The 72,089-nt window shown below is 45.5% G+C and overlaps 1 pseudogene; it reads left to right on the forward strand.

The window, feature by feature from the left end:
* Nucleotides 1-16,942: 16,942 nt before the first annotated feature.
* Nucleotides 16,943-55,450, forward strand: LOC147086924 (Fc receptor-like protein 5; annotated as a pseudogene).
* Nucleotides 55,451-72,089: the final 16,639 nt, after the last annotated feature.

Genomic DNA, 72,089 nt, shown 5'->3' on the forward strand with positions numbered 1-72,089 from the left:
CCAAATGCTGGAAAATGGGATTAGACTGGACAGGGATGGATGGGCGGCGCAGACACGATGGGCCGAAGGGCCTCTTTCTGTGCTGTAAAAACTCTATGACTCTTTGCACTTGGATTTCACTTTCAGTGCCATAGCCTTGAGTCGCCACATATAATGGGGGCTGCAATGGGTGGAAACGTTGGCTTTCTGCATTGCATTCAAAGGGATCAGAGATGCCGTGAGAGAGTGCCAGTCATGGCCAGACGGAGATTGGCCAACAGGCGTCGGCACAGGAGGCCTTACCCAACCAGGGTATACCGCCAGCAGTTCTCATATCTGAGCATGTCTGAGGAGCAGTGTGTTCGGAGGATGCGATTCAGAAGGGAGGTGGTCACTGAGATCTGCCACCTGCTTTGCAGAGATCTGCAGCCACAGCTGACGAGCAGGACGTCTCTGTCAGTGGCAGTGAAGGTGACGGTAGCTCTCAACTTCGATGCCACTGGCTCCTTCCAATCCGCTACTGGGGACATTGCCAACATCTCCCAGTTCGCGGTACATTGCTGCATCCGCCAGGTGAACAATGCCCTTTTCAGAAGGAGACGTCAGTACATCTCCATCCCCATGACCCTGGACAAGCAGCAAGAGCGTGCAATCGGCTTTGGAAGAGTAGCGGGCTTCCCCATGGTTGAGGGCGTAGAACTGATGAACCAGCAATGGTCAGGCCTTGCTTCAGGGCTGCAGTGTGCTGGGCATGGGAGCCAAACAAGTCGACCCTTCCCCTTTAAGAGCTGACTGGCGCCAGCGTGTCTGCCTTCATTGAGCAACTCGCCGCTCCTGCGCTGCGCCCGTCCTCGGTGTTAGCGCCCCGGATCGGCGGCTTAGCGCCTAATGATAGTCGTGCATCGCCTGCTTTAGCGCAGCAGCAATCTCTTGGGGCAATGCAACTGAATATCGGCGAAGGTAGCGCGAAGTTGCACCGGGCACAAACTTTAGCGGCCGCCCGGCTGTAGCGCCCCAAACGTGGCTATACTGAATTTCTAGGCCCATGTTCCTGCCTCTCCGCTCCAAATGCGCTTCTTTCAGCTCACGGTCTCATTCAGACTTCCAACTGCTTGGGTTAACCTCCCCCTTCTAAACCCCATTACAGAAATAGCAGTATTTGGTGCTGAGTTGTGCTAAACCTTTATAAAGCACTGGTTAAGCCTCAACTGGAGAATTGTGTCCAATTCCAGGCGCCACACTTTAGGAACGATATCCAGGCCTTGGAGATTGTGAAGGGGAGATTTACTAGAATGGTTCCACGGGTGTGGGTCTTTGGTTGTGTTGAGAGACCAGAGACGCTGGGCTTGTTCTGCTTTGAGCAGAGAATGTTAAGAGGAGATTTAATAGATGAGTAAATAAGCATGAACTGTTTCCACTGGCAGAAGTTCCTGTAACCTGAGGATTGTTGGCAATAAAACCAGGAGAGAGATTAAACAATAAATGCGGAGCAGAAGGGATAGCTGCAGAACTGCTTTTTGAAGGGCAATAGTCTCCACAGTGCAGCTCTATATTTCACTGAGATGGTGAAAACTATTATGCTGAAGGAGGAAGTTAAGTCTAATATTTACAACCCAATGGTATTTCAATTCATTTTAAATCGAACCTTTTACAGTCAGTATAGTCACTTCCACAAATTCCACAACGTGGGAGCCCTCGACATGGAATGATGAGGAAAAGTGAATGTCAATAATTACAGAATTTTAATATATTTCTGGCAGCTCTACTTCACTTTCTTCCTTTAAGACGCTCCTTAAAAGCTACTTCTTCGGCCAACCTTTAGTTCATCTGCCCTAACATCTCCTTATATGGCTGGGTGCAAACATTGTTTTTTATAAACACTCCTGTGACGTGCCTTGGGACATTTTTTACATTAAAGGCGCTATATAAATATAAGTTGTTGTTGTTCTTGCTGACAGTGACTGAAAATGTTTATAAAGGAAACCCGTGGTTTCAGCTCAGCAACACTTCACCTCAGATAAACAGGATGTTAACAATAAGAAAAGTGCGTCAGAATAAGAATATCTTCAAAAATATTGAATGAACATACATTGTTGCAGTCTTTCTGAAACATTGAAACCGCATAATTAATTAAATTTTCAAATACCACCACAATTAGAATAATAAAATGATAGATTCTGTCAGTACACAAGGAGGGTATTCGGCCCATCGTGCCTGTACTGGCTCTTATAAGTTGCTATCCAATTAGTCTCTCCCATCTGCTGTTTCTCCATAGCCTGCTTTTTATACTTTTCAAATATTTGTCCAGTTTCCTTTTGAAAGTCACAATTGGAGATGCAGCAACAGACTAATTCTCAGGCATTTACTTATTAACACAATTGAAATTCAAGACGCTTAAAATATATGGAGAGGAAAAGGAATTGTCATTTCAGTAAAGAATGTGAAGAGAAGATCTGATGGAGGAGATCAAAATTATGATGGGTTTAGTTCAGGAAAAACGCAAAATATTGTTTCTACTGGTGGATGATGCGCAAAACTGGAGGACTGAAATACTACCTAACAGAAAAAAGGCAGCAGTTGTGATATTGTGTAATGCAGAGATGTATCAGCAGCTTGCTTCCCTTCAGAGAATCCATGATTTTCGGAAGAGAGACAAGCTATAGAAATAAAAGTGGGTAGATATTTGTGGAAATAAATATACCCGGTAGGGAAGAGGATGGGCTAAAATTTGATATTTAATGCAGCGAAGTGTGAAGTGATGCATTTTGGAAAGAATATGGAGGAATGGTAATATAACATAAATTCTCAAATTACACAGGCAAAGCACGAACAGAGCCTTGGTGGTTCACGTACACAATTCTCTGAAGGTTTACTTGGAGATTGAGGTGTAAATATGGAGCACAACGAGCATCTGGATAATTGTCTTTATTGAAGGACATAATTCTCCACCCACTCTGCAGATCTATATGCCAGTTATATGGACAACTCGAGCACACTGAAGGAGGAAATGGAATCTAAATTATTGGAACCAAATGGTGTTTGAATTCAATGGATACTGGTGCTTTTACAACGAATATATCTAACTCCTTCTTGAATATATTTCATGAATTGGCCTCAAATGCCTTGTGTGGTGAAGAATTCCACAGTTTCACCACTCTCTGGGTGAAGAAATTCCACCTCATATCAGTCCTAAATGGGTTACCCCGAATCCTTAGAATCTGACCCCTGGTTCTGGATTCCCCCGCCATCGGTAACATCCTTCCTGAATCTAGTCTGTCTCGTCCTTTTAGAATGTTATGTTTCAATGAGATCCCCTTTCATTATTCTAAACTATAGTGAATATAAGCCTAATCGACCCAATCTCTCCTCATACGTCATTCCTGCCATCCTAGGTATCAGTCTGGTGAATCTTCGCTGCACACTCTCCATGGAAAGAACATCCTTCCTCAGATACGGTGACTAATACTGCACACAAAACTTAAGGGCCTAGAAATTCATTAAGGCGCTGCCAGCTTTGCGGCCAGTTACCGCCTAAAGAGGGCTTCTGCGCCAAAAATGAGTTTGCGCTGATGTTCAGCGCAGCGGTATTGGCGGCGGTAGCCGTTAGCGCTGCGCCGGCACCGATGACGTCACCGGTGTGCGCAGTGCCCCGGTTCCGCCCCGAAACCGGCCCGATCCCCATATTTAGTAGCGGCCGCCTCCTCCGAAGCGGCCGCAAACAGCGACCAAAAAACGAGGCCGTGCTGTAGCCTTAGTGGGGCGCTTTAAAGGGGAAGGTGCGGCCAGCCGCTTTTTCGGTGGCCGCCTGCCTGCACCTCCTTCCCCGGCCTCCTCCACCCCACCCGCAGAATTGCCGGCTGCTTTCCGCGAACCCGGCACTTCTCCGTGGTGCCGGGCTTATTTGCGGGCACTCTCCAGCGGCGATCTCCCCGTTGCAGGCAGCTCTCCCTTAAGAGAAGGAGGAGGCCTGCAGTACCGCAGCCTGCCATTCCGCAGCGGCTGGCGCAGCAGCGCCAAGAGCGCTGAAATTCAGTGTCAGCACCCCAAGCGGAGGCGGGCACACCCTGGTATAGCGCCCGGTTCTGATTTGGGGCGCTAACACTGAATATCTGATGATCGCTAATGGCTCCCCGCACAGCGCTAACTTTTGGGCGCGAGCGAGCTGGCCGCCCCAAAGTGAATTTCTAGGCTAAGGTGTGGTCTCACCAAGGCCCTGTACAACTGCAGCAAGACATCTTGCTCTGTACTCGTATCCTCTCATTATGAAGGCCAACAAACCATTTGCCTTCTTAACCGCCTGCTGCGCCTGCAGGCTTTCCTTCAGCGACTGGTGCACAAGGACACCCAGGTCTCGTTGCACGTCCCCCTTTTCCCAATCTATTGCCGTTCAGATAATAATCTGTCTTCCAGTTTTTGCCACTGAAGTGGATAACCTCATTATACTGCATTTGCCATGCATCCACCCAATTACCCAACCTGTCCAAATTATACTGGAGTTTCTCTGCATCCTCTTCACAGCACACACGGCCAGCCAGCTTTGGGTCATCTGCAAACTTGGAGATATTAAATCTAGTTCCCTCCTCTAGATCACTTATATATACTGTGAAAAGCTGGGGTCCTAGCAACGATCCCTGCATTATCCCACTGGTCATTTCCTGCCACTCGGAAAAAGACCCGTTTATTACAAATATTTGCTTCCTGTCTGCCTACCATTTCTCTATCCAAGTCAGGACCTTGCCCCCAATCCCATGTGCCTTAACTTTACACGCTAATCTCTTATGCGGGACCATGGGCAGGGCAGCCTTCAGGAAGAGTTCATAGAGTGCATTAGGGACGGGTTCCTTGAGCAGTGTATTACTGAACCAACAAGGGGGCAGGCAATCTTAGATCTGGTCCTGTGTAATTAGACAGGATTCATAAAAAATGTCCTAGTAAGGACCCCTTGGAATGAGTGACCATAACATAGTTGAATTCCAAATTTAGTTGGAGGGTGAGAGAGTTGGATCTCAAACCAGTGTACTAAGCTTAAATAAAGGAGACTATGAAGGTATGAGAGCAGAGTTGACTAAAGTTGACTGGGAAAATAGATTAAGGTGTAAGCCGGTACATGAGCAGCGGTGTACATTCAAGGAGATATTTTACAAGTTTCAAGAAAAATATATTCCACTGAGGAAAAAGGGGCATAAAAGAAAAGATAGCCATCCGTGGCTAAGTAAAGTAATAAAGGATAGTATCCGACTGAAAACAAGGGCATATAAAGTAGCCAAATCTAGTGGGAGGATAGAAGACTGGGAAGCATTTAAAAGCCAGCAAAGAATAACTGAAAAATTAATTAAGAAAGGGAAGATAGTATATGAAAGTAAACTAGCAATAAATGTAAAAACAGATAGCAAGAGTTTCTACAGTTATTTAAAAAGGAAAAGGGAGGCTAAAGTGAATGTTGGTCCCTTAGAGGACGAGACCAGGAAGTTCACAGTGGGGAACATGGAGATGGCAGAAACGCTGAACAAATATTTTGCATCAGTCTTTACAGTAGAGGACACTAAAAATATCCCAACACTGGGCAAACCGGGGGCTATAGGGGGGGAGGAGCTAACCACGATTAAAATCACTAAGGAGATGGTACTCGGTAAGATAACGGGATTAAGGAGAATAAATCCCCTGGACCTGATGGCTTACATCCTAGGGTCTTGAGAGAAGTAACGGTAGGGATTGCGGATGCATTGGTCATAATTTTCCAAAACTCCCTGGATTCAGGAAAGGTCCCAGCAGATTGGAAAACTGCTAATGTAACGCCCTTATTTAAAAATGGAGGTAGACTAAAGGCTGGAAACTATAGACCAGTTAGCCTAACATCTGTGGTTGGTAAAATGTTGGACTCCATTAATAAGGAAGCAGTAACAGGACATTTGGATAAACATAATTTAATCGGACAGAGTCAGCATGGTTTTATGCAGGGGAAGTCATGTTTGACAAAGTTGCTCGAATTCTTTGAGGATGTAACAAGCAGGGTCGATAAAGGGGAACCAGTGGATGTGTTGTATTTCGGCTTCCAAAAGGCATTTGACAAGGAGCCACACAAAAGATTACTGCACAAGATAAAAAGTCACGGGATTGGGGGTAATATACTGGCATGGGTGGAAGATTGGCTATCTAACAGAAAACAGAGAGTTGGGATAAATGGTTCATTCTCGGGTTGGTAATCAGTAACTAGTGGTGTTCCGCAGGGGTCGGTGCTGGGTCCCCAACTCTTTACAATCTATATTAACAATTTGGAGGAGGGGACCAAGTGCAACATATCCAAGTTTGCCGACGATACAAAGATGGGAGCGAAAGCAGTGAGCGAGGAGGACATTAAAAACCTGCAAAAAGGCATAGACAGGCTAAGTGACTGGGCAGAAATTTGGCAGATGGAATATAATGTTGGAAAGTTTGAGGTTATGCACTTTGGCAGAAAAAATCAAAGAGCAAGTTATTATGTAAATGGCGAGAAACTGCAAAGTGCTGCAGTACAAAGGGATCTGGGGGTCCTGGAGCATGAAACTCAGAAGGTTAGTATGCAGGTACAGCAGGTGATCAGGAAGGCCAACAGAATCTTGGCTTTTATTGCAAGGGGGTTGGAGTATAAAAGCAGGGAAGTCTTGCTTCAGATCTATAGGGTACTGGTGAGGCCACACCTGGAATATTGCGTGCAGTTTTGGTTTCCATATTTAAGAACAGATATACTTGCTCTCGAGGCAGTTCAGAGAAGGTTCACTCGGTTGATCCCGGAGATGAGGGGGTTGAATTATGAGGAAAGGTTGAGTAGGTTGGGCCTCTACTCATTGGAATTCAGAAGAATGAGAGGCGATCTTATCGAAACATATAAGATTGTGAGGGGGCTTGATTGGGTGGATGCGGGGAGGATGTTTCCACTGATGGGTGAGACTAGAACTGAGGGGCATAATCTTAGAATAAGGGGCTGCCCTTTCAAAACTGAGATGAGGAGAAACTTCTTCACTCAGAGCGTAGTAAATCTATGGGATTTGCTACCTCAGAGAGCGGTGGAAGCTGCAACATTAAATAAATTTAAAACGGAGATAGACAGTATCCTAGCTGATAAGAGAATTAGGGGTTACGGGGAGCGGGCAGGGAAGTGGACGTGAGTCTAGGTTCAGATCAGCCATGATCCTATTGAATGGTGAAGCAGGCCCGAGGGGCCGTATGGCCTACTCCTGCTCCTACTTATGTTATGTTCTTATCGAAAGCCTTCTGAAAGACCAAATACACCACATCCACTGGTTCTCCCTTATCTATTCTACCAATTACATCCACAAAAAATTCCAGTAGATTAGTCAAACATATTTACTTTTTGTAAATCCATGTTCAATTTGTCCGATTCCGTCATTGTTTTCAAAGTGCTCTGCTATTACATCTTTAATAATGGACTTTAGCATTTTCCCCACTACCGATGTCACACTTACCGGTCTCTAATTCCCCGTTTTCACTCGACCAGTTTGTTTAAATAGTTGGGTTACATTAGCTATCCTCTAATCCATGGGAACTGCACAGAGTCTATCGAATTTTAGAAGATGACAAGCAATGCATCTAATATTTCTAGCGCCTCTTCCAAAAGTACCGTAGGATGTAGATTATCAGCCCCTGGGAATTTATCGGCCTTCAATCCCGTCAATTTCCCTAACACCATTTCCCTACAAATACTGATTTCGTTCAATTCCTCCCTCTCATTAGACCCAATGTTCCCTGACATCTCTGAGTGTTTATTTGTGTCCTCCGTTGTGAAGACAGAACCAATGTATGTATTTACTTGTTCTGACATTTCTTTGTTCCCCATTATAAATTACTCTGATTCTGACTGCAAAGGACCTACGCTTGACTTCACCAAACTTTTTCTCTTCAGATATCTATAGAAGCTTTTACAGTCAGTTTTTATGTTCCCTGCCAGCTTACCATCATAATCTATTACCCCTTCTTAATTAATCCCTTTATCCTCCTTTGCTGAATCCTAAACTGCTCCCAAACCTCAGGTTTGCTGCTTTTTCTGGCCAAATTATATGTCATCTCCTTGGATCTTATGCTATTCCTAATTTCCCTTGTTAACCACGGTTGAGTCACATGCGATCTTTAACAATTTGCCATTGCGTATCCACCGTTAGCCCTTTAAGTAATGTTCCCCAATGCATCCTAGCCAACTCGTGCCTGATACCATCGTACTTTCCTTTGTTTAAATTCAGGACCCTAGTCTCTGAGTCAACCACTTCACTCCATTTTAATGAAGAATTCTATCATATTATGATCGTTCCTCCCCAAGGGGCCCTGCAAAACAAGATTGCTAATGAATCCTTTCTCATTACATAATAGCCACTCTAAGATGGCCTGATCTCTAGTTGGTTCCTCGACATATTGTTCCAGGAAACCATCCCGTATACACTCTAGTTATTCCTTATCCTCAGTATTGCTACTAATTTGGTTAGCCCAATCTATATGTAGATTAAAGGCACCCATGATAACAGCTGTGCCCTTATTGCATGCGTCTCTATTTCCCGTTTTATGCCATCCCTAACCTCAGCATTACTGTTTGGGGGTCTGTGTGCAACTCACACAAACATAGAAACATAGGAACATAGAAGATAGGAGCAGGAATAGGCCATTCGGCCCCTCGAGCCTGCTCTTCCATTCAATGAGATCATGGCTGATCATCCAAATTCAGTACCCTGTCGCTACTTTCTCCCCAAAAACAGGATATATCATTACAGAAGAGATAATTTCTTTGCACAAAAAGGAACACCTTTATACAACAGGTTTATCATTAGACAACAGGAAATTGATTACACAGGAGGAACCTCCTTTACACAGCGGGAAGCATCTTTATTCAAAAGGGAACAGCTTTACACAACCGGGAACATCTTTACACGACATAGAAAACGTTTACACAATAGGGAACACACTTCCACAACTGGGAACATCTTTGCATGGCAGAGAAAACCATTACACTGCACTGTACTGACAACAGGATATATCTTTACACAGCAGATAACATCTTCAAACAGGGAACATCTTTACACAACAGTGAACAGCTTTACTCGACAGAGGCCACCTTTACAAAACAGGGAACAACTTTACAAAACAGGATATTGATTACACATGAGGGATCTCCGTTACACAAAAGGAAGAATCTTTACTCAACAGCGAACAGTTTTACACAACAGAAAACATATTTACACAACAGAATATATATTAACATAGCAGAGAATATCTTTAAACAAGAGGGAACGTCTTTACACAGCAGAGAAAACCTTTACATAACAGAGAACATCTCTACATAACAGAAAACACCTTTACACAAAAAGTCATAGCCATAGTCATAAAGTTACGCAGCACACAAAGAGGCCCTTCAGCACATCGTGTTCATGCCGGCCATCAATGCCTGTCTATTCTAACCCCATTTCCCAGCCCTTGGTCCATGGCCTTGTAAGCTATGGCGTTTCAAGCGCTCACCTGAATGTGTCTTGAATGTTGTGAGGGTTCCTGCCTCTACCATCCTATCCGGCAGTGAGTTCCAGTTTCCAACCACCCTCTGTGTAAAAAAGTACTTCCTCAAATACCCTCTAAATCTCCTGCCCCTTACTTTGAACCAATGCCCCCTGGTTATTGACCCCTCTAGTAAGGGGAAAATTTCATTTATAGCTACGTGATCTACGCCCTCATAATTTTGTACACCTCAACCGGGTCCCCCCTCAGCCTTCTCTGCTGTAAGGAGCACAACCCCAGCCTGCCCCACCTCTCTTCATAGCTGAAGCGCTCCAGCTCAATAAACATCCTGGCGAATCTCCTCTGCACTCTCTCCAGTGCAATTACGTCGCTCCTATAGTGTGGTGACCAGAATTGCACACAGTATTCCAGCTGTGGCCGAACTAGCGTTTTGTACAGCTCCATCATAACCTCCCTGCTCTTATATTCTATGCCTCGGCTAATGAAGGCAAGTATCCCACATGCATTTTGAACCACCTTATATTCCTGTCCTGCTGCCTTCAGGGATCTATGTACATGCACACCAAGATCCCTCTGATACTCTGTCCTTCCTAGGACCCTACCATTCATTGTGTATTCCCTTGACTTGTTTGTCCTCCACAAATGAATCACCTCACACTTTTCAGCTTTAAATTCCATTTGCCACTGTTCTGCCCATCAAACCATCCCGTCTATGTCCTGTAGCCTGAGGCTTCCCTCTTCGCTATTTACCACTCCACCAATTTTTGTGTCATCTGCGAACTTACTGACCATATCTCCTACATTCATATCAAAATCATTAATGTAAACTACAAACAGCAACGGACCCAGCACCGATACCTGTGGTACACCACTGGACACAGGCATCCAGTCACAAAAACAACCTTCGACCATCACCCTGTGCCTTCTGCCAGTAAGCCAATTTTGCATTCAATGTGCCAAATTGCGCTGGATCCCATGGGCTCTTACCTTCTGGACCATTCTCCCATGTGGGACTTTGACAAAAGCCTTACTGAAGTCCATGTAGACTACATCAACTGCACTTCCCTCATCCACATACCTAGTCACCCCCTTGAAAAATTCGCACAATTTGGTCAGACATGATCTCCCCCTGATAAATCCATGCTGACTATCCCTGATTAATCCTTGCCTCTCCAAGTGGAAACTATTTCTGTCCCTCAGAATTTTTTCCAATAATTTCCCTACCACTGATGTTAGGCTCACTGGCCTGTCGTTGCCTGGTTTATCCCTTCTACCCTTCTTGAACAATGGTACTATGTTAGCTGTTCTCCAGTCCTCTGGCACCTCCCCTGTGGCCAGAGAGGTTCTGAACATTTGTGTCAGAGCACTGCAATCTCCTCCCTTGCCTCAGACAGCAGCTTGTGATACATCCCATCAGCCCCTGGGGAATTATCCACTTTGAAGCCCGCTAAAACCGCTAGTACCTCCTCCCTCGCAATACTAATTTGTTCAAGTATTTCACAATACCCCTGCCTGATTTCTATGCCTACATGACCCTTCTCCATAGTGAACACAGATGCAAAATATTCATTTGAAAACTCACCTACATCTGCTGCTCTAAACACAGATTGCCATTCTATATCAATGATTTGGATGAGGGGACAAAATGTTACATTTCCAAATTTGCTGATGATACAAAGCTAGATGGTAGTGTCAGTTGCGAAGAGGGTGTGAAGAGGCTTCAAGGGCATCTCGACGAGCTCAGTGAGTGGGTGCGAACATGTCAGATGGAAGATAATGTGGATAACTGTGAAGTTATCCACTTTGGTAGAAAAAACAGAAAGGCAGAGTATTTCCTAAATCGTGAAAAATTGGGAAATGCAGGTGCTCAAAGGGACCTGAGTGACCTTCAGTCACTGAAAGTGAACGTGCAGGTGCAGCAGCCATTAGAAACGCAAATGGGATGCTGGCCTTCATTACAAGAGGAATTGAGGACAGGAGTAAAGAAGCCCTACTCCAATTATATAGGGCCTTGGTGAGACCACACCTGGAGCACTTGGTACAATTTTGGTCTCCTTACCTAAGTGAGGATATACTTGTCATAGAGGGAGTGCAACGAAGGTTCACGAGATTGATTCCTGGGATGGCGGCACTGATGTGTGAGCAGAGATTGAGTAAACTAGGCCTGTACTTCACAGAACTTCACAGAAACCCCACAGTGCAGATAGAGGCCATTTCGGCCCATCGAGCCTGCACCGACACATATCCCACCCGATCCCCGTAACCCCTACACCAACACATATCCCACCCTATCCCCGTAACCCCACATATTTAATCCCCCTAACACTAAGTGTCAATTTATCATAGCCAATCAACCTAACCCGCACATCTTTGGGCTGTGGGAGGAAACCGGAGCACCCGGAGGAAACCCACGCAAACACGGGGAAAATGTGCAAACTCCACACAGACAGTCGCCCGAGGCCGGATTCGAACCCAGGTCCCTGGCGCTGTGAGGCAACAGTGCTAACCACTGTGCCACCGTGCTGCCCCTCAGAAGGAGGAGGGGGAATCTCATGGAAGCATACAAAATTATTACAGAACTTGATAGGGTGGAGGCTGGGAGAATGTTTCCCTTGGCTTGGGAGTCCAGAACCAGGGGCCACAGCATCAGGATAACGGGCAAACCATTCAGGACTCAGATGAAAATACATTTCTTCACACAGAGGGTGGTAAATCTTTGGAATTCTCTACCCCAGAGGCTCAGTCATTGGATATATTCAAAACAGAAGTCGATAGATTTCTGACTAGTAAGCGAATCAAGGGATATGGCGATGGGGCTGGTGAATGGAGTTGAGGCAGAAGATCAGCCATGATCTCATTGAATGGCGGAGCAGGCTGGAACGGGCCGAATGGCCTACTCCTGTTCCTATTTCTTATGTTCTTAAGTGGATTGCATGCTCCTTGTTACTGACTGAGACTTGGCTCATAATGGCAACATCGTGAACCGTGCAGAAGCCTCTCGACATGCCTACACATTGCACCACCTTTCCCACCAAAGCCACTGTGACAGCACTGTGGCCCTAGTCATTAATTCTCATCCTAAACTCTTCCCTGATCTTCCGAAAGAATCAAGGGATCTTTACATTTCTTTGGTAGGCCAGAAAGAACCTCAGTTTAACATCTCATCCAGGGGATGTTATCTCCCACAGTACAGAACTTCCTCAGCAGTGCACTGGGATGTCGGCCTAGATTAGGAAGTCAAGTTTTAGGAATGGGGCTCGAAACCACTGTCGTCTGATTCAGGGACGAGAGACTGAGACCAATAAGCCTGGGTAAACACTTTTCTTTTATCACTGCACTGATTTTCGCATGTCACAAAGGGCGAGAATACTGGGATGCCTTCTGAATCGCTTTGACGTGTTATCCCAGTATTTCGTTGCAGCTTTAGCTGCCTAAAATCTGCGTTAGCGCCATCTGTCGGCGAGTAAATGCAGATCATCCATATCAATCGTTTTATCCCTCGCTGGCTGATAGAATCATAGAAACAGAAAATCTTACAGCACAGAAGGGGCCATTCGGCCGGTCGTGACTGTGCTGGCTCTTTGAGACAGCTTTCCAATTTATTCCCAATCCTCACCTTTTTTCCTCAATCGTGCAAATGTTTCCTCTTCAAGTTCATGTTCAACATTATTGAGAAAGTTCCGATGTAACATGCTCCCACCATCCTCTCCGGTTGGGTTTTACAGATGTTAAAGGTACTCTGTCTGAAAATATTCCTCCACCTTTCCCCTCTAGCTCGTTTGCAAAATAACTTAAATCTGTAAACGGTGTTTACTGACCCACTACACAGAGGGTCCCAACTGGTTCTATCAAAACCCTTCATAATTTTGAATATCTTTATTAGATCACCTTTTGCTTCCTCACTCTAGGAACATAGGAACAGCAGGAGGCCATTTAGCGCCTCGAGCCTAATCCGCCATTCAATGAGATCATTGCTGCTCTGTGACCTCATAGCCTGTGCCTCATATTCCTTAATACCTATGGTTAACAGAAAACTAACAATTCTAGATTTAAGAATAACTAGTGATCTAGCATCAACTGCTGTTTGTTTGAGAGTTCCGCACTTCTACCACCCTTTGTGTGTAGAACTGTTTCTTAACTTCACTCCTGACAGCCCTAACTCTCTTTTTAGGCTATGTGCACTAGTCCTAGACGCCCTAATCAGTGGAAATATTTTCTCTATATCTACCTGAACGGCTCCCCTTAATATCTTGAAAACTTGAATCAAATCAGCTGCTAATATTTTAAATTCCGGGCAATACAACGCTACTTTATGTAATGTCTCCTGGTGAATTAACCCTTGCAGTTCAGGTATCATTCTAACAAATCTACGCTGAACTCCCTCCAAAGGCAATACATCTTCCTAAGTTGTGGTGCCAAAACTGAACACAGTACTCCAGGTGTGGTGTAACCAGGGCTTTGTATAGCTGTAGCATGACCTCCAACCCCTTGTATTCTAGTCAACTTGAACTAAAGTCCAGCTTTCAATTAGCCTTTTTAATTGTTTTTTTAAGCTGTACCTGACATTTAATGGCCTATGTATATGGATACCTAATTTCTTTGGCCCTCCATTGTTATTAGCTTTTCACAATTTAGAAATTACTCTGATCTAAACATTTAAGGTCCAAAGTGGACGAGGCAGACTTGCTTGTATTGAAATAAATTTTTCAGTTTTGTCAATTCATTAATGCTCTTATTATAGCTTTGTATTTTTATGCTTCCATCTTCAGTGCTTACAATGCCGCCTTTTCTAGTTCAAAGGCGAACAATCCCAAAGTCTTCAATTCCTCCACATATCAAACGTCCCTCATCGATTGTAGCATCATTTTAATCCTCAGTTGAACACAATACAAGGCCTAGTTATCCTTCCTGAAGTGTGCGGCATAGAATTGTATACAGTACTCAAGCTGAGGCCTAAACAATGATTTATAAATGTTTAGCCTGACTTGCTTTTTTGTATTCAATGCTCCTATATACAAAGCCAAGTATCCCAAACGCTTGCTTAACCGTCTTAACTGCTTGCCCTGCAAACCTCAAAGATTTATGGATATGCAGATCTAGATCACTCTGCTCTTGCACCTCCTTCAAATAGAACTATTTCTATTATAAGGCCTATACACGTAGTTCATCACAAGTTGGATCGCTTCACACTGATCCACATTAAATTGTATCTGCTATGTACATGCCAATTTCATCAGCCTTTCTATGTGCTCCGGAATACAGCTACTATATTCCTCACTATTTATTAAGTTGCCAATTTTTTTTCATCTGCACACTTCGAAACTGTACTCTTTATAAGCAAGTCCATATAATTTATATCGAACAACAGGAACAATGGTAATAATAACGACCACTAGGGGACGCCATTGCATGCTATTCGCCAGTCAGGAAAAAAATTCATTCAAATTACTCTCAGCCTCCTATCGCTTAGTCAATGCCATATCTAAGTTACTACCGCCCTTGTAATTTCATGTGCTTCTATTGACCGAATAAGGCTTTCATTTGGTATTTTATCACATTATTTTCTTGAAAGTCGATACATACAGCATCTACTGCACGATTTTCAACAGTACTCTCTGTTTCCTCATCAAGTAACTCATTCGGGTTAGTCAGGCACGATTTCTCTTTAACAAATCGTGTTGGCTGTCCCTTACTAACCCATGTTTCTCCAATTGAGATTTGATAGATCCTTGATAATGGTCTCCAGTAGTTTTCTCACTTCTAACGTAAAATTGATTGTTCTGTAGTTACCATTTTTATCCCTCTCCCCTAGCGGTGTAACACCTGCAGTGCTCCAGTTCACGAGCACCACTCCCATCTCCAAGGAGAATGAAAGAATGTAGTCACTGCTTCTGCAATCAGAAGCATGTTCCCCTCAGCAACTAGGATGTGCCCGATTTGAGTTGCGGAGCGAATCTCATTAAAAGGACACACAGAAGAAATAATGCACCACAAACTAATTAGCTCATACATCAAATTATTGCAGCAGTAGTTTCGCTGCTTTATATCAGTGCGAAGAGAATATTACGGTAATATCCTGTCATTACCTATAGTTCAGAAAATTTAACTCGCAGACTGACCCACGCTGTCTGGGTTCTTGCTCAGGGGAAATTAGCTGGAGTGTTAGTAATCTCAGAAAGGTGCATTGTAACATATCACATTAATTTCAGCCAATAGGAGAGGGCCCAAAATGTTCAACAGACAATGGGAGAAGAGGAGAATGTTTATACGCAGCGAATTGTGCTGATGTGGGCTGTACTGCCTGAAATGGCGGTGGAAGCAGATTCAATTGTAATTTTAAAAGGAATTGGATACACACTTGAAAAAGAAAGATTTGCAGGACTACGAGGAAATAGCAGGGGTGTGGGGAGAAGGTTAATTGGATCGCTCTGTGCAGGAGTTGGCAAAGGCAATATGGGTCGAATGGCCTCCTTCTGTGCTGTAATTTTCTATGTTATTTACAGATTTAATGTTGCACCGGATTTAATTGAGAACCGCTCAGTAGGGGTCTGATTGCAGAGAATTACAAAGAACGTGCAGCACAGGAACAGTCCATTCTACCCCAGTGCTCTCTGCCGGTGTCCCTGGTCCACATTTTAATCACCTCTTATGCCCCTGCCCCCACATCTCCCTCGGGTGTGCATCTTGCCTCGACTGAGAGGCAGCAATGCCAGCTCATTCAGACACTCCACGGGGCAGCGACTTCACATTCTCATCACTCCCTGTGTGAAGAAGTTCCTCGCAAATTATCATCTGAACCGACAAACAGCTTGCATTCGATCCCGAACCAACCTGGGAGATATTTCTGGTGCTAGATAGATTGGTAGCTCGGTGAGCCAATCATCAACACCGAGAGCTGAGGGGTTATAGAAACATCTTCTATCTCTCTCTTTCTCTTTCTCTCAAGCCCACTTTCCACGTTCTTCACGTTTTGGTCGCCCCTCCCATTTCTCTACACTTTCGCTCACTCATTACCCATTGCAGCTCAGTTTTATACACTCACTTTCAAACATTTGAGAGGAGGCCCGACACTGGGGGAGGCGGGCCTGCGTGGGAGAGGCACCGGGAGCTGAGAGAAGGCGGAGCGGCCATAAAGGAACGTGGCAGGGGAGGCCTGGCACTGGAGGAATCGGATCTGTGTTGGAGCGGCAGTGGGACCTGAGAGGAAACATTCAAAAGAGTGATGTTAGGGTGAAAGAAGTGACGTCGGCAATAGGGAAGGAGCTGATTGGTGAGTAGCTGGTGAGTGGCTTATTTTGAAGCTTGTTTCATTTTTTGAGCATCACCTTTTCTTTGTTTGTAGTCTTTTAGTCTTTCACTAAGGGACGTGGATTACTCTAAATACTTTAGCTAATTGATCTAATAGCTAGAGGCATGGCAGTGCAGCTTGATCCCGTAGAGCACCCATCCTGTGCCAGGTGGGAAGTCCTGGATGTGCAGGACCTGTCGCCAGCTGCAGAATCTCGAGCTTGGGCGGCTGGATTCACGGTGTAGCATCTACGTGGCTGAGAGTTCCGTGGATAGCACGTTTCGGGAGGTGTTCACCCCACAGCTTATTAGTGTGCAGGCAGAGAGCAAATTGGTGACGGCTAGACAGAAGTGGGGTACCAGTCAGGTGGTGCCAGAGTCCCCAGAGTGCATCGCGCTCTCCAACCAATATTCTGTTCTGAATAATGGTGAGGGTGATGGTTCCTCAGGAGAGTGCAGCCAGAGACAAGTACACAGCACCATGGTTCGTGCAGCTGCACAGGTGGGGAGGAAGAAGAGTTGAAGAGCAATAATGGTATGGGATTCGATAGCTAGGCGAGCAGATAGGCGTTTCTGCGGCTGCAACTGTGACTCCAGGATGGTAGGTTGCCTCCCTGGTGCCAGGGTCTAGGATGACACTGAGCGGCTGTAGGACACTCTGAGGGGGCAGGGTAAACAGCCAGAGGTTCTTCTCCATTTTGGTACCAATGACCTCAACAGAAAGAGTGATGAGGCCCTGCAGGCAGAGTTTAGGGAGCTAGGAGAGAGATTTAAAAGCATTATCTCAAAGGTGGCAATTTCCGTAATACTCCTGTTGCCCCGTGCTGGTGAGTACAGGAATATGGGAATAGATGAATGAATGGCTGGAGAGATGGAGCGGTAGGGAGGGCTTTAGCGTCCTGAGGAATTGGGACCATTTCTGGAGAATGTGGGCCCTGTACAAGCTGGACAGATTAAACCTCAACACTGCCGGGAAGAATATTCCCGTCGGGAGGTTTGCTAGCGCTTATTGGGGAGGGTTTAAACCAGATTGGCAGGGGGCTGGGCACCAGCATATATGAACAGAAAAGAGGAAGAAAATGCATACAATTGTATGTGTGTTGCATAGTACTAGAGAAGATAGTACGAGAGGCGGTAAAAAAAAAACACATTAGATAGGAGTAGTGTAAGAAAGACTACTAAAAATTCAAAAATGTGTTTAGAAATCAAGTGCGTAAATGCACAATGTTTGGTCAATAAAGTTGGTGAGCTACAAGCACAATTAGCCGTGTGGCAATATGATGTTGTGATAAGAACGGAAACGTGGCTTAAAACGGTGAGGACTGTGCACATAGTATTCAAGTGTACAAGGAGTACAGAAAAAATAGGGAAGGAAAAAAGGGGGCGGGTGGTAGTGCTGTTTATGGAAGACATTGTGGCCTAGAAATTAGGTTTGCCTCCGCCAGGGCTTTTGCGCCCGAAACTTTGCGCCCGCGATAATTGCCGCTGCGCCCGCCAAAAATTCAGCTGCCCCGCGCCCAGACGGCTGCGGGCGCTAATGGAGGGTTTCAGTGCCTCGCTATGGGCGCTGAATGCAGGTTTGCGGCGCTAATCCCCCGCTGCGGCACCCGATGCGGTGCGGCAGGCTGGGGTACTGCAGGCCTCCTCCTTCTGTTAAGGAGGAGCTGCCTGCAGCCGACCGCTGACCGGTCGATTCGCCCGACAAATGAGCCCGGCACCTCGGAGAAGTGCCTGGCTCGCGGGCCACACACATCAGTGCCGCGGGGGGGTGGTGGAGGAGTCCGGGGAGGGAGGTGCGGGCAGGCGGCCGCCGGGAAAGCGGCCGGCCGCCGCTCCACCTTAATGCGCCGGCACTACGTGCTGCAACATCCCATTGAACAATCGTTGGTTGCGGCTGCCACGGGCGAGGCGGCCGCAACTGAATTTGGGCATCCGGCCGCGTTACCACGGCAACCGGGACGCTGCGCACACCGATGGCGTCATCGGTGCCGGCGCAGCGCTACCAGCTAACGCCAATGGTAGGGCCCAACGCAATTTCGATCGCGGCTATAATTCCGGCGCAAGGCCCTCTAACGCCTCTAATTGGGCGCTAACCCCACCGAATTTCTTTGGAAAGTGAGAAAGTTCTTGAGGGACCAAGGACAGAATCCATTTGGCTACACTTTGTAGTGTATGGCCTAGAAATTCAGTGCCCTTAGCGCCGATTTTGCGGCGCTAGAGGGCCTAGCGCTGCAATTGGCGCCGGCGCCGAAATTGCCTGGGGCCCTTCCGCCGCGGTAGACCGGTAGCGCTGCGCCGGCACCGATGACATCATCGGTGTGCGCAGCGTCCCGGTTGCCATGCCGACGGGCCCCAGCGCCGAAATTCAGTTGCGGCCGCCTCGCCCGTGGCAGCCGCAACTAAGACTCTGGCAACAGAGTCTTACATGACTTTGCGCCGGCGCATTAAAGGCCCCGCGGCGGCCGGCCGCTTTCCCGCCGGCCGCCTGGCCGCAGCACACTCCCCGGACTTCCCCCACCCCCCCCCCCGGAACAGAAGCAAGCCCGGCACTTGTCCGAGGTGCCGGGCTCATTTTTAAAATGATTATCGCGGGCCGCGGCCGGGTGCAGGCAGCTCCTCCTTAAGGGAAGGAGGAGGCCTGCACTTCCCGAACCTGCCGCACCGCAGCGGGCGCCGCAGCGCCGGAATAGCGCCGAAATTCAGCGCATAGCGCCAGTTTTCAGGCGCTAACATCTTTCAGCAGCGCCGGCAGCCGTTTGGGCGCAGAAGTAGTGAATTTTGGGCCCGACCAGCGCGACTTAGCTCCGGCACTAACTTCCGGCGCTAAAGCCCTGGCTGCGCCAAAACTCAATTTCTAGGCCTATGTACCTTTAAGAGCCCCTGTGTACTATAATACCGGTAGGTGACCACTCGGGTATATAAGCCTGTATAGCGTCTTGTATCTTTTAGTTCACCTCCAGACTTTGTTCGGTAAACACCTGTTAAACCAACTCCTGCATTCCGTGTCTCCCTAACACACGGATACAACAGTGGCGACGAATTGGAAATGGACTTACCTGCAATTCGGCAGCACCTCAAGGAGATCGATTCCTCAGACGAAGGTTGAAGAAAAAAAACAAAAAACTGTGGTTTCACCAGCTAGCCGGGCTGGTGGCAGGTACTGCACTAATCCTTCCTGGGCGGTGGGCTGGGGCTCGATCGGGTGGCTCTGCAGCGGGGCCGAGCAGCGAGTCAGAAAGTGGAGGCAAACAGAGACGGAGGGTGGAGCACTCGGGAGACGGCCGGCGCTGCAAAGCAGGTCGGTGTTCGGACCAAGCAGAGGGACGGAAAAGTCCCAGAGAGTCCGGCAGGAACGAGTCTCCAACTATTAAAAATATCTGTGTAAATAAAAACCGCGGAGAACAGCGTTGTCAGCAGCGGCAGCGGCAGGAAAGCGCGGGAGGTGCCATTTTGTCTCAGCAGGGAAGAAAGGAAAGCGCGGGAGGTGCCATTTCTGATTTTCAGGATGCCTAAGACTGACAATATTACTGCTTTCGTTAGTAATATAGAGGATTGGACTACATATGTGGAAAGAGTGGAGGTATATTGCACAGCAAATGAAGTAGAGGATGATAAAAAGGCATCGGTACTTCTAAATCTGATGGGCGCAAGGACATACGGGCTGTTACGGAACTTAATCACTCCAGCCAAACCGATGGACAAGAATTTTAAGGAGATTGTTGATACCCTACAGGAGCACTTAAACCCAACACCGCTGCTGATAGCAGAACGATTCAAATTCTTCAGGAGGAATCAGCACAAGAATGAAAGTAACGCTGATTACCTCACCGAATTAAGAAAGCTGTCAAAGCACTGCCAATTCGGGGCAGGACTGGCAGATTCTCTGTGAGACAAATTCGTCTGCGGTCTCCTAAGTGAAGGAACACAGAAAAGGCTACTTTCTGAGGAAGATTTGACACTGGACAAGGCTTTCAGTGTGGCTGTATCATACGAAGCAGCAGCAAGAGGAGCTGCAGAGATACAGCAAAAGCCACAGGACTTCGGCACCCATGAAATGACACGGGGTTTCGAGAGATGTTATCGCTGCGGCAGATCCACCCATGACCAGAGGGACTGCTGGTTCACGGACAAAGCATGCAGGCAATGCGGAAAGATGGGTCACATTGCACGTGTATGCCGATCTGGAAACAAAAAATCCACTGACAGAAAAAAAATCAATAAGGAAAAGTACAGAAAGGTACAAATGATGACGGACAGTAGCTCCGAAGACCAGAAGAGCGATAGCGACTCCGGAAACAAGAGACTAAGCTGTCTCAAATTACATAATGTAATTGCCAAAGAAGATTACCAGACCATTTGGGTTACCCTCACGAAAGCGGGGTCCCCAGTTAAAATGGAGCTAGATACAGGATCAGCTCTGACCGTCATAAGTCGACGGGATTACGAGCGGCTATTTCCGCATATACCTTTGAAAGACACATCCATTATCTTGAAGACATATACGGGGCAGCAAGTATACCCCAGAGGGAAAATAAGGGTGCCTGTTGTATACAACGGCAAGGAAATACAGAAGTTGTATTTATACGTTCTGCAAGAGGGTGGTCAACTGCTGTTGGGACGTGAATGGATCAGGAAGATACGTTTAGACTGGCACTCCATTCAGGCACTGACGGTGATCAGTAAGAAAAAAAATGATGATGACGTCATACCTGAACGATTAAAAGACATCTTGGCCAACACCAAAGAAGTGTTTCAACAGGAACTAGGAACCTTAAAAGGCGTCACCGCCTCAATAAAAGTGGAAGATGCGGCAATTCCCCTAGTTTTTTAAGGCAAGGCCGGTGCCATACGCAATTCGTCCAGCAGTCGAGGCGGAGCTGGAGAATTTGGAAAAGGCAGGCGTGTTATCCAAGGTAGATTGGAGCGAGTGGGCAACATCCATCGTCCCAGTCATGAAGAAAACGTTGAATAATGATAAATCTGAAGAACAGAGAAAAATTCGCATCTGTGGGGACTTCAGGGTGACTAAACCCGATCCTTCGCACGGTACAGTATAGAAGATATTTTTGCCTCACTATCCGGAGGGAAACGTTTCACCAAAATTGACTTGGCACAGGCATATCTACAGGTGGAGTTTGAGGAGGCCTCTAAAAAGTATCTCACGATAAACACACACAAAGGCCTGTACCAGAACAATCGACTGGTTTTCGGAATAGCATCAGCTCCAGCTGTCTGGCAAAGAGCTATGGAGCAAGTCCTGCAAGGGATTACGGGGACTCAATGCTACCTAGACGACATCCTTGTAACAGGGGAAAACGACAATGAGCACCTTGCCAATTTGGAGCAGGTGCTCACTAGGCTGAGAGAACGGGGCCTACAAGCAAATCACCCCAAGTGCGAACTTTTCCAGAAACAAATATCATATTGTGGCCATATAATTAACGAAGAAGGGTTGCATAAGTCAGCTGAAAAAATTGAAGCGGTCATAAAAGCCCCAGCACCTGAAAATGTCTCACAATTAAGGTCGTTCCTGGGATTGATAAATTACTATCATAAATTTTTACCGAACTTGTCAACTGTTCTGCACCCTCTTAACGCACTGCTACAAACGGGAGTAGTTTGGAAATGGAGCGAAGATTGTAAACGTGCCTTCCATAAATGCAAAGGCTTCATCACGCCCAAGGAAGTGTTGGCTCATTACAACCCATCACTGCCAATCAGACTGGCGTGCGATGCATCTCCTTATGGCGTAGGAGCGGTATTATTGCATAGATTCCCTGATGGCTCGGAGCGGCCGATAGCTTTTGCGTCACGCTCATTGAACTCAGCTGAGCATAACTATGCCCAGATCGACAGGGAAGCACTCAGCCTGGTGTGGGGAGTGAAGAAATTCAACCATTACCTACACGGACAAAAATTTACCTTGTTGACTGACCACCAACCCCTCATCTCCATATTCAACCCTAAAAAGGGCGTTCCCATTATGACAGCGCAAAGGCTACAGAGGAGGTCCCTTTTCCTAGGGGCACACCAATATGACATAGAATACAAAGGATCAAAACAGCATGGGAATGCTGACGGTTTATCGTGCCTACCGTTGCCAACGGTAGAAGAGGCCCCCCCAGTGGAGATGTTGCACTCAACCATAGTGGAGTGTCTACCAGTAACAAATTCTACCATTGAAAAGGAAACGAGAAATGACCCGACTCTCTCACGAGTCTATGATTTAACGGTGAAGGGATGGCCAGCACATGGCGAACCACTGTTGCCAGCATTCTCGCAAAGAAGAGAACAGCTGTCAGTGTGCCGAGGAACCTTGATGTGTGGATCCAGAGTGGTGATTCCACCCAAACTCCAGGATAAAGTGCTAAAGGAGCTTCACGAGGGGCATCTGGGTGGAGTGAAAATGAAGAAGCTAGCCAGAGCGTTTGTGTGGTGGCCAGGTATCAATGGAGACATCGAAGAAATGACCAAGAGCTGTCTAGGATGCCAGAAGGTCCAAAACGCCCCACCACAAGCCCCTCTACATCCATGGGAGTGGCCCTCATCTCCATGGCAAAGGGTACATATCGACTTTGCTGGTCCATTTATGGACTCAATGTTCCTAATAGCGGTGGATGCACACTCCAAGTGGCCGGAGGTAATAAAAATGTCCTCCACCACCACGGAAAAAACCATCACAGTATTAAGGACCATATTTGCCAGGAATCGGCTGCCTGAACAGATCTGTTCTGATAATGGACCGCAATTTGTGTCCGAAGAATTCAGGAAGTTCTTAAAAAACAATGGGGTTAAACACTACACGTCCGCCCCATACCATCCCGCCACCAATGGATTAGCTGAAAGGTTTGTCCAGACCTTCAAGAAGGCCATAAAGGCCATGGGTAATGAAGACATAAATCTACAACATAAGGTAGATAACTTCTTGTTTGCGTACAGGAATGCAACACATGTGGTTACAAACCAAACTCCCGCCATGATGTTTTTCAATAGAAGACTAAGATGCCGGCTGGATTTGATCAAGCCAAACATCAGAAGGGACGTAGAGAACCGGCAATTTCAAGGCATGAATGAAAGGCCAACTAGAACCTTCCAGATTGGTCAACAAGTTTTGGCCCGGGACTACCGTACCGAGAAATGGCAGCCTGGAACTATTTGCACACGACTAGGACCGCTGATGTATACCGTGGACATTGGAGAAAGCAGAATAAGGCGCCATGCTGACCAGATCATAGAGTCATCCGAAAAGGGACAACCTACACCACAACTCTATACGCCTAATGATGAAGCAGAGATACCCATAGTATCTACCTCCGATCCGGTGATACTGGAACCAGATGAACCCGACACTGGCATTCAAGCCGAATCGACCTTGCCAAAAGAACCTACTACACCACCAAAAACTACTACACCACGAGGCGTTATCCGGACCGAGTCAGGAAGCCTCCAGAGAGACTGACTTATAATTGATTAGAGTCATAGAGTCATAGAGTTTTACAGCACAGAAAGAGGCCCTTCGGCCCATCGTGTCTGCGCCGCCCATCCATCCCTGTCCAGTCTAATTCCATTTTCCAGCATTTGGTCCATAGCCTTGTATGCAATGGCATTTCAAGTGCTCATCCAAATGCTTCTTGAATGTTGTGAGGGTTCCTGCCTCTACCACCCTTTTAGGCACTGAGTTCCACATTCCAACCACCCTCTGGGTGAATAAGTTCCTCCTCAAATCCCCTCTAAATCTCCTGCCCCTTACCCTGAATCTATGCCCCCTTGTTATTGACCCCCCTACTAAGGGGAAAAGTTCCTCTTTGTCTACCCTATCTATGCCCCTCATCATTTTGTACACCTCAATCAGGTCCCCCCTCAGCCTTCTGTGCTCCAAGGAAAACAACCCCAGCCTGTTTAGTCTTTCTTCATAGCTGAGGCGCTCCATCCCAGGTAACATCCTGGTGAATCTTCTCTGCACCCTCTCCAAAGCAATCACATCCTTCCTATAGTGAGGTGACCAGAACTGCACACAGTACTCCAGCTGTGGCCTCACCAGCGTTTTGTACAGCTCCATCATAACCTCCCTGCTCTTATATTCTATGCCTCGGCTAATGAAGGCAAGTATCCCATATGCCTTCTTAACCACCTTATCCACCTGTTCCGCTGCCTTCAGGGATCTATGTACATGTACACCAAGGTCCCTCTGACCCTCTGTACTTCCTAGGGTCCTACCACTGATTGTGTATTCCCTTGCCTTATTTGTCCATCCAAAATGCATCACCTCGCACTTTTCAGGGTTAAATTCCATTTGCCACTTTTCCGCCCATCTGACCAACCCGTTTATATCGTCCTGTAGCCTGAGGCTTTCCTCCTCGCAATTTACCACCCCACCAATTTTTGTGTCATCTGCAAACTTACTGATCATACCTTTTACATTCTCATCCAAATCATCTATGTAGATCACAAACAACAAGGGACCCAGCACCGATCCCTGAGGTAACCCACTGGACACAGGCTTCCAGTCACAAAAGCAACCTTCGACCATCACCCTCTGCCTCCTGCCACTCAGCCAGTTTAGGATCCAATGCGCCAAGGCACCCTGGATCCCATGGGCTCTTATCTTCTTGACCAGTCTCCTATGCCGGACTTTGTCAAAAGCTTTACTGAAGTCCATGTAAACCACATTCACAGCATTTCCCTCATCCACCCCCCTAGTCACCCCCTCGAAAAATTCAATCAGATTTGTCAGACATGATTTACCCTTGACAAAGCCATGCTGACTATCCCCGATTAATCCTTGCCTCTCCAAGTGGAGACTAATTTTGTCTCTCAGAATTTTTTCCAATAATTTCCCTACCACAGATGTTCGGCTCACTGGCCTGTAATTCCCTGGTTTATCCCTGCTACCCTTCTTGTATAATGGTACTACATTAGCTGTTCTCCAGTCCTCTGGTACATCCCCTGTGGCCAGAGAGGTTCTGATAATTTGTGTCAGAGCCCCTGCAATCTCCTCCTTTGCCTCCCACAGCAGCCTGGGATACATCTCGTCCGGGCCTGGGGATTTATCCACTTTTTGGCCTGCTAAAACCGCTAGCACCTCCTCCCTCTCGATGCTAATATGTTCAAGTATGTCACAGTCCCCTTGCCCGATTTCTATGTCTGCATCGTCTTTCTCCAGAGTGAACACAGATGCAAAAAATTCATTTAAAACCCCGCCTACATCATCTGGCTCTACACACAGATTGCCACTTTGGTCCCTAATGGGCCCTACCCTTTCCCTGGTTATCCTCTTGCCCTTAATATACTTATAAAACATCTTAGGATTTTCCTTTATTTTGCTCGCCAGTGTTATTTCATGGCCCCTCCTCGCCCTCCTAATTTCTTTTTTAAGTATGCCCCTGCACTTTTTACACTCCTCTAGGGCTTTTTCCGTCTTTAGTCTTTTGTAACTGCCAAAAGCCCCCCTTTTATTTCTAATGCATTTTTGTATATCCCTTGTCATCCAAGGTTCCCTTTGCTTGTTGGTCCCACCCTTGACCTTTACAGGAACATGTTGGCGTTGTACTCTCTCTATTTCCCTTCTGAAAGTCTCCCACTGTTTTGATGTGGATTTTCCTATAAGTAGCTGCTCCCAGTCCACTTTGGCCAGATCCTGCCTTACCATATTAAAATCGGCCTTCCCCCAATTTAGAACCCTTATTTCCGGGCCGTCTTTGTCTTTTTCCATGACCACCTTAAATCTCACCGAATTATGGTCACTGCCGCCAAAATGCTCTCCTACTGACACTTCCACCACTTGCCCGGCTACATTCCCCAGAATTAGGTCCAGTACCGCCCCCTCTCTTGTAGGACTTTCTACATGTTGGCTCAAAAAGCTCTCCTGGATGCACTTTAAGAATTCTGCACCCTCTAAGCCTTTCACACTCTGACTATCCCAATTAATATTGGGAAAGTTGAAATCCCCCACTATTATTACCCTATTATTTTCGCACTTTTCTGAGATTTGCCTACATATCTGTTCTGCTATCTCCCCCTGACTGTTTGGGGGCCTATAGTACACTCCCAGCAAAGTGCTTGCCCCCTTTTTGTTTTTAAGTTCTACCCATATGGCCTCATTAGAGGAACCCGCTAATATATCATCCCTCCTTACAGCAGTAATTGACTCTTTAATTAATATTGCAACACCCCCTCCCCTTTTACACCCCCCTCTGTCTCGCCTGAAGATTCTATACCCCGGAATATTGAGCTGCCAGTCCTGACCCTCCCTCAACCATGTCTCCGTGATAGCAACAATATCATACTCCCATGTGTTCAACAACAACTTCAGTTCATCCACCTTATTTGCAAGACTCCTTGCATTAAAATAAATGCCTTCCAGGCCTGCCATATTCCATTTTTGCCTTCACATATTTGCTCTGCCTTCCCAGCTGACTTGTTTTTTCCTCTGTATTTGGCTGTAAATCACCCCCTACTATAGCTCCACTCTGTACCCCATCCCCCTGCCAAGTTAGTTTAAACCCCTCCCAGCAGTGCTAGCAAACCTCCCCGCAAGGATATTGGTTCCCCTCTGGTTCAGGTGTAAACCGTCCGACTTGTACAAGTCCCACCTTTCCCAGAAGCAGACCCAGTGATCCAGGAAACTAAAGCCCTCCCCACTGCACCATCCCTTTAGCCACGCATTCATCTGTTCTATCTTCCTATTCCTATACCCACTAGCACGTGGCACCGGGAGTAATTCAGAGATTACAACCTTTGAGGTCCTGCTCTTTAATCCTTCACCTAGCTCCCTAAATTCTTGCTGCAGGACCTCATCCCTCTTTTTACCTATGTCGTTGGTACCAATGTGGACCACGACCTCTGGCTGTTCACCCTCCCCCTCCAGAATGCCCTGCAGCTGCTCAGTGATATCCTTGACCCTGGCACCAGGGAGGCAACAAACCATTCTGGATTCACGTCTATGGCCACAGAAACGCCTGTCTGTTCCCCTTACTATAGAATCCCCTACCACTATTGCTCTCCCACTCTTTATCCCCCCTTCCTGGGCAGCAGGAGCACCCCCAGTGCCAGGATGTTGGCTGCTGCTGCCTTCCCCTGGTGAGTCATCCCCCTCAACAGTATCCAAAGCGGTATACTTGTTTGAGAGGGGAATGGTCACAGGGGTCTCCTGCACTACCTGCCTGCTTCTATTGCTCCGCCTGGTGGTCACCCATTTCCTGTCTTCCTGTGCAGCCCTTCCCTGCGGTGTGACCAACTCACTAAACGTGCTATCCACGACCCTCTCAGCATCGTGAATGCTCAACAACCCATCCACCCGCAGCTCCAGCGCCTCAATGCGATCTGCTAGTAGCTGCAGATGGATGCATCTCCGGCACACGTGGTCATCAGGGGCACCGGGGTCCCTGAATTCCCACATAGAGCAAGAGGAGCATATCACGGGGCTGGGCTCACCTGGCATGACCTTCCCTTTAATTAATTTAAATTAATTTACTATCACCAATTAAAAATATCTCTAAGGCGCTTGTATAGTCTACCAACAGCCCCTGCTACACCAGAAAAGACCCTAGTAACTATAAACTACAGAGTTAAAGTTCAAAAAAGAGAAATACTCACCAACCAATCACTTACCTGCTCCCTGGTGACGTCACACTCTGATTACTTTTTACCTCTCTCCTCTGCTGTTGATTTGGTATGCCTCTGCTGAATCCGCCGGTTTTATGTGCCGCCGGTCGCGCTGCTGCTCTCCCACAGGTCCAAGCTCTCTGACCTCGCCTCTGCTGAATCCGCCGGTTTTATGTGCCGCCGGTCGCGCTGCTGCTCTCCCACAGGTCCAAGCTCTCTGACCTCGCCTCTGCTGAATCCGCCGGTTTTAAGTGCCGCCGGTCGCGCTGCTGCTCTCCCACAGGTCCAAGCCCTCTGACCTCACCTCTGCTGAATCCGCCGGTTTTAAGTGCCGCCGGTCGCGCTGCTGCTCTCCCACAGGTCCAAGCTCTCTGACCTCGCCTCTGCTGAATCCGCCGATTAACTGCAGCAAATGTGTAGATTATTGTTCTTGTAAACATGTTAATTAATGATTACTTAAAATGTTATGTACTAATTATCTAAAAGGGGAGGAATTGTAGTGTATGTACCTTTAAGAGCCCCTGTGTACTGTAATACCGGTAGTGCCCACTCAGGTATATAAGCCTGTATAGCATCTTGTATCTTTTAGTTCACCTCCAGACTTTGTTCAGTAAACACCTGTTAAACCAACTCCTGCATTCCGTGTCTCCATTAACACACGGATACAACACACTTGAGGAGCAAAATTGTATGATCAAGCTTTTGCGGGTATTCTATAGGCCTCTAAAAAGCGAGAGCGAGATAGAGGAGCAAATCTGCAGGGAAATCGCAGAGAGGTGCAAGAGCTATAGTGTGGTGATATTGGGGGACCTTAATTAGCCAAATCTCGATTGCGATAATTCTAGGGTAAAGGGAGAGGAGGGGGATGAATATCTGAAATGTGTTCAGGAGAATTTCCTTGACCAGTATGTTCTTGGGCCAACTAGGAAGGAGGTATTGCTGGATTTGGTGCTGGGGATTGAGGTGGACCAGGTAGACCAATGTCTGTTGGAGAACACTTGGAGCGACTAATCATTGAATCATAAAACTTACATTAGCGATGCAGAGCTGCAATGACCAATCTAGAGTGGAACTTTGAATCTGGAATAGGGCTATTTTCAATGGGATGCGAAAGGATCTAGTCAAGGTAACATAGAACCAAAGACTGACAGGAAAAACAGTAATGGAACAATTGGTGATATTTAAGTAGAAGATGTTACAAGTACAGGCCAGGTAAATTCCAACAAGAGGGAAGGGTGAGGGAAGCAAAGCAAGGGTATCATGGATAATGAGGGAGATAGAAAAGATGCCGGAACATAAAAGACGGTGTATGATGCATGTCAGGTGTTTTCTTCACGAGAGAACCGGACAAAAATACATGCAGTTCAGAGGCAAAGTGAAGCTGGAAATAAGATTGGCAAAGAGAGAACTGAGAGTTGAATATCAGTTAACATAAAAAGGAACCCAACCCTTTTTTACCGGCATGTAAATAGTAAGAAGGAAGTAAGAGGCAGGGTGGCGCCTATTATAGACAAAGATGGTGATATGTGCTTAGAGGCGCAGGAAAAGGCTAGAATATTCAATGAGTACTTTTTATTGGCGTTTTATAAGGCGATGGATGCTGACAAAGTATCGACAGCAGTGGAAAAGTTAGAAGCAATGGAAAGAGTGGAATTTGATTGACACAATTTACTAGAATAGCTGGGTATGCATAGAGTGGATAAATTGCCTGGTGCAGATGGATTGCATCCCAGATTGCTAAGGGAATTGGGGGAGTATGTAGCGCAAGGGCTTGCCATAATTTTCCAACCTTCCCTAGATTCGGAGGACGTGCCTGAAGATTGGAAATTGTCAACGTGACACCATTGTTCAAGAAAGGTTGGAAGGACAATCCTAGTAACTACAGGCCGGTCAGTTTAACATCAGTTGTGGGTGACGTTTTAGAAACAATACTCAATGAAAAAATTAAAGGGCACTTGGAAAGGTTTAAGCTAATTAAGGTGAGCCAACGCAGATTTTTAAAATGCACATCATGTTTGACTATTCTAATTGAATTTCTGATGAAGTAATAGCGCGGATCAATGATGGGAATGCAACGAATGTTGTCTACATGGATTTTAGGAAGTCACTTGACAAAGTATCACATCGAAGGCTGTTTAACAACATTGAGGCTCAGGGAAGAGGTGGGTCAGTGGCAGCTTGGATAAGGAATTGGCTTAAGGATAAATAACAGCGAATTGTGGTAAATGGCTGTTTTTCAGACGGGAGGATGGTAGACAGTTGTGATCCTCAAGGGCCAGTGCTGGGGCAACTGCCTTTCTGATATATATATATATAAATGACCTGAATATTGCAATACAAAGTTGAATTTCTCTAAATTTGCTGATTTCACCAAACTTGAGGATGATACTGATCGACTGCAACAGCACATAGAAACTCTAGCAGAATGTGCTGACAAATGGCAGATGGAATTTAATAAAGAGAAGTGTGGTTGTGATGCGTTTTGCCGGAAGGTACAGGGAGAGGTGATCTACACTTAATTGTACAGTTTTAAAGAATGTGCTGGTCCGAGGGACCTGAGAGTTAATGTGCATTGGTCCCTGAAGGTGGCAGGACACATTGCGAGAGTGGTGCGCAAAGCACATGGTCTCTAGGGTTTTATAAATAGAGGTACTGAGTGGAAAAGTAGAGATGTTGTGCTGCACCTTTATAAAGCGCTGGTTAGGCCACAACTGGAGTAATGCGTCCTGTTCTAGTCACCACAGTTTTTTGGGGGATGTACAAGGACTCTGGGACACAGATTTGATGTTTTGGCAAGCAATACGTGGGTATGTGATGGAAAGACGTTTTTATGCAGCGAGTGGTGAGGGCCTGGAACTAGCTGCTGACGGATTTGGTGGTAGCGGAGACACTCAGGCCTAGAAATTCAGTAAGGCGCTGCCAGCTTTGCGGCCAGTTACCGCCTAAAGAGGGCTTCTGCGCCAATACAGGAGTTTGCGCTGATATTCAGCGCAGTGGTAATGGCGGCGGTAGCCATTAGCGCTGCGCTGGCACCGATGATGTCATCGGTGTGCGCAGTGCCCCAGTTCCGCCCCGATACCGGCCCGATCCCCATATTTAGTTGCGGCCGCCTCTTCCGCAGCGGCCGCAAACAGCGACCAGAAAACGGGGCCGTACTGTAGCCTTAGTGGGGCGCTTTAAGGTGGAGGTGCGGCCGGCCGCTTTTTCGGCGGCCGCCTGCCCGCACCTCCTTCCCCGGCCTCCTCCACCCCCCCCACCCGCGGCATTGCCAGCTGCTTTCCACGAACCCGGCACTTCTCCGTGCTGCCGGGCTCATTTGCCGGCACTATCCAGCGGCGATCTCCCCGTTGCAGGCACCTCCCCCTTAAGAGAAGGAGGAGGCCTGCAGTACCGCAGCCTGCCGCTCCGCAGCGGGTGGCGCAGCGGCGCCTAGAGCGCTGAAATTCAGTTTCAGCGCCCCAAGCGGGGGCGGGCACACCCTGGAATAGTGCCCAGTTCCGACTTGGGGTGCAAAAACTGAATATCTGACAGTCGCAACTGGCTCCGTGCCCAGCGCTAACTTTTGGGCGCTAGCCAGCTGGCGGGGCCATAGTGAATTTCTAGACCTCAATGTTTTCTAGGTGAGTGTGGATAGGCACTTGAGGGAACTAAACTTGCAGGGCTAAGGGGATAGAGCAGGGGAATGGGACTGACTAGATTGCTCTACAGACAACCGGCATCGATGGGCCGACTGGCCTCCTTCTGCGCCGTTATGACTCTGTGGCCTAGAAATTCAGTGGCCTGCACCACCAGTTTGCGCCCAAAGAGGGCTTTTGCGCCACTGTGCAAACCTACCGCGATATTTAGCGGTGCGCTAATGGCGGCGTTAGCCAGTAGCGCTGCGCCGCCACCGATGACAGCATCGGTGTGCGCAGCGCCCCGCTATCGCCCCGCTGGCCATGTTTGGTTGCTGCCGCCTCCCCCGCGCCGGCCGCAAACAGCGACCGGTACACGGGGCCTACCTGTGCCGGTAGTGGGGCGAGTTAAGGTGGAGGTGCGGCCGGCCGCTTTTTCGGCGGCCGCCTGCCCGCACCTCCTTCCCCGGCCTCCTACACCTCCCCCCCCCCCCGCGGCATTGCCGGCTGTTTCCAGAGAGCCCGGCACTTCTCCTTGGTGCCGGGCTCATTTGCCGGCACTCGCGATCGGGGATCGCGCTGTTGCAGGCACCTCCCCCTTAAGAATGAGAGGAAGGCCTGCAGTACCACAGGCTGCCGTGCCGCAGTGGGTGGCGCTGCGGCACTTTACACGCCGATATTCAGTTTCAGCGTCCCAAGCGGGGCGCCGAAACCCTTGTTTAGCGGCCGGCTTCCACTTGGGGCGCTGAAACTGAATTTCCCGCTGGCGCAAGTGGCTCCGCGCGCAGCGGTAATTCCGGCGCCCAGGCGAGCTGGGCACCCCTAACTGAATTTCTAGGCCTATGCCTCTATGACTCTGTCTCATTAACCTTCCGCCCCCGCTCTCTTTTTTCTACCACATCCAGTCTCGCTGATTTCCTCCAGTTCCATTGCTCAATGACTCTCGCGCTATCCTTTTCACTTTGATTCTCTTTCACTCCAATTATTGGAATGGGCCTTTGGCGTAGCGGTAGCATCCCCACCGCTGGGCTAGAAGGCGTAAGGTTTCAAACCCCGCTCCAGACAATCCCCGCAAGTGGAGTCGGAGCTCCGGTTCTAAATTCTGCGTTGACATTCCAGCGGGATACTTGCGTGTGTGGGTGGTCCCCCCTCTCGTATCGGTTGTGGGAGCCCGTAAAACTCTCCAGCCATAGGACTATCAACCCTAATGGCTGGTTACGGTCACGGAAGGAGCATTAACGCAGCCAGAAATCCTTCCACCACTTCATACAGTTCCCCAAAGGGAACAGTGTGAAGACACGTACGACGACTCCAATTACTCATATTCACTTTCTATCGTGTCCTCTCTTCATCATGTTTTGCGGTTCCTTTATCACGTTCATTTTTCGAAAACCTCTCTGGATGCTATCTCTTTGTCTCCCTCTCTCACACTGTCTCTGTCCCTATCTCTCCCCCTCTTTTGGTATGTTTTATTTCTATCCAGCACATAACATTGTCTAACAGCGCTGTTCCTTATAACACCGGTAGTTTGAAGTGGAGAGACTGCATAAGGTGGGATTATACCCTTAGAGCAGAAAGCAGTAAGGGGCGAATCAATGGATGTGTTATTATGAGGGGCACCGATAGACTTAAAAAAGTAACTGTTACCAAAAGGAAACATATTTAAGATAATTGGTAAAAGAACTTGGCAGGAAATAAAGATACTTGGTTTACACAGCGTGTTGTTATGATCTGGAATGCACTGCCTAAGGTCGTGGCGGAAACAGATTGAATATTAAATTCCAAATGGAATTGGATAAATACCTTAAAAAGGGAATACATGCATGGCTGTGGATACAGAGCAACGGGTGAGACAAATTGCAAATCTCTTTCAAAGAGATTTTTGTTGGCCCACTCTTTCAGATGCGAATCCGCTCAGTTTAACGGAGACACCCATCATTTTTAATCGCATTTTCAACTCGGCGAAATATAGCAGAATTTGTGATTGCAAAGTAAGCATTTTCCTTGTTCTGCTTGTATCCCTGAGTCAAATTTCTGGCCCAACATCTGACTTTGGAAAGAGAACCGCAGCTGATTTATTTTCTATGGCTCTGATATTAGATTTCCTACATTACAGCTGTGATTCCAATTCAAAAATATTTCATTGGCTGTGAACTGTTATGGGAAATTTTGAATTCCTGAAAGGTGCTAAAATATGAAAGCATATACTGTTTGTTTTGAAAATCGAATCGCGAATTCTTCTTTTGTGGAATCTCTGTCCCCGACACAAACACTTCCCTCCAGCACTGTGCAATTGAATTATCTACCTTTTACTGTACATGAAAATCCACAGTTCCATCTCTAATTGTACTTTCCATTTCTTATACCACCGATCCACTAACACTTCCTGTCATATCGTTTGAACAACCGACTGGGGTGTATGTAGCAGGAGAGACGGTCAGCATTACCTGCACCGTGAATGGAGCTTATCGCGATAAAACCTTCTACTTATATGTAGATGGTCGACAGCTGGTCTCTGGTGAAACCGCTGCAAAGTACAAGATTGTAACAATCCGCATTACCCGTTCTGACCACGGGGGGCGGCTCCAATGCCGATATGGAATGTCCTTGAGCAGTCGGTGGTTATTTTAACAGCTGAGCGAGGCTTTGACGCTGAATATAGCAGGTGAATGACAGTGGACAGCCTTTGTTAATATATCTATTCAATGCATTTGGTATTTTCAACAATCCATGTTTTAATCACTTTAACAATATTAAACCTTTAATATTGGGAGAGAGAAGTAAAACCGAATGGTCTTTGAACTCATTGCTCAAAGCTTTAGAGTATCCCAGTAATAATGGTCCGTGGATTCACCCGATGTGCATCGACTGCCAGCAGCAGTATTACTGAGATATCGCGGGTGAAATTTGTATCAGGCGGTAGAGAAAACAGGCAAAAAAAGACAATCGGAAGCCTGTTTTTCCGATTTTCGTTTCCATTTGTTTATATCCGATCCCATTGGGGGCAGTTTTTATCTCTACTCGCTCAGCAGAAACCTGACCAGTGGCCAGTTAAATTTTATTGGATTTTTCCAGCTCACAGCTCATGGTGAGACTTGGTGGGTAATTATCACCAAGTACACCAAGCGGGAAAGAGCTGGTTTCGGGCCGGTCTCCTGTTTTACACTCCGCCAGATTTTACCCTCCATTGACTTTAGTACAGTGTAAAATCGGGTCGGCTGATCGCTTCACAACCTGTCGGAATTTACTTTCATTTGAATTCGAGGGGAGTAAAATAGTCCGGTGGTGAAAAGCAGGCGAAGGACCTGCACCCGCCCCGCGGGTTCATGGTTTTAACATTAATGTGTGTCCTTGTTATCCTCACTGATCACTCTCACAACCCGTCAATTTCTCTTAACCGTCAGAATAAAGTATTTGTGAGCGGGGAGATGGTCAGAGTTACCTGTGGAGCCCGGTCTCCATATTTGGGGAGCATGTTCTATTTGTACAGAGGAGGCAAAAATGAACCAATCAAAATGGACACAACCAGTTCATGGGAATCCGCGGTCACCTTTGACATCGCGGACCTTGTACAGACCGGGTCAGAAGGTTACTCCTGTGTGTATAGGGAAACAGTGTTAGAGCGGCCAATTAATTCAGAGCGAAGGGATACATTGGAGGTAACGGTATCATTGCTTGTCTCTCACATAAAGAAAATAAACAAGAATGAAATGTACCTCCTGCGGTATCACAAGACGGGAGAAAACAAGTCCGCTGCCGGTTTTGTTCCCCGCCTGATTTCGTTTACCACTTCAGTGGGCCATATATTCCGATGACTACAGGTGTGAACAAGCTGTGTACACACCCGTAGGGACATCGGAAATGCCGGTTTCACGCACTCAGCATGCATTGAAAACCGGTATTTCCGATCTTCAGGAATGAACTTGACAGTTCGGACGCCTGCCCTCGAGAAGAGCCTCTGCGGGCGGATAGTTCCGCTTTCTGGAGAACCTCCACCCGCTGAAAGCCCTTAGAAATCTTACACCTGGTAAAAGCAGGAGTAAGGCCTGTGTTTACCAGCATAAGAGTGGAAAAAAGTAAAAAAGAAGTTTTCACTCATTTATAATTTTAAAATACTTTTGAAAAAAGGCAGGTTTATATTTAGCCCCGTAAAAAACTTCAATTATTTTTTTCAAAAAAATTAAACTTTGTTTAAAATGTTTAATTTATTATAATTTCAACTCATTTTAATAACGTGATTTAAAAAAATAATGTTTTACTGTTCATTTGAAATGAGCTCCGTTGATAGATTTGACAGGTCTATCTGTCAAGTGTATGAAGGGGGATTCCCTTCTCCTATTGGCTCCCCATGGGCCACCTGATCCCAGGGACGCTTGCGATCTGCATGTGCCTCTTGCATACCTGGGCCCTGTGCAGTTCGAGTTTGGAGAGGCCCAGTAGCGGAGGTAACGCACCTCGGGGAGCCCTCAGTTAACCCGTAGATTATTCCAGATAGGACTCCTCCGCACGCAGGAAGCCTCCGATCGGAAAATACGGGCCATTATGTCTGTCAAATCGAATCGAAACCACCTGCTTCAAGGACTGCCTATGACATTTTTTATCCCCTACATATTTGAACTATCAAAGTTTAGTGCCACAATGACAGCAGGGCGCCAGGTATTTAACTCCACTGAATGTAGCGTCAACCATAAAAGCACTCCAGACTGACTGCCCTTGAAACAGTGCAGGTTTCTCTGTCAGAGAACAGAATCTGCGTGCCGAGACTGTCAAAATGATTCTGTTATGCAGGATATTTAATCTAATTACATTGTGGGTTTCCATATCTCCCTCTGCATTGCATCTCTGCAGAACTTCACAAACTCGAAACCTGGGCTTCATTAGCAGCACTGGGCATTTCAAAGCAACCATTTCATTATGCTGCTCGTATTCCAGAGTGAAATCTCGGGCCTAAAACCAGACTTTGGACAGAGAACTCGAGATGATTTTGGTTCTTCGGCTCCGTCATTTGATTTCCTACATGAGAATAGCGACTACACTTCAAAAGTAGTACATTGGCTTTAAAGGGCTTTGAGAAGTCCGGAGGTCATGAAAGAGTTATATAAATGCAACTATTTCTTTGTTTCTTTGTAATCAAATCCCAAACTCCCCTTTTGTAGAATCTCTCTATCTGATGTGAAACGGCGTTTCAACACCGCACAATCATCATTGAGTTCCCAACCTTAGACTTAGCATGAAAATCGGCAGAACCATTTCTCATTGTACTTTCTATTTATTTTTCCACAGATCCGCTAACAACGCCAGTGATATCTCTTCATCAACCGACTGGGGTGTATGTAGTAGGAGAGACGGTCACCGTTACCTGCAGCGTTACCGGAGATTATCAAAAGAAAACCTTCTACTTTTACAAAGATAATGCTTGGCTTTATTCCGAGCAAATCATCACAGAGAACAACATTAGAACATTTGCGGTTACCAGTAAAGACCAAGGAGGGAGATACCAGTGCCGATATAGAACCTCTGTCAATGGAAGTTGGTTAGAATCCCATCGCAGCGAGTCTGTGACGGTCACTGTAGCAGGTGATTGACAGAGACAGAGGATATTTGTTTTTTTAATCACTCTTAGTATTTGTATAAAATCATGCTTTAATCACTGTAACAAAATGAATGGTTTAATGTTAGGAGGGAGGAAGATAACCGAATGGATTTTGATCTTATTGCTTAAATCTAGACAGGATCCCTGTATCACTGGCCGATGGAGTTCAATGTGGGAAAGTGTGAGGGCAGTTACTTTGTACCTTAAGAATAGATCAGTGTATTTTCTAAATGGCGAGAAGTTAGGAGCTGTGGATGAGCAGCGAGATGTACATGTCCGTGGCTGCAGTGTGTACCATCTACAAGGTGCACTGCAGCAACTCGCCAAGGCTTCTTCGGCAGCAACTCTCAATCCCGCGGCCTCCTCCACCTAGAATGACATGGGCAACAGGCGCATGGGGACATCATCACCTCCACGTTTCACTCCACGTCACACACCTTCTTGACTTGGGGATATATCGCTGCTCCTTCATCGGCGGTATTTCCTGAGGTCATGAATGGCGCTATGGAAATGCTAGCCTTTCTTTGTTTCTTTGTAATCAAATCCCGAAATCCCCTTTTGTGAAATCTCTGTCTCCGATGTGAAACTGCGCTTCATCACTGCACAATCACCATTGGGTTCCCAATCCTGCACTGCACATGAAATTCCGCAGATACATTTCTCATTCTACTTTCTATTTATTTTACCACAGATATTGTTGCTATCACGGAGACATGGTTGAGGGAAGGGCAAGACTGGCAGCTCAATATTCCGGGGTACAGAATCTTCAGGCGAGACAGAGGGGGAGGTATAAGAGGAGGGGGTGTCGCAATATTAATTAAGGAGTCAATTACTGCAGTAAGGAGGGATGATATATTAGCAGGGTCCTCTAATGAGGCCATATGGGTGGAGCTTAAAAACAAAAAGGGGGCAAGCACTTTGCTGGGAGTGTACTATAGGCCTCCAAACAGTCAGGGGGAGATAGAGGAACAGATATGTAGGCAAATCTCAGAGAAATGTGCAAATAATAGGGTAATAATAATGGGGGATTTCAACTTCCCCAATATTAACTGGGATAGTCAGAGTGTGAAAGGCTCAGAGGGTGTAGAATTCTTAAAGTGCATCCAGGAGAGCTTTTTGAGCCAGCATGTAGAAAGTCCTACAAGAGAGGGGGCGGTACTGGACCTAATTCTAGGGAATGTGGCCGGCCAAGTGGAAAAAGTGCTAGTAGGTGAGCACTTTGGTGATAGTGACCATAATATGGTAAGATTTAAGGTGGTCATGGAAAAGGACAGGGATGGGCCGGAAATAAAGGTTCTAAATTGGGGGAAGGCCGATTTTAATAGGATAAGGCAGGATCTGGCCAAAATGGACTGGGATCAGCTACTTGTAGGAAAATCCGCATCGGAGCAATGGGAGGCTTTCAGAAGGGAGATTGAGATCATACAATGGCAACATGTTCCCGTAAAGGTCAAGGGTGGTTCCAAAAACCACAGGGAACCTTGGATGTCAGGGGATATACGAGAATGGATTAGGAAAAAAAGGAGGGCTTTTGGTAGATACAAAAGGCTAAAGACGGAGGAAGCCCTAGAGGAGTACAAAAAGTGCAGGGGGATACTTAAAAAGGAAATTAGGAGATCAAGGAGGGGCCATGAAATAACACTGGCGAGCAAAATAAAGGAAAATCCGAAGATGTTTTATAAGTATATTAAGGGTAAGAGGATAACTAGGGAAAAAATAGGGCCCATTAGGGACAAAAGTGGCAATCTGTGTGTGGAGCCGGAAGATGTAGGAGGGGTTCTAAATGAATTTTTTGCATCTGTTTTCACTATGGAGAAGGACGATGTAGACATAGAAATAGGGCGGGGGGACTGTGATATGCTCGAACATATTAACATCGAGAGGGAGGAGGTATTGGCGGTTTTAGCTGGCCTAAAAATGGATAAATCCCCAGGCCCGGATGAAATGTATCCCAGGCTGCTGTGTGAGACAAAGGAGGAGATTGCGGGGGCTCTAACACATATATTCAGGACCTCTCTGGCCACAGGGGATGTGCCAGAGGACTGGAGAACCGCTAATGTAGTACCATTATTCAAGAAGGGTAGTAGGGAAAAACCGGGGAACTACAGGCCAGTGAGCCTAACATCAGTGGTAGGAAAATTATTGGAAAAAATCCTGAGGGACAAAATTTGTCTCCACTTGGAGAGGCAAGGATTAATTAGGGATAGTCAACATGGCTTTGTCAAGGGAAGATCATGTCTGACTAATTTGATTGAATTTTTTGAGGGGGTGACTAGGTGTGTGGATGAGGGTAACGCAGTGGATGTGGTATACATGGATTTCAGTAAGGCCTTCGATAAAGTCCCGCACAGGAGACTGGTCAAGAGGGTAAGAGCCCATGGAATCCAGGGTGCCTTGGCACATTGGATACAAAACTGGCTTAGTGGCAGAAGGCAGAGGGTGATGGTCGAAGGTTGTTTTTGTGACTGGAAGCCTGTGGCCAGTGGGGTACCACAGGGATCGGTGCTGGGTCCCTTGCTGTTTGTGGTCTACATTAATGACTTGGATATGAATGTAAAGGGTATGATCAGTAAGTTCGCGGATGATACAAAAATTGGTAGGGTGGTAAATAGCGAGGAGGGTAGCCTCAGTCTGCAGGACGATATAGATGGGTTGGTCAGATGGGCGGAACAGTGGCAAATGGAATTTAACCCGGAAAAGTGCGAGGTGATGCACTTTGGGGGGACTAACAAGGCAAAGGAATACACAATGAATGGAAAGACCCTAGGCAAGACGGAGGGTCAGAGGGATCTGGGTGTGCAAGTACACAGATCCCTGAAGGCGGCGGAACAGGTGGATAAGGTGGTAAAAAAGGCATATGGGATACTTGCCTTCATTAGCCGAGGCATTGAATATAAGAGCAAGGAGGTTATGATGGAGCTGTATAAAACACTGGTTAGGCCACAGCTGGAATACTGTGTGCAGTTCTGGTCGCCACACTACAGGAAGGATGTGATCGCGTTAGAGAGGGTGCAGAGGAGGTTCACCAGGATGTTACCAGGGCTGGAGCGCTTCAGCTATGAAGAGAGACTGGGCAGATTGGGTTTGTTTTCCTTGGAGCTGAGGAGGCTGAGGGGGGACATGATTGAGGTGTACAAAATTATGAGGGGCATAGATAGGATGGATGCTGAGGAGCTTTTTCCCTTAGTAGAGGGGTCAATAACTAGGGGGCATAGATTCAAGGTAAAGGGCGGGAGGTTTAGAGGGGATTTGAGAAAGAACTTTTTCACCCAGAGGGTGGTTGGAGTCTGGAACTCACTGCCTGAAAGGGTTGTGGAGGCAGAAACCCTCACAACATTTAAGAAGCATTTGGATGTGCACTTGAAATGCCATAGCATACAAGGCTACGGGCCAAATGCTGGAATATGGGATTAGATTAGACAGGGCTTGATGGCCGGTGCGGACACGATGGGCCGAAGGGCCTCTATCCGTGCTGTATTACTCTATGACTCTATGAGATCCGCTAACACCGCCAGTGTTATCTCTTGACCAACCAACTGGGGTGTATGTTATAGGAGAGACGGTCACCTTTAGCTGCACCGTGACTGAAGATTATCGTGATAAAACCTTCTACTTTTACAAAGATAATCAATGGCTGTACACCGCACAAATCATCACCAAGGACAACTTTAGAACATTCCTGGTTAGCAGTGAAGGCCAAGGAGGGCAGTACCAGTGCGGATATTTAACCTCCGTCAACAGAAGGTGGTTAGAATCTCATCGCAGCAACTCTGTGATGATTTCTGTAGCAGGTGAGTGAAAGGGAGGTTTTTGTATGTTTTTTCAAGCTTTTGATATTTTTATGAAATCATGCTTTAAACAGTGTAAAAAATGAATGGTTTCATATTAGGAGAGAGGAAGATAACCGAACTGGTTTTGTTCCTATTGCTCAACTCTAGACAGGATCCCTGTAACACTGAGCTCATTATTCACCCGCTGTGAATCTATTATGGGCAAAGGGTGTTACTGGAGATACGAGGGTGAAAAGCATCACGGGCGGTAGCGCAAAACTGCCGAAAGTGAATCGGTCTCCAATTTCGCACCCGCCCGATTTCTGATTCCATTGTAGACAATGGGAGCTAAAATCCGGCGATGTGTAAAACAGGCTAGCGATGAGCCATCGCCTGTTTTAGGTCAATGTACAAGACGAATTTATGCCCCATTCCATCAGAATTTTGTGAATTTAACACCGATGAGCTCGCAGCCCGCGGAGGGTGACTTTATCCACATCATCCAGGCGGGAGAGAGGCGGATAGGGATCGGCCTCCCGTTTCAACTACGCCCAATTATATCCTCCATTGACTGAATGGAGGGTAATATCGTGCTAGATTACAATTGCCCCTAAAACAGGAGCTCGCAGCCCGCGGATGGTAAAATTATCCACATCATCCAGGTGGGAGGGAGGCGGATATGGATCGGCCTCCCATTTCAACTACGCCCAATTATACCCTCCATTGTCTTGAACGGACTGTAAAATCGAGCTAGTTTACAATTGCTCCTGTAACTCAGTACTGAGGGAATGCTTTGTTAGGGAGCTGAGAGACTCGGTAATTTGCGATGTGAAAACCAGGCCTTCTGACAGGGGAACTGCAAATTGTCTGTTATCTTCAAACAATCTATGTCCCTGATTTCCAATTTTACTCCCTAAATGTCTGGAACTAAAACAGCGAAATGGTGAATATCAAATAGCTTCATCCGGCGGAGTTTTAACTCCACTGAGTGTATATTCAGCTCAACAGGCATTGTCAGACTGGCTGGTCTTGTCAGATTACAGATTCTTAGTCAGATAACCGAATCTGCAGAACGAGATTTTCAAAATCATCCTGATATGCGAAATATTTTATCTTAAGTACATTGTAGGTTTCCATGCCTCTAATGGATTGCATTTCGACTGCAAATCGCAAATCCGCGACCTCCATCATCAGAAAGGAAGCTGGCAGTAGTTGCATGGGAACAACATCATCTCCTAGTTCCACTTTCAAATCGCCCACCATCCTGCCATGGAAATATATCTGGTGATCATTCCTCGTCGCTGGGTCAAAGTTCTGGAAGTCGGTATCGAACAGCATTGTGGGAGCACAAGTTGGTTCAAGAAGTTGGCCGACCGCCATCTTCTCAGTGGCAACTGGAGTTGGGAAATGAATGCCGGCCTTGCCAGCGACGCCCACAACCTACAGCCCAGCAAAACTGAACTCCTTTATATGAAATGCAAATCCCCACGGTTTATGGGAGTTGTTCACTGCTATTAATCAGGTTATGGCTCGAATAAATTACCAGAAATGTAAATTTCAAACTAACACCATCCACTTCTTCTCCTGATATCACAGAGGGACATTTCAGTGATGAGACCAGGTTTTGGAACTAGTTCCCCAGGTATATTTCCTGTCCCACTTCTATTTGAAACCATCTTTGTAGAAATTGAATCGCCGATGCAAACACTTGCCCAGAAATTCTGGTCGGGGGCTTCCCGCGGCTGCAAGCCCCCGACATGCACTTACCTAGCGGGCCGGCCGTTGAGCTGTGGGCCCGCGTGGGATTCCGATCCTGGGCCTGCTCCAACTGCCGGCGCGCAGTGCTTGCGTATCCCAGGGGCACAGTTAGTTCGATGCGTCCCCTGGGATCACGTGCGCCAAGGAGAGCCAATGCTAGCAGGGAATGCTTCATTCATAAGTTTGACAGGAAGAGCTGTCAAACCTATAAATACTATAAGCCCCAAAACATCATTAAAACTTCAAATACATTTTTAAAAGAATCAAATTTTTAAAATAACTATAAATTACATGAAATAACTATTTTAAACAATAATTTAAATTTTTGAAAACATTATTACATTTTCTAACGGGGCTAAAAATAAACATACCTTCCTTTAAAGTGTTTAAAAATAATAAATCTGTGGAGAAAATGATTTAATGTTAATTAATTCACCACTTACCTTGTTAAAAGTAGGCCTTGAGCCTGCTTTTTAAAAGTGTAACTGCTGAAGACTTACCCTCCCAGAGAAACCTGGAAAAAAAATCGTAAGTTTGATGCGCACACGCTCCCTCTCCAGCGCATGCGTTGGACCTCTCAACCCCTTCTTTCAGGGGAACGGAAGTGCCGGTTTCCCACGCATGCTCAGTGCATGCACGAAACCAGCACTTCTGTTGGGCCTGCACGTGAGTACCCCATGCGTACTCACCCGTGGAGACCCGAATTTCTGGGCCATTTACTTTTAACTCGTCACAATCGTTATTGAGTTACCAAACTTTCATGGCACAAGAAAATGCAGAACCCCATTTCTGTTGTTCTTTCCATTTATTTTACCACAGATCGGCTCACCCCGCCAGGGATATCACTTGATCAACCGACTGGAGTATACACAAAGGGAGAGACAGCAACCATTGCCTGCACAGTGAACAGAGAGTATCGCGGTCAAATTTACTTTTACACAGGTACTCAACGTCTGAACACTCCTCAAATCGTCACAAAGGACAATCTTGGAACATTCCTGATTACCAGCACAAACCAAGGAGGGCGGTACCAATGCCTACATAGAATCTCCGTCAATAGCAGGTGGTTATGGTCCCCGATCAGTGATGCAGTGGTGGTCACTATAGCAGGTCAGTGAAGAGGAATACAGACTGTTAATATTTCTATTCAACGATCTTGGTATTTTACCAATAAATCTAACTAGTTTCAATGATCAGTGTTTATATATCACATGGAGGCTCATGGCGGTCAGCCCCTTACAGTGTCTTTGAACAATGGGTAAAGAGTCGGCATTTACGATTGTGGAAAGGGAGCATTATTGCCTTTATTTTAATTCATTTATGGGATCTGGGCGTCGCTGGCAAGGCCAGCATTTATTGTCCATCCCGAGTTGCCCATGAGAAGGTGGAGGTGCACCTCATTCTTGAACCGCAGCAGTCCGTGTGGTGAAGGTACGACCACAGTGCTGTTAATGAGGGTGTACCAGGATTTTGAACCAGCAACGATGAAGGATCAGCGATATACTTCTAAGTCAGGATGGTGTGTAACTTGGAGGGGAACTTAGAGGTGGTGGTGTTTCCTTGTCCCTGCTAATCTTGTCCTTCTAGGGGGAAGAGTCCACGGGTTAGGGAGATGCTTCTGAAGAAGCTTTGGCCAGATGCTGCAGTGCATCCTGTAGATGGTACACACTGCAGCCACGGTACGCTGGTGGTGGAGGGATTGAATGCTTAAGGATGTGGATGAAGGGCCAATCAAACGGGCTGCATTGTCCAGGATGGTGTCGAGCTTCTTCTGGGTTGTTGCAGTTGCAGACATCCAGGCAAGTGGAGAGTATTCCATCAGACTCCTTACTTGAGCCTTGTAGATGGTGGAAAGGCTTTGGAGAGTCAAGAGGTCAGACACTTGACTCAGAATACCCAGCCTCTGACCTGCTCTTGCTTCCATTGTATTTATGTGGCTGTCCAGTTAAGTTTCTGTTCAATGGTGACCCCTAGGCTGTTGTTGGTGGGGGATTCGGCGATGCAAATGGAGTTGAATGTCAAGGGGAGGTGGTTAGACTGGCGCTTGTTGGAGATAGTCATTGCCTTGATCTACTGTGGCACGAATGTTACCTGGCACTTAACAGACCAAGCCTGAACGTCGTCCAGGTCATGGAATGATTGACCATGACATGGTTGAATGCCATATTCAATTAGAGGGTGAGAAGGTTGGATCTCAAACAAGCGAGCTAAGCTTGAACAAAGGAGCCTATGAAGGTATGAGAGCGGAATTGAGTAGAGTGGATTGGGAAAATAGATTAATGGGTAAGACGATACATGATCAGTGGTGTATATTTAAGGAGTTATTTTACAACTTCCAAAAAATATATATTCCACTGAGAAGAAAAGGGTGTAAAAGAAAAGACAGCCATCCGTGGCTAAGTAAAGAAATTAAGGATAGTATTCGAATAAAAACAAGGGCATATAAGGTAGCCAAATCTAGTGGGAGGATAGAGGATTGGGAAAACTTTAAAAGACAGCAAAAAATAACAAAAAGATTGATTAAGAAAGGGAAGATAGATTATGAAAGTAAATTAGCAAAAAATATAAAAACAGATAGTAAGAGTTTTTATAGTTATATGAAAGGAAAAAGGGTGGCTAAAGTAAATGTTGGTCACTTAGAGGATGAGACCGGGAAATTAATGGTGGGAAACATGGAGGTGGCAAAAACACTGAATGAATATTTTGTATCAGTCTTTACAGTAGAGGACACTAAGAATATCCCAACACTGGACCAACAGGGGGCTATAGGGGGGGAGGAGCTAAACATGATCAAAATCACGAAGGAAGTGGTACTCGGTAAAATAATGGGACTCAAGGCGGATAAATCACCTGGACCTGATGGCTTACATCCTAGGGTCTTGAGGGAAGTGGCGGTAGGGATTGTGGATGCATTGGTAATAATTTTCCAAAACTCCATGGACTCAGCAAAGGTCCCGGCAGACTGGAAAACTGCTAATGTAACACCCTTATTTAAAAAGGGCAGTAGACAGAAGGCTGGAAACTATAGACCGGTTAGCCTAACAGCTGTGGTAGGTAAAATTTTGGAGTCCATTATTAAGGAGACAGTAACAGGATATTTGGATTATCATAATTTAATAGGACAAAGTCAGCATGGTTTTATGAAGGGGAAGTCATGTTTGACAAATTTGCTGGAGTTCTTTGAGGAAGTAACATATAGAGTGGATAAAGGGTAGCCAGTGGACGTAGTGTATTTAGACTTCCAAAAGGCATTTGACAAGGTGCCACACAAAAGATTATTGCTTAAGATAAAAAATCACGGCATTGGGGGTAATATTCTGGCATGGATAGAGGATTGGCTATCTAACAGAAGGCAGAGAGTTGGGATCAATTGTTCATTCTCAGACTGGCAATCAGTAATTAGTGGTGTTCTGCAGGGGTCAGTGCTGGGTCCCCAACTCATTACAATCTATATTAACGATTTGGAGGAGGGGACCGAGTGTAACATATCAAAGTTTGCACATGATACTAAGATGGGAGGGAAAGTACTGAGTGAGGAGGACATAAAAAACCTGCAATGGGACATAGACAGGCTAAGTAAGTCGGCAGAGTTTTGGCAGATGGAATACAATACTGGAAAGTGTGAGGTTATGCACTTTGGCAGGAAAAATCATAGAGCAAGTTATTATCTTAATGGCAAGAAACTGGAAAGTACTGAAGTACAAAGGGATCTGGGGGTCCTGGTGCACGAAACTCAAAAGGTTAGTATGCAGGTGCAGCAAGTGATTAAGAAGGCCAATGGAATGTTGGCTTTCATTGCTAGGGGGATAGAATATAAAAATAGGGAGGTATTGCTTCAGTTGTACAAGGTATTGGTGAGACCGCACCTGGAATACTGCATACAGTTTTGGTGTCCATACTTAAGAAAAGACATACTTGCTCTCGAGTCAGTACAAAGAAGGTTCACTCGGTTAATCCCGGGTATGAGGGGATGGACATATGAGGAGAGGTTGAGTAGATTGAGACTCTACTCATTGGAGTTTAGAAGAATGAGAGGCGATCTTATTGAAACATATAAGATTGTGAAGGGGTTGGATCGGGTGGATGCGGGGAGGATGTTCCCGATGATGGGTGAAACTAGAACTAGGGGGCATAGTCTTAGAATAAGGGGCTGCTTTCAAAATTGAGATGAGGAGGAGCTACTTCACTCAGAGGGTGGTAGATCTATGGAATATGCTGCCCCAAAAAGCTGTAGAAGCTACATCATTACATAAATTTAAAACAGAAATAGACAGTTTCCTAGAAGTAAAGGGAGTTAAGGGTTATGGGGAGCGGGCAGGAATTTGGACATGAGTCTAGGTTCGGATCGGACATGGCCCTGTGGGTAGCGGAGCGGGCCCAGGGGCCGTGTAGCCTGATCCTGCTCCTATTTCGTGTGTCTAATTCTGTTAGATTCAGGAGATGGTTCTGTGATAGTAGGTTGGCGGTTAGGATCAGATCAGCCATGGTCTCATTGAATGGCGGAGCAGGCTCGAGGGGCTGATTGGCCTACTCCTGCTTCTATTTCTTATGTTCTTATGTTCTTATGAATGGAACAGAACACTGTGCAGTCATCATCGAACATCCACATTTCAGACATTATGTTGGAGGGACGTTCATTGAACAAGCAGCTGAAGATGGTTGGGCAGGGGACACAGCCCTGACGAACTCCTGCAGCGATGTCCTGGGGCTGTGATGATTGAACTTCAATCCCCACAACCATCTTCCATTAAGCTATGTATGACTGTTGCCAGTGGAGTGTTTCCCCCTTATTCCCATTGACTTCAGTATTACTAGGTCTCATTGATGCCAGACTCGGTGAAATGCTGCCTTGATTTCAAGGGCAGTCACACTCACTTCAACTCTGGAATTCAGCTCCTTTATCCATGTTTGGACCAAGGCTGTAATGAGATCGGGAGCCGAGTGGTCTTGGCGGACCCCACACTGGGCATCAGTGAGCGATATATCATATAGTATGACATAGAATTTACCCACAGTAACAGACATAGAAACATAGAATATAGGAGCAGGAGTAGGCCATTCGGCCCCTCGAGCCCGCTCCGACATTCAATGCGATCATGGCTGATCATTCAATTCAGTACCCGGTCCCTGCTTTCTCCCCATACCCCGTGATTCCTTTAGCCTTAAGAAATATATCCAATTCCTTCTTGAACATATTTAATGAATTGGCCTCTACTGCCTTCTGTTGTAGAGAATTCCACAGGTTCGCCACTCTCTGGGTGAAGAAATTCCTCCTCCTTTCTGTCCTAAATGGCCTACCCCTTATCCTTAGAATGTGACCCCTGGTTCTGGACTCACCGACCATCGGGAACTTCCTTCCTGCATCTAGTCTGTCCAGTCCTGTCAGAATTTTATAAGTTTCAATGAGATCACCTCTCATTCTTCTAAACTCCAGCGAGTACAAGCCCAATCGACCCAATCTCTCCTCATACATCATTCCTGCCATCCCAGGTATCAGCCTGGTGATTCTTCGTTGAACTCCTTCCATGGCAAGAACATCCTTCCTCAGATAAGGCGACCAAAACTGCACACAATACTCAAGATGTGGTCCCACCAAGGCCCTGTATTACTGCAGCAAGACATCCTTGTTCCTTTACTCAAACCATCTCACTACGAAGGCCAACATACCATTTGCCTTCTTAACCGCCTGCTGCACCTGCATGCTTACCTTCAGCAGCTGGTGCACAAGGACACCCAGGTCTCGTTGCACTTCCCCTTCTCCCAATTTATTGCCATTCAGATAATTATCAGCTTTCCTGTTTTTGCCACCAAAGTGGATAACCTCACATTTATCCACGCTATATTGCATCTGCCATGCTTTTGCCCAATCACCCAACCTGTCCAAATCATCCTGGAGTTTCTCGGCATCCTCCTAACAGCACACATGCCCACCCAGCTTTGTGTCGTCTGCAAATTTGGAGATATTACATCTAGTTCCCTTGTCTAGATCATTAATATATATTGTGAATAGCTGGGGTCCAAGGACCGATCCCTGCAGTACCCCACTATTCACTGCTTGCTACTCAGAAAAAGACCCGTTTATTCCAACAATTCGGCCCAGCTGGTGTAAGCCGGAATTTCAGCTCCACATGAGCCTGCTACCACATTACATCAGCTCATCCTTTCTGCATATTCTTCCATTACCTTCTCCCTCGTGTGTGTAACGAGCGACCCCTTAAATGTAGCCAAACTAGCCGCCTCAACCACTCCAAGTGGTAGCGAGATCCACATTATCGCAACCATCTGGGATGTATTAGTGACTATCTGATATTCATGGCTCCCAGATTAGGATTCCCACAAAAGTGGAAACATTTTCCCTGAGTCTCCCCAATCAAAAACTTTCGTAACCTTGAAGATCTCCATCAGGTCACCCGTCAGCCTTCTATTTTATAGTGAAAAGAACCCCAACCTGTTCAACATTTCCTGATAGTTTCAACCTCTGTGTTCTGGATCATCCTTGTAAATCATAGTTTCACCTTCTCCTGCGTCTCTATATCATTTTTATAATATGGAGTCCAGAACTGTGCACAATACTCCACGTGTGGTCCATAAAATCTTGTGCAGGCTGTGGAGTCTTAATACAGGATCTATGTTCCTGGTTTCCAATTTCCCCCCACATGTCTGACCCATCAGGGTGTATCGATTAATACCACAAACCAATGAGGGCGTTACCAACGCCAATATAGAACCTCCTTCAATAGCAGGTGGTTAGAATTGATGGTCACTTTAGCTGGTGAGTGAAAGGGAGCAGAGATTTTAATATGCATATTCAATGCTCTTGGTATGTAGAGATAATCAGCCGTATTTCAGTAACATTGTTTAATACTCACAGAGAGTGTCACTGCGCTCAACTCTTGTCTGTAACCAGTAATTCTGAACTCACAGGCTGACACTTTCCTGTCAGCGACACCATTAATCAGAGAATCACAGAGCACAGAAGGAGGCCATTTGGTCCATCCTGCCTGTGCCGGCACTGAAAGAACTGTCCAAATAGTCCATTTGCCTTAGCTTTGAAATCATTCCTAACGTGTGATGCCCCTTATTGGACATAATACTCCAGCTGGAACCTAAGCAGTGACGTATAAATGTTTAGCATAACGTCCTTACTTTTATACTCTGTACCTCTATTCATTGAGCTTTTTAGCAGCCTTCTCAATCATTCCCGCCACCTTCAAAGACTTGTTTACGTAGACGATGTGTCTCTTGCTTACTCCATCCCGTTTAAAATTATGCATTGTAGTTTACATTGTCTCTCCTCATTCTTCCTACCAAAATTCTTAAATTCACACTACTCTGTGTTAAATTTAATCTGCAATGATTCACCCATGTTTCAACAGCCTGTGTGTGCCCAGCTCATGTGTTTTACTATCATCCACACTGCTCACTATATTTACCAGTTCTGTATGAACTGCAAACATTTTAAATTATGCTCCGCATACCCATGACCAGGCCAATAATATTTTCGATCCAAAAAGTAAGTCGTTATTGCATTGTGAATAGATTGTCAATATTTGTTCCATTCGCACTACAGGTCTACCCAAACCAAATCCGTCAATGGATTCCAGTGTTGCTGTGAAGGGTGGAGAAGTCACCTTTAACTATACTATCTCCCAGGACCTTCGTGGCTTCACATTTTACTTATACAGGCACGGAAAAAAGAATTACTCGGTTGTCCAGCCTGCTGCTGCATGGAGCAATTCTGTCACCTTCACCATCAGGAATATAGATCACGTCCAAGGAGGATATTACATCTGTCTGTATAAGGAGAATGTGGAGGGGAAACAGCTAACATCAGCACTGAGTGACCCGGTACAACTAATTGTAAGAGGTCAGTGAGATTCACACAGTCTCTGTGTTTATTTCTTTTCCATTTAGCTGGTTTATGTACCGATTGCAGAAGGAATGAATGAATAAATGAATGATTGAATAATTGAATGAATCAATCAATCACTGAATGAATGAAGGAATGACTAAAACAGTTTTAAAAAAGCAATCGCTCAATGAAACAGCTAATGAATCAAACAAACAGTCACACATGACAACGTTGCCACTACTTTCAGCCACGTCCAACGTTATGATCTGTTACAGGATTGAAAGAATTTCTCTCATCCTGTTGTTGTGATTGTCCCTGTAACACACCGGGCTGTGGTTTGTCCTTTACATTTGATGGTTCTTCCTAATTTGCTTGAGGGCCGTCTATTAACTCGTTGTAAAATGTAAGTGACAGTGAACTGCTGAACCACTGTGTAACATTCAGACTTACGAGATTTGGGGAAATTGTATATGAATTTAATTTGGTAACTGTTGTTGCAATTCTTCTTGGAATATTTCACCGTAAAATAGGATAAAATTATCCAGTTAACACAGAAAACTTTGATGGAGATGTAACAGCTGTTAAACATGTTTAATATTACCGCCAGGCAAACACAGACTTTGTGTTGTTTCTCGCTCTCGCTGTCTGCACTATATGATCCCTAACTCAGAGCCCTCTAGTGCAAATGCGATTACCTTCAACATTTAACGCTAGCTTCTTCATATGCATGTTTCAATCATATTGACAGCCTAACTCATAGTATCTAAAATGTAATGGTTAACTAAAGCACGGCCTGCCTTGCCTTATAACGATCAGTTTATTTCCATTGCAGAAAGAGAGAGACGGACAAACTCACGCACTCACACGCACACACATACAAACACAGACTCAAAATCACTTAGATACACACACACTCACAATCACACACAGAAAACCACTCAGACACTCACACACATGCACACTCGCAAACAGACACTCACACACACTCAGACACACATTCAGACTCACACACATGCAAACACAGTATCACTCACAGATATCATCACACAAGCACTCACACACACAATCAAAAGCACTCAAACACACTCACCCACAGACACACACTCACACACACAAACAAAGCAGCATTTGACCGAATTTGGCATCGAGGAGCCCGAGTAAAATTGAAGACAACGGGAATCTGGTGGAAAACTCTGCACTGGCTAGATTTATACCTAGCAAAAGTGATGCTGTTTGTGGTGGTTGAAGGTTTATCATCATATTCCCAGGACATCGCTGCCAGAGTTCCTCAGGGCACTGTCCTCGGCCCAACAATCTTCAGCTGCTTCTTTAATGGCCTTTCCTCCATCATAAGGTCAAAAGTGGGGAAGTTCGCTGAGGACTGCACAGTGTTTAGTGTATTTGGTAACTCCTCAGATAATTAGCCAGTCCATGCCCGCAAGAAACAAGACCTAGAGGACATTCAGGCTTGGGCTGATAAGAGGCAGGTAACACTCGCGCCACAGAAGTGCCAGACAATTATAATTTCCAACAAGCGAGCCTCTAACCACCACCCCTTGACATTCAACGGCATTAGCATCGCTGAACTCCCCACCATCAACATCCTGGGGGTCACCCTTAACCAGAATCTTAACTGGACCAGCCACATAAATAATGTGGCAACAAGAGCAGGTCAGAGGCTGGGTATTCTGCGGCGACTGTCGCACATTCTGACTCCCCAATGCCTTTCCAGCATCTACAAAGCACAAGTCAAGAGTGTGATGGAACACTATTCAATTGCCTGCATTAGTGCAGTTCTAACAGCAATCAAAAAGCTCGACACCATCCAAGGCAAAGCAGCCCGCTTTATTGGCACCTCATCCACCACCTCAATTATTCACGCCATCCACCACTGGCGCACAGTGGCTGCAGTGTGTACAATCTGCAAGATGCACTGAAACAACTCAGCAGGGCTTCATCAGAAGCAGCTCCCAAACCCGCGAACTCTAACACCTAGAAGGACAGGGGCAGCAGGCGCATGGGAACACCACCAATTCCAGTTCCTCTCCAAGTCACACACAATTCTGACTTGCAATTTTATCGCCATTCCTTCATCATCGCTGGATCAAAATCCTGGAACTCCCTCCGTAACAGCACTGTGGGACTACCATCACTAATCGAACTGCAGTGGTTAAAGAAGGCAGCTCACCACCACCTTCTCTGGGGCATCTAGGGATGGGCAATAAGTGTTGGCCTTGCCAGAACGTCAACATTCCATGAACGAAAAAACACTCACGCACACAAACACACATACTCACACACTCAAACACATACACTCACAAACTCACACACTCACACACACACACTCTCGCACATGCACACACACACACTCACACACACACACACTCACATACACACACTCATAAACACACACACATACACATATACTCACAAACACACACACTCACACACATACACACAGACTCACTCACACACACAAACACTCAAACACACTCACACACTCACACATTCACACACACACACACTCACACACACACTCACACACACACCCATACACTCAAACACATACACACAGACTCACACTCACACACATAAACACACACACACTCATATACTCACAAACACACACACTCACACAAACACTCACACACATACACACAGACTCACCCTCAAACACACACACACACACTCACACACATACACACACACACTCTCACACACACACACTCACACATTCAGACACATAAACACACACATGCACACACACTCATACACACACACACACTCTCTCACACAAACACACTCACAAACTCAACCACACACACTCATACACACATGCATACACACACACTCACATTCACACACATAAACACACACACACACATATACTCTCAAACACACATACTCACACACACACTCACACACATACATACAGACTCACACTCACACAGACACTCACACACATATACACGCAAACTCTCCCTCACACACACACTCACACTGACACACCCACACACACATTCACACACACACACGCTCACACACACACACACATACAGAGAGACTCACACTCACACACATACACCCACATAAGCACACACACACTCATATACTCACAAACACACACACTCACACACATACACACAAACTCACACACACACACACACACTCACACACATACACACACACCCATACATACACACACACTCTCATACACACACATATGCTCATTGGCATTGACACACACTCACTCACAATATTCCGCTCTATCCATACTGTATTCCGCTTGAGATTCCCTTTTATCAGGTGTAGTAGTGAAGTTCAATAAACCCGCAGTTTTGAGAATCTAGCTTACCTCATCCCCTGATTACACTGCACCCTGATGGGTGCCACTGATGATATTCTGCTGCAAATATCCGCCAACCATGTTCGAAAGTCTGTCACTCTGTACATGGACATGTATTTAAATATTAACAATTCGTTAAAACAAACAATTAACGAGTGAATCGAGTTTAAAGGCCAGCGGCTGTTGCCGGTAGAAATCTGCAGATTCCAATAATTCATATATCGGCAGTGACAACAACAACAAAAATTTGTATTGGTATAGCGCCTTTAACTATATAAAACGTCCCAAGACGCGTCACAGGAGCAATTATCAAAAAATGATACCCAGCCCTATAGGGAAAAATTAGGGCAGATGACCAGATGCTTGGTCAAAGAGGTGGGTTTTAAAGAGCGTCGTAAAATGAGGAAACAGATGTAGACATTCTGGAGGTTTAGGGAGGGAATGCCAATACTTAGGGCCCAGGCAACTGAAGGCACTGTCGCCAACGGGGCAGCGAATAAAATCGGGGATGTGAAAGATGTCAGAATTGGAGGAGCGCAGAGAACTCGCAGGTTTGTAGGGCTGGAGGAGTTTATACAGATAGAGAGTGGTCGAGGCCCATGGAAGGACTTGAAAACAAGAACGAGCCTTTTAACATCACGGCGTTGTTTGAACGGGAACAAATGGAAATCAGCTACCACAGGCATGAACGGGGATAGTGCGAGTTAGGATACGGGCAGCAGAGATTTGGATGAGCTCGAGTTTATTCAGGGTAAAACACACAGTGAAATGAAGAATGGATTAAAGTCATCCCAGAGTGAGACTGTCTCTGATAATTAATGCTGAATGAGGATATCACGATGGTTCCGTACTTGCCAGGCGAATGTTAGATATGATTACAGAGTGACTCTGTATTTGTGTCCTCAGTGGAAACGGGAGAATTACCCATTGACATTTTCTCTTTCTGTCATCTTCCAGGTTCTTACTTAACATCTTATTCAATCACAATTCGTTTGTGTCTCGCTGCATTTATCCTATTTGGGACTCTGATTATCCTGGGAGAAGAGTGCAAACCGATAAAGGCAAACAAACATCGTGACGGTACATTTGAAGAATATTGATTCCCTGCAATATTTCATGTTGTAATAAAGTCAGAAAGGAAGAGATTTTGATTTTCACATTGCGCTGTAAATAAGTATTAATGTCCGCATTATTAAATGTCGACATTACAATAAAAGTTAGTACCAATGCTGAAAATCAAGGGCCTTACAATGTTCCTCTTACGCACAAAATGTGCAAATTACTTCCTCACTCTTTGACAGTGCATGAGACATGGCGATAAAGACAACAAGGAGGTGACGGTTGCCGGGAACCTATCAAAAAGTGGCGGAATTGTAAATAACTAGCGAATTGAATGCATTTAGATTCGACATTTGCAAATTCCTCTAAATTGTTTGCACCGATTATATCTGAAACAAGATATGCATCAGTTTATTGATATTTACCCAGTTGTAATTGCCAGTTGCGACAGGAATCTGAGAGTTACAATTCAGACCCGTTGCCAAAAATCAGAATGTTACAACTATTTGCAAAATTATGCTCAAGTAATTTCAACCCTTTTAAAAATCTGGAACTCCAGTCACTCAAAAAGCACCGTTTAAAAGTTAATAATCACTTCACCACGCAAAAACTGTCAACACAGACAAATTCATTGTTAGGATTACCATCAGCCCATTCTCCCAATACAAAGACTTGTCTAAAATTCTACCATTAACTACAACCAATGGAGTTAATCCATTATAATCCAATTAATTACTAAGTGACTCTGGTAGTAGTAGCAAGGAGAACATACTGTATCTGAGAGTGTCAGTTAAATACATGCCGAAATCAGTAATTTTCCATGCTTTAGACATAAGCTCGGAAATTGCCTGACTTGGGCCAAGTTCAGGTGATGAATACGGTTGTTACACATTCAATGTTGAGACCTGGTTGAAAAGAGGAATCGGGCTCCACAGCGCCACCGAAGGGCCGGACTCCACTACTGCATGATTAATAGTAAATGCTCTCAGAGTCGATTTCTGCTGTAAATATAAGAGGGTGCCCAGAAATCATTACAGCCGTAAGTTGTACAGGAAACCCACGCACACTCAAATGTGTTTTAATAACGGTAGTAAATGATTAGTGGCGTTGCCGTTAATCAATTGTTGAACATTCGTTGTTCAACAAATTTATGAAATGGCGATGAAGTCGGTAGAGGGCATTTAAAATTTATTATAGAGCGAAACCTCGTGGCTAGGAACTCTAATTTACTCATGACAGCTGACTTCACAAAGTTGAATCGGAAATGTTGAAATGTTAATTTGCCACAGCAAATGTTCACATAAAACACCGACAGAAAATTATGCTAACTGGAAATACGTTCTGTGCCCCAGAACTGTGCACCCGAATAACATGCAATGATATGGCCGATTCGTGTGATGAATATATCAGTGACAGTCCATCTCTTCCGTGAGCAGCCTTGTTGATACCCACTTGCTTTATCTTCTGGTAGGTGATGTTAGTGCCGGAATACATTCTGTCGAAGGGTGCGATGAAGAGACTGATGTGTAAAGAGAAGGTATTTAAGATGCCATATACATGTGACATTATTTCCAGATCAGAGTTCGACAGTACACCGAATCGCAACCACTTGATTTTAATTTCAATCGTGGATACAGGAAATGTACATATCTCTTTCTATCAATGGTTTTTGTCCTGTTTGTGTGAGATAGATAGACAAAGAGTTTCATTCTCTCTTATGATCCACATCCATAACGATAACATTAGCTTTTAAGCCATTAACTTTTGGAATTGCGCAATGCAGTTAATTGTTGCAGTGTACCTGTCTTATGGATGTGATATTGCGTGTCTAGTTTTGTAGACGGTTGCCCTGTCCCTAGAGTTCGTGGAACTGAGCCTGTATTTAAGCTTTCTTGAGCATTACTTCTTTCAAATTGTAACTCATCTTCACTTGCATATTTTTTCAAGAGAAATTAGAGTTGGCCAAATCAAATCGGTGAATTATGTGGCAGTTGTTCTTGCAGACAGAGAGACTGTTACATAGAGAGATAAATAAATAGAGAGAGATAGACAGAGAGACAGGCAGTCAGGCAGACAGGTGCACAGACAGACAGACATAAATGAATGAGTGAACGAATGACCTGGGCAGGTGAATACTCTCCAGTTATCCGGTGACGCTTCTCACGTGTAATTACATTTATGGTGAGAAACCTTACCTCATTAAACGTTGGAAATTCATTATGTGCAGATCCATCGAACCCACTTGTTGCATTGGTTGGTTAAAATATGACTTAGCGCAATTTCGTGCTGTTGTATAAGGAAATTCTTTGCACAAATCTTCATGTTCAGTGCCCCCATTTACTTATTGTATCTCTGCCACTTTTTGTACATTCTGCATGAAGATCACGTTTGCTAACTGTTGGCAAGGAAGGGTCCGAGAGTCACAATTTAACTTTGTAATATTTCACAGTGACAATAAAAATGTTTAATTTGTGTCTCCTGGTCAAACTGTTAATTAATGATTCAATTCAGTGTTAAGCAAACAATATTTTTCTTACACATCCAATCAGCTCACTGTCTGTACTAGCTATAATGGTTTGTGAAAGGAAACTGCGCTAATTTCACGAGGAATGCAATGTGCGTTATTTATTAGTCATATGAATATAAGCTCTCTTCATCTGCAGTGAAAGATTAACAGTTCTAACAATTGTTCAACTAATTCAACAATAAAATAGCAACTGGATGTGTCGGTAAATCAAACTACACAGAAACAGTAAACCTTAAACTAACTAAGGATATGGTGTTAAGGAAGCTAAAGGGATTGAAGGTGGACAAATCCCCAGGGCCTGATAACATGCATCCTAGGGTACTGAAGGAGGTGGCCCTAGAGATAGCGGATGCACTAAGGATGATTTTTCAGAATTCATTAGACTCGGGAACAGTGCCGATGGATTGGAGGGTAGCTAACGTTACCCCACTATTCAAAAAGGGGGGTAGGGAAAAAGCAGGTAATTACAGACCTGTAAGCCTTACATCAGTTGTGGGCAAAATGCTGGAGTCCATCATTAAGGATGAAATAGCGGAGCACTTAGCAAATGGGGACAGGATAGGACAGAGTCAACATGGATTTACAAAGGGTAAATCGTGCTTGACTAATCTATTGGAATTTTTTGAGGGAGTAACTGGTAGAATAGATGGGGGAGAGCCAGTAGATGTGGTGTACCTGGACTTCCAAAAGGCCTTCGATAAGGTCCCACATAAAAGATTAGCATGGAAAATTGAGGCTCATGGGATAAAGGGGAAAGTTTTGGCGTGGATAGGGAACTGGCTGTCAGATAGAAAACAGAGAGTTGGAATAAACGGCTCATTTTCTGAATGGCAGGCAGTAACAAGTGGGGTACCACAGGGATCTGTCCTGGGCCCCCAGCTGTTCACAATTTACATTAATGACCTGGATCAGGGAGTCGGATGCAGCATTTCCAAATTTGCAGACGACACTAAACTAGGAGGGGGGGTGGGCTCAGAGGAAGAGACCAGGAAGCTCCAGAGCGATTTGGACAGACTGGGCGATTGGGCGGATAAATGGCAGATGCACTATAATGTGGACAAGTGCGAAGTTATCCACCTTGGGTGCAGGAACGGGAGGGCAAATTATTATTTAAATGGCAATAGATTGGGAGAGGGGGAAGTACAGAGAGACCTGGGTGTTCTTGTACACCAGTCACTGAAGGCGAGCATGCAGGTGCAACAGGCGGTCAAGAAGGCAAACGGTATGCTGGCCTTCATAGCAAAAGGGTTAGAATACAGGAACAGGGATACCTTGCTGCAGCTGTACAGGGCACTGGTGAGACCACACCTCGAGTACTGTGTACAGTTTTGGTCGCCTCATCTGAGGAAGGATGTTCTTGCCATGGAGGGGGTGCAGCGGCGATTCACCAGGCTGATACCAGGAATGGCGGGAATGACCTATGAGGAGAGACTATGTAGTTTAGGGATGTACACACTGGAGTTTAGAAGATTGAGAGGGGACCTCATAGAAGTGTATAAAATTCTGACAGGTCTAGACAGACTGGATGCAGAAGGAATGTTTCCCTTGGCGGGTGAGAACAGAACTAGAGGACATAATTTAAGGATAAGGGCTAAACCATTTAGGACAGAGATGAGGGGGAATTTCTTCACTCAGAGAGTGGTGAACCTGTGGAACTCATTGCCACAGAGGGCAGTGTACGCCAGCTCATTAAATATATTTAAGAGGGAATTAGATATATTTCTACGGGCAAAAGGGGTTAAGGGTTACGGAGAGAAGGCGGGGACGGGATACTGAATTAAAGGATCAGCCATGATCTCATCGAATGGCGGAGCAGGCACGAAGGGCCGAATGGCCTACTCCTGCTCCTATCTTCTATGTATCTATGTAACTGACTACTGGACTTTGCAATCAGCGACATAAATCACTGTATTTTCTTTGGTCTTCAGTGTCGGGTTCCAGCTGAAGACTTAATACAATGTTTGTGCAGACCCATACTTAAAGAGATTACCGCACATGTAGAGATGTAGGGGTGCGGCGCTTAGCGAAAGATATTCATAAGAACATAAAAATATAAGCAATTGGAGTCCCGTCGAGCCTGCTCCACCATTAATAAGATCACCGGTGATCTTCTACCTCAGCTCCACCTTCTCGCCCTATCTGCATATCTCTTGCTTCCCATAATATCCATAAGTCTATCGATCACTGTCTTGAATATGCTGAGCGGTTGAGCATCCACAGCCTGACGATTCACAAACGTTTGTGTGAAAGAAACTCCTCACCTCAGTGCTAAACCCCTTTTTCTGAGAATGTGACCCATTTTCTAGACTCCCCAGCAGAAACATCCTCCCAGCATGTACCCTGCTAATCCCGTTAAGAATTCAGAACAGAGAGAAGAAATTTCAATAAATCTCTTCTAATACAGTGTCACTCACCCAGCCATATTGATTGCGAGCACTCGCCAATTCTTTCAGAGGTTATCTGTAACCAGGGAAAGCCCAGAGCCAAATCTGCTCTCCTCTACTATCTGTGCTCGGCTACAATTTAACTTCCACTTTCTTCAACAGAGGACATCTGTTCCCCAACAGTAACTTGTGATCTCGAGAATTTATAATTGTACCACTATCGAACACCTCTTCATCATCACAATCAGATACAGCACAGTTATGAATGCTGGTGCCCAAGCAATGCGAAGCAGATCCTGAATTTGGTGATTATCTCGCGCAAGCGTCACCTAATGAACGATACTTTGCCTGCAACGGTAAAGGGTCACCTTTAGTTCAGAAGTTCAGTGAACTCCTTCTTGGGCAGGTATACTGCCAGACGACATATAAGGGATTCACTCGTTCTGTGAATGTTACCATTCCTTTACTCTCCAGACGCGGTCCCATTAGATCATATACTGCTACAAATGGAGGAAGAAATATCAAACTCAGCCTCTTTTGCTAAACGTTCCTGTTCCTTCTAAAAATAAATGTCGGTGAAATTGATGTATCCAAGAAGGAATGCTGGGTCTTGGTGCAATCGCGCTGGATTCTGAGTGAAGTTTATAATTGCCCTTATTTAACTGTACTCTACTAACCACACAGCTTTCCTTTAGGGAAGTGTGAGCTCCCAGTCACAGTCTGACATGGTTCTGCAGGGCTGCGGAGAGGGAAAGATGTTTAAGGAGCAGAGCTGTACAGATTCTCTTCCACATCTTCATTCACATATTCCAAATGAACATCATGGGTTTCGGAAAAAATTCTAAAATTGTCGAATCATTTCATCGGAGGCCAGAAGGTTTCATTTCAGTTCTTCTCCACTGAGGAGAGTTGGAAGGCAGGAATTCTACTTTTGCACAGTTCATTCGTTTTCTGCTTCTGAAGTTCAGTCAATATATTTTTGAAGTTGGTCCTGTTTTTATGATGCTCCAAAGTTATTGATCTAATAGAGAGAGCAGACAATCTCCTCAGAGGTCGACAGCAGCACTGCTCCCAGTAACTGGTTGGAGACTTTGATATTCTCAGCCTACATCAGGGCAGTGGTGAAGGGGTACGGCACTGTCGGAGGGGCCTTCTTTCAGAACACACATTAAACCCAGGCCCTCTCTGCCCTCCCACATTATACTCCATCTGCGATAATTCTGCGCACTCACTTAACCTATCTATATCCTTTTGCACACTCTTTGTGTCCTCCTGACAACTTGCTTACCCAACTGTTTTTTTGTCATCAGCAAATTTGGCTACAGTACACTTGGTTCCATCATCCATGTCATTAATATAGATTGCTAATAGTTGACGCCCCTGCACTGTTTCCTGTGGCACCCCACAAGTTAGTTTGCCAATCTGAAAATTATCCATTTATCCCAACTCTCCGTTTTCTGTTAGATTACCAATCCTCTATTCCTCTATTCTTGCTAATATATTACACACAACCAAGTGAGCTCTTATCTGGTTCAGTAACCTTTTATGTTGCAACTTGTCGAATGCCTTCTGGAAATCCAATTACGCTATATCTACTGGCTGCCACTTGATCCACTCTGCTCGTTACATCCTCAATGAACTCTACTAAACACGATTTCCCTTTGTTAAAACATGTTGACTCTGCTTGATTGCATTCTAGTATTATAAATGCCCTGCTACTACTTCCTTAATAATGGATTCCAGAAATTTCCCAATGACAGATATTTGGCTAACTGGCCTATAGTTTCCCGATTTCTCTCTCGCAGCTTTCTTGAATAGGCGATTTACATTTGCCGTTTTGCAATCCGCTGGGTCCTTTCCAGAATCTAGGGAATTTTGGAAGATTATATCCAATGCATTCACTATCTCTGCAGCCACTTCTTTTCGATCCTAGGATGCAGACCATAAGGTCCAAGGAATTATCAGCCTTCAGTCCCATTAGTTTGCATGGTACTTGTCTCTAGTGATAGTGAACATTTTAATTTCCTAACTCACTGTTGCCCCGTGATTATCTACTATTATTGGGATGCTTTTAGTGTCGCCTACTGTGAATAAAAATAAAAATGTTTGTTGAAAGTCTCTGCCATTACCTTGTTTCCCATTATTAATTCTCAATCTCATCCACTAAGGGACCAGCATTTACTTTAGCTACTCTCTTCCCTTTTTTATACTTGGAGAAGCTTCAACTCTCTGTTTCTATATTTGTTGCTAGTTTACTCTCATTATCTATTCAATCCCTCCTTAATTTTTTTATTCATTCTTTGCTGGTTTCTAAAAAAATCCTAATATTCTGGCCTACCACTAATCTTCGCAACATTGTGTGCCTTTTCTTTCAATTCGGTACCATGCTGAACTTCTTTAGATAGACACGGGTGTTTGGTGCTTTTCGTAGAGAATATACCTTTGTTGAGAGTTATGAAATATTTCCTTAAATGTCTACCACTGCTTATCTACTGTATTACATTTTAATGTATTTTCCCAGGCTATTTCATGCCTTTGTAAATGCATTTCACTAAGGTAAAGACACTAGTTTCAGAACCCTGTTTCTCACCCTCAAACTTAATATGAAATTCTATCAGGATATGATCACTCTTTCCTAGAGGATACATTACGATTAGATCATTAATTAAAATTAATCTCATTAGACATTACCAGACCTATGATAGCCTGTTCCATGGTTGGTTCCACAACGTATTTTTCTAGGAAAGCGACCCGAATACATTCTATGAACTCATCCTTAAAGCTACCTTTGCTAGTTTGATTTCCACAATGTATATGAACCGTAAAATCGCCCATGTTTATTGCAGTAGATTTCTTACAGGCCCCCATTATTTCTAGATTAATAAGCTGTCCTATTGTATAGCTGCTGTTAGGGGGCCTGCAGACTTCACCCACCTGTGAATTATGTCGCTTACTATTACTTACCTCTACCCAAACCGATTCTACGCCTTGCTATTCCAAGCCAAGATCATTTCTGACTATAGTACTGATCTCATCCTTTATCAGCAGAGCTGCCACACCTACTATTCCTTGCTGCCTATCCTTCCAGAAAGTGGCCCCATTGTCAGGTGTTGATTAGTGGATGTCCACTGAGGACACTGTCAGTGTCCATGTTTATACCCTTTGCAATCGGACACACAGCGCCTGACTCAGACATGGAACATGCCTATTCCACCGAAGGACACAATCTATAGGAGTTGCCCTTAGACTACTGTTCCGGGGTAAGTCTTCTCCTTATTACAGGATAGGGGAAAGAATTGAAAAATAAAATAAAAATGTTAGGCTTCTGCATGCTAATGCAGAATTTAAGCTGGTGAGGTTTGAGGATTCCAAGAGGCGTTTAATTCCCCTAAATATTGATTTGTTGTTTCTATAACGTGCTGGTATATTTGTGGCACATTAGAGAATGTAGGCTGTGTGGAAAGGACAATTGAGCATGGTTTAAAATTGGTTGGCATTCGCGATGAGCCCGATTCCTTCTACGGGATAATACCATGAACATTTAGCATAACTTCTTTACTTTTCTTCTCTATTCCTTTATTGAGAAAGCCAAGCATCCCATATGCTTTTCAACAGCCCTCTGATCCTGTCCTACCACCTTCAAAGATCTGTACACATGCACCTCCCGGTCTCTCTGTTCGTGCACCCATTTAAAATTGCACTATTTCGTTCATATTGCCTCTCCTTATTCATCATACCAAAATATATCACATCACATTTCTCTGCATTAAACTACGTCTGCCATGTGTTTTCCTATCAGACGATCAGAGAGTCAGCACCCACAACAACGGCTGGCAACGCATTTCAGAGGCTTACTGCTCTCTGGGAAAAGTACCACCGCCTAAATTCCAATCTATTCCTCTCTCTGTGTCAGGTTGAAAATAAAGTCATGTTATATTAATCGGATTGGAGCACAGGAGCAGATTGGAGGTGTCGTTCAACTGGCAAGTTTGGAAGGGCGAATCGGAAAGCGGCTGCGAGATGGTGGTTGTGAGAGTGGCAGCAAGGAGGGCGTGGTCGGTAGATTGTAACAAATGGAAGGAACAAATATGTAAAAATTGTGGAATCTCTTATTAGGTGAACAAACAGCGGGTGTGGAGACATGTGTGTGAATGGCCTCAGGTCAGTTGGTTGACAGAGTTCGTACTGTCCAAGTGCTGAGTTCAGGAGTCTAATTGACAAGAGGCATTTGTACAACTAGTTTCTGCCTGTCAATAGGAACTGAAGAGCAATTATTGCATAGAATGTTTAAGAAGTGATACAGATATTCAGTAAAACTGTCCAGCTTACATGCTTTAAATCTTTTGGTGAAGAGACGAGTTATAAACGCCGCAATATCTGTAACATCTGTCCAGCACTTTAGACCGCTGGGCCACACTATTACATAGACACGCTTTGGGTCTGGAACTACTGACAGCTGATTGAAATTTGGCTTTGTATTGGAAAAGAAGAGTAACAAAGGAAATCAAAGTCGTAGACTGCAAACTCTCTTCTGATATTCCAAGCCACTAGATCAGAAGAAAATACTTATTCACAGGGCAACAGCAATAAGTAGATACCAACAAAAAATGCTGGAAAAACTCAGCAGGACAGGCAGCATCCGTGGAGAGAAAATAGAGTCAACGTTTCGGGGCAAACCCTTTGTCAAGACAGGAAAAGCACAGGAAATGAAATAGATTAAGAGGCCAGGCTGGGAGAGAGCAAAAGAGAAGTGAAGAGACATTAAGAGGTACTCAAAACGAGACGAGATGGTGACAGGACAAGTGGAGACAAAAGACGTTTCTACATTAGGTGTGAAATGTGCTGCCAGAATGGGACACAGCTGCCATGTGGGAGAGGAAAGAAAGGGGAGGGGGGAAGGGCCAAAAGAAAGGTGTGGATAAAAAATAAGTAAAAATATAATAGGGGCCGAGGTTATGATCTGAAATTGTTGAGGAGGGGTAGCATTGCTAGTAAAAGAGGGGATAAATGCAATTGAAAGGAAGGATATTAACTCAGTTAATACAGAATCTATATGGGTGGAGCTAAGAAATAGCGAGGGGCGAAAAACATTAATAGGAGTGGTATATAGGCCTCCAAATAGTAAAATAGAGGTTAGGGAGGGCATCACGAGGGAAATTAGAGAAGCGTGCAATAAGAGCACAGCTGTCATCATAGGTGACTTTAACTTACATATAGATTGGACTAGCCTAATCAGTAAAAATAATGAGGAGGAGGAATTCCTTGAGTGTTTAAGGGATGGTTATCTGGATCAATATGTCGAGGAACCAACTCGGGAACAGGCTATATTGGACTGGGTACTGTGCAATGAGAAGGGACTAATCAGTAATCTTGTTGTACGGGGACCCTTGGGTCAGAGCGATCATAACATGATCGATTTCTCACTCGAAATGGAGAGCGAAGAAATCGACTCAGAGACTAAGGTCCTGAATTTAAACAAGGGGAATTATGATGCCATGAGACGGGAACTGAGTAGGTCTGATTGGACAACGTTCCTGAGAGGACTGGAGGTAGATAAACAATGGCAAACATTTAAAGATAGAATGACAAAATTGCAAAAATTGTTTATACCAATCTGGCATAAAAGGAAATCTAAAAAGGTGACTCAACCGTGGATAACAGGGGAAATTAGAGACAGCATAAAATCCAAAGATAGGGCGTATAAAATAGCCAAAAAAAGCGCCAGAGCGGAAGATTGGGAACAGTTTAAGATAGAGCAAAGGAGGGCAAAGGGCATGATCAAGAGGGGCAAAATAGCTTACGAAAACAAGCTGGCGGAAAATATAAAAACTAACTCCAAAAGCTTTTATAAATATATCAAAAGGAAAAGACTGGTGAAAACCAAAGTTGGTCCATTGCAGTCAGATACGGGGGAATATATAATGGGAAATAAGGAAATGGCAGATCAACTAAATGCATACTTTGGGTCAGTCTTTACGAAGGAAGACACAAAAAACCTCCCTGGGATATCGGGAAAAATAGGGACATTGGCAAAGGAGGAACTGACGCAAATCAATATCTCTAAGGATATGGTGTTAAGGAAGCTAAAGGGATTGAAGGTGGACAAATCCCCAGGGCCTGATAACATGCATCCTAGGGTACTGAAGGAGGTGGCCCTAGAGATAGCGGATGCACTAAGGATGATTTTTCAGAATTCATTAGACTCGGGAACAGTGCCGATGGATTGGAGGGTAGCTAACGTTACCCCACTATTCAAAAAGGGGGGTAGGGAAAAAGCAGGTAATTACAGACCTGTAAGCCTTACATCAGTTGTGGGCAAAATGCTGGAGTCCATCATTAAGGATGAAATAGCGGAGCACTTAGCAAATGGGGACAGGATAGGACAGAGTCAACATGGATTTACAAAGGGTAAATCGTGCTTGACTAATCTATTGGAATTTTTTGAGGGAGTAACTGGTAGAATAGATGGGGGAGAGCCAGTAGATGTGGTGTACCTGGACTTCCAAAAGGCCTTCGATAAGGTCCCACATAAAAGATTAGCATGGAAAATTGAGGCTCATGGGATAAAGGGGAAAGTTTTGGCGTGGATAGGGAACTGGCTGTCAGATAGAAAACAGAGAGTTGGAATAAACGGCTCATTTTCTGAATGGCAGGCAGTAACAAGTGGGGTACCACAGGGATCTGTCCTGGGCCCCCAGCTGTTCACAATTTACATTAATGACCTGGATCAGGGAGTCGGATGCAGCATTTCCAAATTTGCAGACGACACTAAACTAGGAGGTGGGGTGGGCTCAGAGGAAGAGACCAGGAAGCTCCAGAGCGATTTGGACAGACTGGGCGATTGGGCGGATAAATGGCAGATGCACTATAATGTGGACAAGTGCGAAGTTATCCACCTTGGGTGCAGGAACGGGAGGGCAAATTATTATTTAAATGGCAATAGATTGGGAGAGGGGGAAGTACAGAGAGACCTGGGTGTTCTTGTACACCAGTCACTGAAGGCGAGCATGCAGGTGCAACAGGCGGTCAAGAAGGCAAACGGTATGCTGGCCTTCATAGCAAAAGGGTTAGAATACAGGAACAGGGATACCTTGCTGCAGCTGTACAGGGCACTGGTGAGACCACACCTCGAGTACTGTGTACAGTTTTGGTCGCCTCATCTGAGGAAGGATGTTCTTGCCATGGAGGGGGTGCAGCGGCGATTCACCAGGCTGATACCAGGAATGGCGGGAATGACCTATGAGGAGAGACTATGTAGTTTAGGGATGTACACACTGGAGTTTAGAAGATTGAGAGGGGACCTCATAGAAGTGTATAAAATTCTGACAGGTCTAGACAGACTGGATGCAGAAGGAATGTTTCCCTTGGCGGGTGAGAACAGAACTAGAGGACATAATTTAAGGATAAGGGCTAAACCATTTAGGACAGAGATGAGGGGGAATTTCTTCACTCAGAGAGTGGTGAACCTGTGGAACTCATTGCCACAGAGGGCAGTGTACGCCAGCTCATTAAATATATTTAAGAGGGAATTAGATATATTTCTACGGGCAAAAGGGGTTAAGGGTTACGGAGAGAAGGCGGGGACGGGATACTGAATTAAAGGATCAGCCATGATCTCATTAAATGGCGGAGCAGGCACGAAGGGCCGAATGGCCTACTCCTGCTCCTATCTTCTATGTATCTATGTATCTATGTAACTCCATATTGAGTCCAGAAGGCTGTAAAGTGCCTAATCAGAAGATGAGGTGCTGTTCCTCGAGCTTACGCTGAGCTTCCGTGGAACAATGTAAGAGCCCGAGTACAGTGAGGTCTGAGTGGGAATGGGGTGGTGAATTAAAATGACAGGCGACCGGAGGATCGGGGTCATCGTCACGGGAATTTACGGAAATTGAATGCAGCCACAGATATATTCTCCAACCACATTCTGTGACACGCACGCGGCCATATAAAGGGACAAAAGCAGCACACGAGAGAAAAGCCAATTTGAATCCAGTTCCTAGTGTCGATCTGCCTCAATTTGGCCGAACGCCATATGAAGCAACAATTTGAATCAGACATTACACTTTGTTTCAGGCTCAAAAGCTTAAGCGATCACACACTGAAAACCGCACAGAAAAAGAAAAGCACAAGGCCTGTGCAAGTCACTAAATTGCTTTCAAACACTGTAACCTGGGTCCCTGGCACTTTTGCCTCACAGCGCCAGGGACCCGGGTTCAAATCTGGCCTCGGGTGACTGTCTGTGTGGAGTTTGCACATTCTCCCCGTGTTTGCATGGGTTTCCTCCGGGTGCTCCGGTTTCCTCCCACAGTCCAAAGATGTGCGGGTTAGGTTGATTGGCCATGATTAAAAAAAAAAATTGTCCCTTAGTGTTAGGGGGGATTAAATACGTGGGGTTACGGGGATAGGGCTTGGGTGGGATGGCTGTCGGTGTAGGGACCGGGTGCTAGGGTTTGGATGATCAGCCATGATCTCGTTGAATGGCGGAGCAGGCTCGAAGGGCCGAATGGCCTACTCCTGCTCCTATCTTCTATGTAAAAACCTAATAAGCTCGCGTCAAAAATTTTATGATTAGAAATTCATACCTCTAGCATTTGGCTGAAAAAAGAAGGATTGCACGGGTTGCTCGCATCTCGGCCGTGGCGCCAGCGACAAGAACAAATCATCCGCTCACAACCGAGTCCTCCGACGTACTGGACCTGCTTGTGATGGAGCAGCTCAATCCTCAGGCCCTGATTGGACACATTCAATGGGGGCGTTCTCGCGCCGCTGTAAGTGATTGGTTGGTTGTTGTCACGTGATCAGGTTGTGCGGCGCTGCAAGGAATCTGAAGTTGTCTGGCAATTGTTATTGCTTCAAGCTTTCCGTTATTATGCATGTAAGTGTAAACTGAGGAAAGTGTAGAAAAGGGTTTTCAGAATGGATTATCTAATGTGGCCGATTTCCCAGCTTGATTTTCATGGCAAGAACGCGTCACATGGAAAATTGTTATAAGTGGAATAGAATATCCAGGCTGCCCGGCAGGATACTGATCATGAAGCGATTGTGCTCAAATGCGTCACTTGGAAAATTGTTATAAGTGGAATATAATATCCAGGCTGCCTGGCAGGAGACTGATCGTGAAGCGATTGTTCTCAAACGCGTCACTTGAACAATTGGTAAATGTGTAAAAGAATATCCAGGCTGCCTGGCAGGAGACTGATCGTGAAGCGATTGTTCTCATTGGAAGCAGGAAGGCAGCAGCAGTGTGCTCACCACTGTTCATTTCACGGAATCAAAGACTCCATTTTATACAGGAGGTATGTTTGCAAAAATTAAAAGGCTCTCATAGAAACATAAGTAGGCCATTCGGCCCTTCGAGCCTGCTCCACCATTCAATGAGATCATGGCTGATTATCCAAACCCTAGCACGCGGTCCCTACACCGACAGCCATCCCACCCAAGCCCTAACCCTGTAACCCCACGTATTTAATCCCCCCTAACACTAAGGGCCAATTTTTATCATGGCCAATCAACCTAACCCGCACATTTTTGGACTGTGGGAGGAAACCGGAGCACCCAGAGAAAACCCACGCAAACACAGAATGTGCAAACTCCACATAGTCAGTCACCCGAGGCCGGATTTGAACCCGGCTCCCTGGCGCTGTGAGGCAACAGTGCTAACCACTATGCCACCCTGCTGCCCTTGGTATGCTTACACACAGTGCTTACACACGTCCCTTGGTGTGCTTGAATGACTAACCTTTCAGTTGACAGCCGAGTGCTCTGTTCAATTGCGCCACAGAGACAGTCAAGAAATACTTTGCAATTGAAATTGTTCCACAGGAACCCAAGTGATTATGTACCAGAGCGTTCACACCAGAGGCACCGATTTTGCAGCAAATGAGAAGCTGCGTGGGCTTAATCGACCGCCGGGGTAGTCATGGCCGAATGGTTAAGGTGATGGACTAGAAATCCATTGGGGTTTCCCCAAAGATTTCAAATTCTGATCACTACGGAAATGAGGATGTCTTCCCAAACGACCCGTGTTTACTTCATTTTAACTGCTGCCTTTCGGGTCCTGTGCCGAGACACATTCAAAGTTACAATCAAATAACGATTCAAGCAGATAGTAAAAGAAACTCTTCACCACATTATTGCATCATGGCAACACGAGAGGCCGAGGCCACAGGAGAAATACTACACTGTTTAATGCTCTTGAAACCGTGAAAGCAATTTTAATCGTCGAAAATATTTATTTTGCAACCCATTGAAGAAAATGCCCGTCGTCCGCGCAGCCATCTTCCAGTTGATGCTGCTTCCTACTGCAATGCTTATTTAATGAACTAAGCCAGACGAGCCACAGTTCTCAGCCCCGCCGGCCAAGATCGGTACATGAGAACTTAAGAATTAGCAGCAGAATTTGGCCATGCGGCCCTCGAGCCTGCTCCGCCATTCAATAAGATCTTGGCTGATCCTCTACCTCAACTGAAATTACCGACCTAGCTCTATATACCTTGATTCCCGTAATGTCCAAATCCATCTTGGTTAGGAAAGTACTCAGCGACTGAACAGCCACAGCCCGCTGCGGTAGAGAATTCCAAAGTTACACAACCCTTAGAATGAAGCAATTTCTCCTCATCTCAGTCCTAAATGACCGGCCCCTTATTCTGAAACTTTGAACCCTATTCCTGGATTCCACAGCCAGGGTAAACAGCCTCTCAGCATCTGCCCAGTGAAGCCCTGAAAGAATTTATATGTTCTTTCTTCGTGCAGTCTGCTGATTTCATTTCACCACAGAAAGCAATGTTTAACTGGATGGACAAGCAGCAGGAAATACAATGCAGCCGCAGATTTATTCACTAAACTGCATTCAAACACAGTAAACAAATCAGCTCGCATCAAAGATTTTGTGATTAGAAATTTACACCTCTAGCTTTTGGCTGAAAACAAGATTGCAAGGGTTGCTTGCTTCTCCATCGCGGTGCCAGTGACAAGAAGAAGTCATCCACTCACAAACAGCGGCAGATGTATTCTCCAACCACATTCTCTGACAGGCACGTGGCCGTATAAAGGGAAAAAAGCTGCACACGAGAGGGAAGGCGATTTGAATCCCGCGAGTAGTGTCGAATTGCCTCAATTTAGCCGAATGCCATATGAAGCAGCAATTTGAATCAGACACTACACTTCGTTTCAGTCTCAAAACGTTAAGTGATCACACACTGCAAACCGCACGCAGATACAAAAGCGCAAGGCCCGTGCGGGCTACTGAACCGCATTCAAACACAGTAACCAAATCAGCTCATGTCCAAGAATTTGTGATTAGTAATTAATACCTCTAGCATTTACATAGACACATAGAATATAGAAGCAGGAGTAGGGCATTCGGCCCCTCGAGCCTGCTCCGCCATTCAATGACGTCATGGCTGATCATCCAAATTCAGTACCCTGTCCCTGCCTTCTCCCCATATCCCTTGATCCCTTTAGCCTTAAGAAATATATCGAACTCCTTCTTGAATATATTTAATGAATTGGCCTCCACTGCCTTCTGTGGTAGAGAATTCCACAGGTTCACCACTCTCTGGGTGAAGAAATTTCTCCTCATCTCTGTCCTAAATGGCTTACCCCTTATCTTTAGACTGTGACCCCTGGTTCTGGACTCCCCCGCCATCGGGAACATCCTTCCTGCATCTAGTCTGTCTAGTCCTGTTACAATTTTATAAGTTTCAATGAGATCACCTCTCATTCATCTAAGCTTCAACGAGTATAAGCCCAATCGACCCAATCTCTCCTCATACATCATTCCTGCCATCCCAGGTATCAGCCTGGTGAATCATCACTGCACTCC

This window comes from Somniosus microcephalus, unplaced genomic scaffold (assembly GCF_052327205.1).
Source record: "Somniosus microcephalus isolate GS21.2 unplaced genomic scaffold, FLI_Smic_1.0 unresolved_chr6, whole genome shotgun sequence".
Lineage (NCBI taxonomy): Eukaryota > Metazoa > Chordata > Chondrichthyes > Squaliformes > Somniosidae > Somniosus > Somniosus microcephalus.